The sequence below is a fragment of the Phoenix dactylifera genome, unplaced genomic scaffold, assembly GCF_009389715.1.
Source record: "Phoenix dactylifera cultivar Barhee BC4 unplaced genomic scaffold, palm_55x_up_171113_PBpolish2nd_filt_p 000253F, whole genome shotgun sequence".
NCBI classification, from domain to species: domain Eukaryota; kingdom Viridiplantae; phylum Streptophyta; class Magnoliopsida; order Arecales; family Arecaceae; genus Phoenix; species Phoenix dactylifera.
In genome coordinates this window covers 221,360-292,822 of record NW_024067746.1, presented here as the reverse complement: position 1 = coordinate 292,822, position 71,463 = coordinate 221,360, and the positions used below count along the sequence as shown (strand labels likewise).

At 46.3% G+C, this 71,463-nt stretch overlaps 2 protein-coding genes across 4 annotated transcripts; both read right to left on the bottom strand.

Annotated features, from left to right (window-relative positions):
* Positions 1 to 15,547: 15,547 nt before the first annotated feature.
* Positions 15,548 to 20,694, bottom strand: LOC103723579 (growth-regulating factor 4-like). The gene is made up of 4 exons (XM_008814536.4): positions 20,273 to 20,694; positions 18,974 to 19,355; positions 16,352 to 16,824; positions 15,548 to 16,258 (listed from the first exon to the last, which is right to left on the bottom strand). Exons 1-4 carry the CDS (start codon positions 20,454 to 20,456, stop codon positions 16,251 to 16,253), a joined length of 1,047 nt encoding a protein of 348 aa, XP_008812758.1. The 5' UTR covers positions 20,457 to 20,694; the 3' UTR covers positions 15,548 to 16,250.
* Positions 20,695 to 30,638: 9,944 nt separating this feature from the next.
* LOC103723580 (syntaxin-43-like) lies at positions 30,639 to 41,336 on the bottom strand. Of its 3 annotated transcripts, none has more exons than XM_039117617.1 (9): positions 41,136 to 41,336; positions 40,810 to 41,040; positions 33,876 to 34,152; positions 33,497 to 33,586; positions 33,332 to 33,409; positions 32,526 to 32,603; positions 32,360 to 32,425; positions 32,196 to 32,276; positions 31,083 to 31,190 (listed from the first exon to the last, which is right to left on the bottom strand). In XM_039117617.1, exons 2-9 carry the CDS (start codon positions 40,989 to 40,991, stop codon positions 31,083 to 31,085), a joined length of 960 nt encoding a protein of 319 aa, XP_038973545.1. In that variant the 5' UTR covers positions 40,992 to 41,040; positions 41,136 to 41,336. The 3 variants fall into 3 exon arrangements, with proteins under 3 accessions (XP_038973544.1, XP_038973545.1, XP_038973546.1); XM_039117618.1 differs by having other exon boundaries at positions 40,810 to 41,023; XM_039117616.1 differs by lacking the exon at positions 41,136 to 41,336 and having other exon boundaries at positions 30,639 to 31,190; positions 40,810 to 40,991.
* Positions 41,337 to 71,463: the final 30,127 nt, after the last annotated feature.

Below are 71,463 nucleotides of genomic sequence, written 5' to 3'. Positions count from 1 at the left end.
AAGCTGGAAAAACACCTCATCCTAGCTAATATAAGAAGCTCTTCTTTCAGAAAAAGACTAGTTTTCTTCCATATATAACAATTGCTGCAGAATACTGGTGCTATCTGAAATCTTATCTAATGCCACTGGAAATGCTTTCCGGTAAGTGACAATTACAGACCTGGGAGCTCATTGGGCGTCTCAAAAGTCACCACCGGACTCAGCCTCGGGCCGCGGAGGAGACACCCCCCAAGCGCCCCACCTAACGTCCACCTGACGTCGACGTCAGGTGGGGCCGTACCGAGTGACGTGGCAGCATGCATATGGCTGAAGTTGCTAAGAACAGATGCCGTCTGTCTCTGCTCAGTGACGCTAAAACTACTCTGCTAAAACCGACAAAGATTTCGCCTTCCTTTCCATTTTCCGAAGTTGGCGAATAACGCGGTGCCCGAGGACGCCTCGCTGCAACAGCATCGCTCTTGGAGGAACAACTTCTTATCAAAGTAGAGAACGATATGACGACAAACGCTAGCGGACGACAAATTCATATATTTAGATCAAGTAATCTTGTTTTGTCCTGCGAGAGTTGAATCTTATTGCATCACCGGGATCCTTGGATAATTGCCACTTGAGCTTTCTCCTGTATAGTTTATTTAAAATTTAGTTTGTGGTCTTTATTTTTTTTTCAGATAATACTATTTTGCCGATGGAAAGTTGTCGGCAGCTCTTTAAACACACAACGATCAATTTATGATCCCTCAATTATGATGCCGAGAGGTTGCAGATGATGCACATGCATGCTCGTATACAACATGGTCTACAAACTACAATTTTTCTTGTCCCGGCATGCTAAACTTCTTATAAGATAATACCACAGTTATAGTTGAAAATAGGACTTACATTGCAATGTTCATGGCGCTGCGATATCATTTTCTTGACAAGGCCTTGTTGAAATGTATAAAATTTTTTAGAGGCCAGATCTTTATCATGGCGATATTTCTCCTTTTCTTGCACCCAATCATCCTTAAAAACTACATCATTGGACACAACAAAATTCAATAAGGCCCCATTGGGCAGAGTTGATGGCAATTAAGCTTTTGGAAGTAAAACTTTTGGAAGTAGAGCTTTCTGAAGTAAAGCTTTTATAAAAAGCTGTTGTTGTTTCGTAACTATATTTTTAAAGTATTGTGACACTTTAAGATGCATTTGGTAAACAAATTAAGCAAATACTTTGGGTATGACAAAATAACTATAAAATACATTGCATAGTATTATACAACAGAGCATAATAAAATATAATATATATTAATACATAAATATATAATATAGTATAATATTACTGTAATGTAATATAATATTATTATAATATAGTAATATAATATTGTATACTATAGCATAATAATTTAATATAATATTATATATCAATGTATTATGATATAATATAATATTATATTATATTTATAGTATAATGCAATAATAAAGATATAAACTATTATAATTATTAGTGTAAATTAATTTTTCACCCTCTTGATGATCATTTATCTCTCTAACAAATTTTCTAACTAGGTGATAAAATTGGTTAAATAATTACTAAATTTTCAAATGAAAATCACACGGATGAATTTTTTTTTTCCTAAAAACAAGATTCAAAAGGATGCATACAAAAATAGAAAAAAATGATACCTTCTTAATGTAGGCAATCTGTTTGGCGACTAGAGTTTTTTGTTGAGACTCTTGCAGATTTTCAGGATTAAAAAGGGACATTTTGTTTAATTATTATATTTTATCACGGATATTTTGATTAAAAAAATAGTTTTCCGACGGAGCCTAAAATTACTTTTTCAAAGAAGCTCCAATATCTAGAAAAGCTAAAATAGCTTCCCAAATTTTTTTTCCAAACACTCATATTTCATTTAAAAATATTTTTGAAGGGTCGGAAAGTATTTTTGGTCCTCTAAAACCTCTGCCAAATGAAACCTAAAGAATTAGTAATTGTGCACATTCTTTCCTAATCCAATAGTCCTTCCCGTAATAGAAGTAGTCTTCACTGCGGAGAAAGCTCAATGAGCGCACGTCATAATTCGAGTGCATATTGATGTTCATATGTAGACAATCGATGGGGCCACCAAACCGGCAACACTTTGCAGAGGCCCAATTAACCCGTCACGAAGTCCTCAAATCCCGTGTACCAAGGCTCATGCATCGCATCCTATTTCATCCTTTACTTGTTTACTCTTAGAAATTTGATGGTGATTTTATTTATTATGCAGGATCCAGGTGCTGCCGGGTATTAGTCTGTTGCTGGAAATTGGACCCGGGGGCAATCTTCGGTCGAGGAGAGGGAGCAGCGGGAGGTCACCACGGCGGGGCGGCGACCAGTCGGCGGGCGACGTCCTCCGTCTGGGGTGGTCGGAGAGAAGGAGCAGCAGGTCCTCACGGCGGGGCGGCGATCCGTCGGCGGGCGGCGTTCTCCGTCTGGGGTGCCTGCAGACAAGCCGGTGGCCGGGTTTTCCGGCGCCGGCCCTCCGACGCTCAAGTCAGAAGGGGGCAAAGTGTGTAAGGAGGAGAAGAACAGTGTTTGTAGGGTGCGTAATTTTTCCAACCCCCCCACCTGAGGGGCCAAGGTTCCCTTTTATAGGCGGGGGTCGGTTTACCTGTGATGTAACGGGGCGAGGCCGTAGTACGGCTCGGCATGTTGTTCAGGTCGGCGCACGATCAGGTGAATCATTGCGTTGATGTCGGCGGTGAGGTCGTCGTACGACCTGGACTCGCACGCTACCAGACGAATTATTGCATTGGTGTCGGAGGTATGGCCGAGATCAGAGACTTATCATGGTTGACTAGACTCTGCTGGGCTAACTTGCCGTGGAGAGCTGAGAGTCCGTAGATGACAGGAGCCATGCGCATTAAATGTGGAGTAAGCCGGAGATCCGCATTAATTGTGGAGTAAGCCGGAGATCCGCATTAATTGTGGAGTAAGCCGGAGATCCGCATTAATTGTTGAGTGAACTGGAGATTTACAGTAGCCATGCGCAATAAATGCCGGGGGGGGGCGTCAGAGTATGGTCCTCGGTCGGACCTCAGAGGGGCATGGCCGTAGTAGGTGGCTGATAAGGGTAGACTTTGAACATCAGGGTTTTCCTAGGTCGGAGGTCTCGAGGTCGGATGTCTTGAGGTCGGGCGTTCCGAGGTCGGACGCCGACTTCGGCTGTCCTGGGTCGGCGATTGTGCGGCTTCTCGGGGGCATTCGTGTCATTGGGGGGGAAAAGTCTTATTCCCCCAACACTACCCCCGACTTCCGAGTTCGAGCGGCTTGCGGGCTCGGACGTGGGAAGTAAAGTCTATCATTAAAGTTGGGGGGCGAATCTCGTCTGCGCCCTTGTGTTTGTCGGAGTTTTTATGGTGAAACTTGCGCCCTTTGGTGCCTCGAGGTTGCTTTATTCAGTGAACTTATGATGAGGCTTGTATCCTTACGTTTTTCGAGGCGGCTGTAATGGGGGTGGCGCCTCTTGGATCACCGAGGTCGCTTCGTGCGGCGGACCCATGATGAGGGTCCTCGAGCTCGACGAGACGGCGCCTTGATCCTGTGGTCGAGGCTCCCCGTTCATCAATGAGTGTGCCGTTTTGCGTTTCAAAATGGACACGCGGCATGATCTGAGGTCGGACGTTTCCGATCTCGTGTTACCGGATCATGGATCTGGCGAGTTGGAGGCTACATCGGGGCTCCACGTGCCCCAGGGCCTTATTAAATGAGGGGAGCGGGGGTGCCGTCCGCTCGTTCTTCAAGGCGATTCGATTCTGCGGACCCATGATGAGGCCCCGAGATCCGATGGGACAACATTTCGATTTCGTACCCGATTTATTGACCCGGAGTGAATACGGTGCCTCGGCCTCCGAGGTCGACACGTGGCGCGATCCGGTCCGGGGGATGGGAACCGACCCTGCCGATCTGGGCGGTCAGGGGGGCCTATATAAACCCCTCGAGTTTGCCCTAAAGGTTTTATTTGGCTGCCTCTTATTTTTGCTATCCTCCTTCCTTGCTTTTTCCCCTGTCCAACTCCTGCCGTCGGTGCCCGAAGCGATTTCCGGCGATGTCCAGTAGGTCCCTACCCTGTGATTGCTAGGGTTCCTCTTCTTTTTTCCTCCTCTGCTTTCAATCTCGTTTTGTTTCTCTGTGAAAATGGGTCTCGGTCCTGAGGAGGTAGGGTCAAGTTTGTCGGGGGAGGAGGTGGAGTTAATACGCTCCCGGTTTTTCTTCCAGCCCGGGTTTCGCCTTGAAACCGCGGGGCCGGAAGATAGGGTGATGCGGCCGCCCCCAGGTCGGATCACGGTTCACCGCGAGACCCTCTGGGCTGGCCTGCGGTTCCCCGTCCACAGGTTCGTGAACGACTTGCTGGTCGAGTACCAACTCGTTCCAGCACAGCTCGCTCCGAACTCGTGGAGAACCATCATCGGGTTCCTCTCCCTGTGTCTCGGGCATGGGATCCCGATTACCGTGAGCGTCTTCCGTCGGTGTTTCTTATTAAAGAAGAACCCGGCGGACGCGGAGTGGCTATACTTCGCCTTCCGAGGCGGTATGTCGCTTTTTCATGGGGCCCCTTCTCTATTCATGAGTGGAAGGGGAAGTTTTTCTTTTTGGCGTCCGAGGCGCCGTGGGGGTTTAATCCGAGGTGGGGACACCCTCGGTTGAAGACCCTCAACAAGCTCTCCGAGCCCTCGGGGAGAGAGCTGAGGGTTCTGGACTCTCTGCGGGCCCTCGGAAAAGGGTACGACCTGACCGAGCTCCTACGGAAGGACGCCCTGGCGAGCGTGGGTCTGAGCTCGGCGCGCTCCGAGGGTAAGAGCAGTTGCATTACCTTCTTGTCTGTTCTTTCTTTTTGCTTTTATTGGTCTAACACTTGGAAAATTTTTGGTTTCAGATATCCCCCACATGCCTACCAGCAACGTGTCCCTCTTCTCCCGCCTGAAGAGGCGTGAGGCCGAGGCCGGGGGAGCTATGCCCCAGCCTCGGAAGAAGGCGAGGTCGGCCGGCGCTTCCACGTCGGCCGGGACGAGTGGCCCCGAGGCGGGGGCCTCCACAGCCGATCCGAGGCGGGCGCGGGTCGTCAGCGACGCGGGCCCAGCGGCCCCTCCCTGCCTTGCCCCCATTGCCCAGCGGGAGGGCCCGGCTTCGGGTTCCTCACAGCGCTCGGGGCCCGAGCCGACCAGGGGCCCTGAAGCAAGCGGCCCCGAGATCCCGAGGCCGGACGTGCCGAGCTCCTCAAGGTACTTTCAAGAGGAGTCGGATGAGCTGGACCCCCTATCCCCAAGGGGAGTTTAGCTATTCATGATGCTGAGATCGCACGCGCCGTGTTCCGGCGTGCGATGCTTCCGGCGGACCGGGCCGAATTCCGGAACATTTCGCTGGAAGAGGTCGTTGACAGTACCTACTGCAACACCGCCCGGGTAAGTCCTTTTCTCGATTTCCTTAAAGTTATTAGCGAATCCATATGTTTTTAACTCACGATCATTTTGTCTCTTTCTTTACAGCATGTTCACGAGCTCGACACCCTGGTGTTCATCGCCCAGGGATGTCAGGAAGAGACCCGGCGGGTCAGCCGGCAGTTGGAGCCGGCTAAGAAAAGGATCGCCGAGCTGGAGGCGGCTCTGGCCGAGTCCGAGGCTCGGAAGGAGGCCACCGAGGCCGGGCGCCTTGCTATGGCGGAGGCGCTCGAGGAGGAGAGAGCCGCCCACGCCTTGACCAGGTCGGCTCTGCGCGCCTCAGAGGCGCGCCTGGGGGAGGTCCAATCAGAAGTCGCGGGCCTCAAGTACGAAGGCGGAGTCTCCCGCCTTAAAATCGAGCAGCTCGAGGCCCGGGAGAGGAGGGCGCTCGAGCGAGCCGAGAACACCGTGGATCTCTTCAAGGGGTCGCAGGAGTTCGGCGACATGCTCGAGGAGGAGACGGTGGACGGGTTTCTCCGGGGTTTCGAGAACTTCCGGCAGCAGATGGCCCGGTTCTGCCCCCAGTTCGACCTTTCGACGGTCCGTCCGTGGATGAACCTGGGCTACGGGTCCGATACGGAAGACCTTCCTGCCATTTTGACATCCGAGGCAGGATTGTACGAACATGACCCCGCCGAGCCTTCGACGAGGGTGGCCGAGACGGACGGCGTCCCGGAGGCGGCACCCGAGGCCCCTGCCACCGACTCCGAGCCTGTGCCGGCTGAAGGTCCCGAGGTCATCACCGTGGACGACCCCGCGGATGTTGCTGCCGCCGCTTAAGACTCGGCGTATATTTTTTTTTCTTTTTTCATTGTATCCGAGGTCGGCTTTTGAATGGCCGTCCTCCAATTTTGTAATTGGCCTTCCGGCCCCTTATCAATGAAAGGTCTCTTTTATTACTTCGTTCTTCTTCCTTATCCTTTGTCGTGAATGAGGCCAAAGCCTTACTCTATCGTTCCCCCGACTCTTAACTTTGTATTTTAGTTTTCGAGCTGCTTAACGAAGTCGCCCTTTTTCGTGGGCTATATCTTGGCTTTCCCGGATCCCAGTCATCCCGACCAAAGGGAGCTCCGAGCCCAGGTTTTTTAGAAAATTTTTCCAAGTCCTACAACTCGGATCTTAGAATCGCAGAAGTTGCCATGCCTGGCCTTTAGGTTCTTAAGGCATCGGGGTCGGGCCTTAGCCCTTCGAGTAAGACCGGGCTGGGTCTGTACGTGTCGCTATTCGGGGAGTCTGGTCGGGTTTCCGAACTCGGCTCCCGGATACTTCGTAGGGAGCGCGGGCTAATAGTCGAATTATCGCCGAAGGTTTTCATAGCTATCGTTCTCGGGCTTTGCCGAGGTTTCGGTGAACAAGGCTGGGGTCTTTGAAGATTGCCTTGGTATCTGTGTTCGGCTGGTACACTTGTGGCCGGGGTTATTTTCTCAGCTAAACATCGGAGTCTACGTATGGGGGCCAAGTTGGGACCTAATTTGTGAAGACTGTATAAGTTGTGGAGATTTGACGAGCGGAGCATGCATAATATTGTTAGGAGATCGGTCTTAAGCCGACCCATTGGAGTAGCCCGACTTTGGGCGAGATGAGACTCCAACGTTGGATGAAACTCCGCTTAGCAGTATGTAGATAAAATTTGACAAGGGGGGGCATCGAGTTAGATGTACCTCTTACGTTCTCAGAGTTGTGCTCCACATGGCGGAGTTGGTTGCTTCCCTTCCTCGTCGACTTCCGGAGTCATTTTTGACTTGTAAGGGGGCTCGGGCTTCTCGCGGACCCGACGACGCCCGCCGAAGTTGAGAGGATCTGGGGAGGCTTTATTGATTTGTAACTCCTTTCGAGGTCAAGGGAGCTTGAGACCCTATGGTCGGACCTCGGGGCGCCCCAACCTTGGTCGAGGAGTCTTGTGTCAGGTCGGCGGGTTTGAGTACGCTTTGCCAACCTGTGGTGCATCCCGAGATCGAGGGAGTTTGGGACTCTACGGTCGATTCTCGGGGCATCCCGACCTCAGTCGAGGGATCGTTCGTCAGGTCGACGGGTCTGGGCACGCTCTATCGACCTGCGACGCTTTCCGAGGTCGAGGAAGTTTGGGACTCTACGGTCGACCCTCGGGGCATCCCGACCTTAGTCGAGGGATCGTTCGTCAGGTCGATGGGTCTGGGCACGCACTATCGACCTGCGACGCTTCCCGAGGTCGAGGGAGTTTGGAACTCTACGGTCGACCCTCGGGGCATCCCGACCTTAGTCGAGGGATCGTTCGTCAGGTCGATGGGTCTGGGCTCGCGCTATCGACCTGCGACGCTTCCCGAGGTCGAGGGAGTTTGGGACTCTACGGTCGACCCTCGGGGCATCCCGACCTTAGTCGAGGGATCGTTCGTCAGGTCGATGGGTCTGGGCACGCGCTATCGACCTGCGACGCTTCCCGAGGTCGAGGGAGTTTGGGACTCTACGGTCGACCCTCGGGGCATCCCGACCTTAGTCGAGGGATCGTTCGTCAGGTCGATGGGTCTGGGCACGCGCTATCGACCTGCGACGCTTTCCGGAATCTTGCGCCAAGTCGATGTTCCATCGTCCTGCGATACTTCCCGAGGTCGAGGGAGTTTGGGACTCTACGGTCGAACCTCGAGGCATCCCGATTTTGGTCGGGGGATCTGGGGATCACAGACGACCCAACATTAGAAAAGAGTTATGATTATCAAAATGGGAGAATTATTTGCAGAAAAGAGGCCGAGTCTATTGCCCTGATTGTTTTGAACCCCTCGGGGTTTCACTGGTAGTATATTCGTAGATTCTCAGAGTTCCAGCTTCGCGGGATCAGGGTCCCCTCTAGGGACTTCAATTTGTATGCTCCGGGTCATTGTACTCGGGCGATTTGATATGGCCCTTTCCAATTCGGGGCGAGCTTTCCTTGCTCGGTCGGTTGAGAAGCCTCGGCTCTCCTGAGGACGAGGTCCCCTACTTTGAAGAGCTTGGGCTTGACTCTGGAGTTGTAGTATTGGGCCGTTCTCTGTTGGTATCTTGCCATACGGACCCGGGCGACCTCTCGTGTCTCTTCGACGAGGTCCAAATTGCTCCTGAGCTGGGAGGAATTGGTGTCGGGGTCATATTGCTCCACCCTTGGAGAAGGCAAGCCGATCTCTAACGGGATGACGGCCTCAGCGCCGTATGCTAGGTTGAAGGGGGTCTCTCCCGTGGGCAGTCGGAACGTAGTCCGGTACGCCCAAAGGACATTGTACAAGTCCTCGACCCACTGTCCTTTGGACCGATCAAGCCTAGCCTTGAGTCCCTGCAAAATAGTACGGTTAGTTACCTCAGTCTCCCCGTTTGTCTGGGGATGGGCAACCGAGGTGAAGCGGTGGTCAATGCCGAGCTTAGAGCAAAATTTCCTGAAATGGACATTGTCAAACTGCCGACCATTGTCGGATATAAGGATACGAGGTAGCCCGAATCTGCAAATTATGGACTTCCATACGAAGTTCCGCATCTTTTGCTCGGTGATCCGGGCCACAGGCTCGGCTTCGACCCATTTGGTGAAGTAGTCGATGGAGACGACCGGGAACTTTCTCTGTCCGGTGGCCAGGGGAAAGGGCCCCAGGATGTCGATCCCCCATTGGGCAAACGGCCAGGGGGCGATGATGGAGGTCAGCAGGGCCGAAGGTCGGCGCTGGATATTAGCGTTCCGTTGACATCGGTCGCACTTGCGGACGAAATCTGTTGCATCCCTCTGGAGTGTGGGCCAGTAATATCCTTGCCGCAGGATCTTATGGGCCAGTGCCCGACCCCCCAGGTGATTTCCGCAGATTCCTTCATGGACCTCTCGGAGAGCGTATTCCGCCTCGAAGGGGCGGAGGCATCTGAGCAGGGGAGAAGTAAATGATCGACGATAAAGTCTATTCTCGTACAAGACATACCGGGGGGCTTGGCGCTTGATTCGGCGAGCTTCTGTCTCGTCATGAGGTAGGGTCCCGTCTTGGAGATAGCAAACGAACCCGTCGATCCAGCTTGGCTCGGAGTCGATGCACATGGCGGGCTCAGGTTCCTCCGTGCTGGGGACCTGAAGATATTTGAGCGTTGTTCCCTTGGGAAGCTCGCTCATGCGGAAGGTTGCCAATTTGGACAGCTGGTCTGCCCTGAGGTTTTCCGCTCTGGGAATGTACTGAATACTGAAGGAGTTCAGGGCAGACGTAAGTTCCCGCACCTTTTGGAGATACTTTTGCATGGATGGCTCTTTAGCTTCAAAGTCTCCTTGGATCTGGTTCACTACCAGCTGGGAGTCGCTGAAGGCTTTTAGGTCCTCCACTTTCAGTTCTTTCGCCAGCTTGAGCCCGGCGATGAGAGCCTCGTATTCAGCCTCGTTGTTCGAGGCTGGAAATTCGAGGCGCAAGGCTTGCTCGGCCACCACTCCATCTGGACTGGTGAGGATGAGCCCGGCTCCGCTACCCCTCGAGGTTGAAGACCCGTCCGAGTGTAGGACCCATGGTGGCCTCGGTGCTTCCTCCATGGATACGGGAGGCAACTTGGGGTCGTCCGGCAGGGTACATTCCACGATGAAGTTGGCGAGTATCTGAGCTTTGATGGCCGGCCTGGGCCGATATTCGAGGTCAAATTCTCCGAGCTCGACCGCCCATTTGGCGATCCTCCCCGCACGATCCGACCTTTGCAATATTTGCTTCATAGGCTGGTCGGTCAGTATAGCTATTGTGTGGGCTTGGAAGTAAGGCCTGAGTCTCCGAGCCGAGATGATGAGAGCGAAGATGGTCTTCTCAAGTTTAGAATATCGGGTCTCAGCATCCCTGAGAACCCGGCTGGTGTAATAGACCGGCTTTTGGAGCTTGTCCTCTTCCCGGATGAGGACTGAGCTCACTGCAGTTGGGGAGACAGCCAGGTATAAATAAAGGACCTCGCCCTCCTGGGGCTTGGTGAGCAGCGGGGGAGAGGCCAGAAGGCTCTGGAGCTCTTCAAAGGCTCGCTGGCATTCTTCTGACCACCGGAAGTCTTTCGGCCGCTTGAGGCTCTTGAAGAAAGGGAGGCAGCGCTCGGCTGACCGGGAGACGAACCTTCCCAAGACGGCAACCCGCCCTGCAAGCCGCTGCACCTCCTTAACTGTTTTCGGAGGCGCCATTTCTTGCAGCGCTTGGATTTTCTCGGGGTTGGCTTCAATTCCACGTTGGGTGACTATGAAACCCAGGAATTTGCCCGAGGTGACTCCGAACGCGCACTTCGCCGGGTTGAGCTTCATTCGGTATCTCCTGAGCTTGGAGAATGTCTCGTTGAGGTCAGCTACATGGTGCTCCACCGCTCGGCTTTTCACCAGCATGTCATCCACGTAGACTTCCATATTTCGGCCAATCTGATCTTTGAAAATTTGGCTGACCAGCCTCTGATAGGTGGCTCCAGCATTCTTCAGGCCGAAGGGCATCACCTTGTAGCAGTAGGTGCCCTTGTCGGTGATGAAGGCCGTCTTTTCCTCGTCTTCCGGCGCCATTCGGATTTGATTATACCCTGAAAAGGCGTCCATAAAAATTAGCAGTTGGTGTCCTGAGGTGGAGTCGACGAGCTGGTCGATGCTTGGGAGGGGGAAGCTGTCTTTCGGGCAGGCCTTGTTCAGGTCGGTGTAGTCCACGCACATGCGCCATTTCCCATTGGCCTTCTTTACGAGGACTACGTTGGCGAGCCAGTCCGGGTAGGAGACCTCCCGGATGAAGCCGGCTCCGAGGAGTTTGTCCACCTCCTCGGCCGCAGCCCGTTGTCGTTCTGGGGCGGAGCCCCTTTTCTTCTGCTTCACAGGTCTGCTAGTTGGCTTCACCTGGAGCCGATGGACCATGACCTCAGGGTCAATTCCTGGGACGTCCGCGGGCGACCAGGCGAAGACGTCAGCGTTATCCCGCAGGAAACTGACGAGGTGGTCCCTCTCGCAGGCGCCAAGGCCGGAGCCGACCTGCACAGTTAGCTCAGGAAAATTTTCTCGTAGTGGAATTTGAACAAGAAGCTCACCGGGCTCTACTTGCTTCTTCCAAGGGGTGTCCCTCGCATCGAGGGTTTCTATGGGTAATGAGGGGCCCGTTGGCTGAATCGTTGCCCCGGTTGGTTGCTTTACTCCGTGGGCCGCCATGTAGCATTGCTTGGCAACCAGCTGGTCTCCACGGACCTCGCCTACTTCTTGGCCGGTGGGGAACCGCATGAGCAGATGGCGGGTTGAAACTACGGCTCGAAGGGCGTTTAGCCCTGGGCGCCCAAGGATGGCGTTGTAGACCGAGGGCAGACGGACCACCAGGAAGTCCGTCCTCACAGTGCTCTCCCGGGGAGCGAGGCCAACTGTGACAAGGAAGCTAGCCTCACCTTCAACTGGGACTGAATCCCCAGTGAACCCAACCAGTGGGGCATTAATTCTCCGGAGATGTCCTTCTGGCAACCCCATTTTTTGGTAGGCATGATAATACAAAACGTTGGCTGAACTTCCATTGTCAACTAGGACACGCTTTACATCAAACCTATTTACAATCATAGAGATGACCACAGCGTCATCATGAGGGGTCTCGACCCCTTCTAAGTCCTCGTCCGAGAACGAGATGACTTCATCAGTGCGTGGGCGCTTCGGGGGTGCTCCCTGGGCGGCCGTTCCTGCCGAGGCCCTCCCAATCATGTTGATGGTGCCGGCAATGGGCCTGTTGTCGTCCGGATTCTCGGACGGTATGGTATTCTCCGCCGGCCTCCTTTCCTCATGTCGGTTCCTCACGAACCGGTTGAGTACTCCCCGACGGATGAGTGCTTCTATCTCATCCCGGAGCTGGAAGCAGTCCTCCGTGTCATGCCCACGGTCTCGATGGAAGGGACAGTACTTCCTGAGATTACGGGGAACTCCCGTGTCTCGCATGGGAGGCGGGGGTCGGAAGAAGTCCCGACCCTCGATCTCCATCAGGATCTCGGCTCGGGGAGCATTGACAGGTGTGTAGTTCTCGTACCTCCCCGGGTACGTCCGAGGCCGTGGCGGGGACCTCGGTCGAGGAGGGGTCCTCCGCTGAGGCCGTTCCTGCTGCCGTGGTGGGCTCCTCAACCGGGGGAGATTCTTCTCTCGGCGGGGCGATCGGCTCCTTTGTCGGCCGCGTTCCTCGCGGCGCTTTTTCTGCTTCTTTGAGGCGGGCTCAATCGCTCCCCGCCTGGAGGCGACCGCTTCCTCGGCCTTGGCATACTTCCGGGCTTGGGCCAGCATCTCGGTGAAGTCGGCCGGAAAGCTCTTCTCGATGGAGAAGAGGAATCAGTAGGAGCGAACCCCAGTCTTCAGAGCCGACATGGCTATTGACTGGTCCAGCTCGCGGACTTCCCACGTGGCGGCAGTGAAGCGGTCCAAGTACTCCTTGAGAGATTCCCCCTCCTTCTGTTTGATGTCCAAGAGGGAATCCGACGTCCGTCGTTGGCGCCGGCTGGCAGCAAAATTGGTGGCGAACTGCCTGCCGAGTTGCTCAAAAGAGGATATCGTGTTCGGCTTCAGTCCAGAAAACCAAAGCCGAGCGGTCCCTCGGAGGGTTGCTGGGAAGGCCTTGCAAAGTATGGCCTCCGAGGACCCTTGTAGGGCCATGAGGGCCCGATAGCTCTCCAAGTGGTCGAGAGGGTCGGTGATTCCGCTGTAGGGCTCCACCTGAGGCATTTTGAACCTCGCGGGAACCGGCTCGTCCTCGATCTGGCGGGAGAAGGGGGACTTGGTAGTGAACTCAAAGTCTCCCTCTTGCCTCGCCTTCTTGCTGTAGAGCGCCGCAATCTGGCGCTCCAGATGCTCAACCTTTCGGTCGAGCTCCCCCGCCCGCGGAATTGTTGCCGTGATCTGCGCCGGTTCGCGGTGGTCTGGGGTGACTCAGCCTCAGAAAGTTGGGGTCTCCCGTCGAAATCTTCCCCCAGTGGCTCCCTCCGGGGAGAAGTCTGTTCTTCGTTGTTGGCTCTGGAGGAGCCATGCAGATTTTGGCTTGAGAAGACCGGGCCGTTGGGGGGACACTCCGGCGGGACCTGAGTCCGCGGGGGGAGCGTTGGTAAAGCTTCCTCGCGTCGTAGGCCCTGAACGGCGGCGGCCAGGGCCTGGACTTGCTGTACCAAAGTATTGAACTGTTCCGGCTGGACCTGAGGAACCGGGTCAGCCGGAGTTGGAGAATTCCGGACGGAGCGTCCAGGACTTTACGGGGGACGCCGGGAGATGTTGGAGGCTCCCTTGCTTCTCAACTTCATGATCGCTACTCGGTCCCTTCCTCTAGCGCCAACTGTTGCTGGAAATTGGACCCGGGGGCAATCTTCGGTCGAGGAGAGGGAGCAGCGGGAGGTCACCACGGCGGGGCGGCGACCAGTCGGCGGGCGACGTCCTCCGTCTGGGGTGGTCGGAGAGAGGGAGCAGCAGGTCCTCACGGTGGGGCGGCGATCCGTCGGTGGGCGGCGTCCTCCGTCTGGGGTGCCTGCAGACAAGCCGGTGGCCGGGTTTTCCGGCGCCGGCCCTCCGACGCTCAAGTCAGAAGGGGGGCAAAGTGTGTAAGGAGGAGAAGAACAGTGTTTGTAGGGTGCGTAATTTTTCCAACCCCCCACCTGAGGGGCCAAGGTTCCCTTTTATAGGCGGGGGTCGGTTTACCTGTGATGTAACGGGGCGAGGCCGTAGTACGGCTCGGCATGTTGTTCAGGTCGGCGCACGATCAGGTGAATCATTGCATTGATGTCGGCGGTGAGGTCGTCGTACGACCTGGGCTCGCACGCTACCAGACGAATTATTGCATTGGTGTCGGAGGTATGGCCGAGATCAGAGACTTATCATGGTTGACTAGACTCTGCTGGGCTAACTTGCCGTGGAGAGCTGAGAGTCCGTAGATGACAGGAGCCATGCGCATTAAATGTGGAGTAAGCCGGAGATCCGCATTAATTGTGGAGTAAGCCGGAGATCCGCATTAATTGTTGAGTGAACTGGAGGTTTACAGTAGCCATGCGCAATAAATGCCGGGGGGGCGTCAGAGTATGGTCCTCGGCCGGACCTCAGAGGGGCATGGCCGTAGTAGGTGGCTGATAAGGGTAGACTTTGAACATCAGGGTTTTCCTAGGTCGGAGGTCTCGAGGTCGGGTGTCTTGAGGTCGGGCGTTCCGAGGTCGGACGCCGACTTCGGCTGTCCTGGGTCGGCGATTGTGCGGCTTCTCGGGGGCATTCGTGTCATTGGGGGGGAAAAGTCTTATTCCCCCAACATAATCCATTTTTGGACTAACCGGCTTATTGTTGAGAGTGACTCTATCGATCCATATTTTTGCCTGTCGTGACAATACTTTTAGACAATATAACCTCTTGCACCCATGGTGAGAAAATTCAGGAGTGCCACAATACTTCTTGCACATGATATCATTTTCTTTTTGTTACTGAAGCGACCGAAATTATGAAAATTCATACAGATATATATTTAATCCCACATTAGCTATACATTAAGTAAATCTTAAATATTTATATAAAATTAAGAAATATAAATAATATCTTCCAACTAGAGTTGGTTACGGAAATAATGAGTGCCGCCGGCCGCTTTCAGATAAGGCAATGCTATTGCTGCTGAACTTGCCAACATAGTGGATTCTTCCACATTGACGGCAAATGGAGTGCCACAATCTCATTCATCATTTTTGATCTACATAACCAAAAGCCATAACACCAACGACGTCTCCGGCATGAATGCAAGGAGGATACATAGCTGATAGAGGATCTTGTAGAACAAATTTGATTCTGCAAGCGGTTCGATACGAACGAAGAAATTTCGAACAAGAGGATCGGAACTCGCTGATAGGAAAGAAGAGAAAAACAATGCCACTTTGAGAGAAAGGCAATACCGTTGCTAAGAAACTTACCAACATGAGAAGGCTGCGCAGGCAAAACATAAACTGCGCTTCCCATATCCCCATCAGGGGAGCTCTTGTATTTGGACAGCCGCCAGCTGAAAGATGCACTTAAGTAATGTTAATCTAATAAGAATATTAGCCCAATTAGTGATATCCCATTTTAGAATCTTAGCCCAAGCAAGGCTTGAGATCATTCTAAAATGACCCAGGCAAACATCCACACGCCGATCGATATAAAGCACATCATTAACTCACAAAAACATTTATTCGATCATGTTCGGAAACCCAGCTTATAGATTCCAAGTTGAATACAAGGCAGCTGACAGCATAGAGTTCGATCGCTTAGCCAGTGCTGCACAGGCATCCAAGCCAAGAACAAATTCTCTGTACAAGCTATCAACAAGCCCATGTCCCAGCACCCCCGCTTTAAAGATTATCTCAATCCCAAACCCTGGGCATCTCTTTTCCCCTGTTTCTAGTTGGGCGTTTCCACTTTGGCAATCAAACGAGCAATTCCAGTGAATGAAGAGGCAGGACGCCAACAAAAGCTGGGAGATAGAAAACTGGAATAATGTCACACGGATAGATATCATTGTCCCTGAACCAGAGCCAGTGTTGGCTGGGACCTAGGAATCCTTTAATCCCACCATTCTGAACATACGGATGATAGATGACTTCAGTGCTCCAGGCACTAAACTTACAAAGTTGCTTCCATAAAGTGTTCACAGGCAGTTCCAGTACATAAAAATAATAATAATTAAAAATAGCCACAGACCCAAACAGTTATTAGTCAAACAGCTCCACTAGATGGAGAGATTGATAACAAAACTCAGGCCAATTTCTTAAAAGATCAAAGAAAACCATACGGGCAATCCTAAAAGTACTGCTGATAGTCTGATACCTCAGGCACTTCCGGACTCAAAGAGCCGGACCCACAAGGCCTGAAGACTTCTCTCTCAGTCATCTGCATCAAGGAGTTGAAGGACCAAGAAGTCATGAGGCATGGCAATCCCAAATAAATATAAAGAAGGAAAATTGCCTATGGATTAAGACCCACCATTGGGAGACCTCGAAGAGGTTGTGGAGAAGTCAGAGGAGGCCATTGGGATGGAAATCGAGAGCTGGGTTGTGGAGAATGAGGTCCGGTTGGATCTCTCCTCTTCCAGGTCTGACCATGAATCCCTCGTCTTAGGCCACTCGTCAAAGAAAGGCCGGAGTGAATGGCCTTCATGCTTTACAGGTTCTGCTGACCCAAAATCACCTCCAAAGAAGGAATGCTGCTGCTCATGTTTTGACAGCGAGCATATGGTTACCTGCCCAAGATCTTGCACTGACTGAAACTGAGGATAAGCACTCTGTAGAATGGAAGGCTGCTCCCTAGCTTTTGACAGCGGAAATGAGGAAACCCGAGATGGCATCAGGTGCCATGAACTGTCCACTGTTGAGTCCGTCCCAAGACCCCTTGCACTTCCAGATGCTTCTGAAAAGAAGCTATGCTCATCCACCCCAGGTTTCACTTCAGAGAGGTACCTGTTTGTGAGAAACATATTCCAAATGGAAAAGAATCTTCAGGAATCAAAATTACAGAATTCCAAGATAATTGGGAGAATCACTCCATTCACTAAAGGCAACGTCAAACAAAATGCACAAGCATAATGCTTGATGACAAATAGTAGCATTACAGTTTTAAGTTTTCCAAGTTGGTAAACGGTAGGCAAGTCAGTACAAGGTCACCTGAAGTTAGCCTGAAGTTAGTGACAAACCAAGGGAATGTAGCCTGAAGTTAGTTACAAACCAAGGGAATGTAAAGAACTCAACACGAGAAGCAGCAGTAGCTCGTCCTCAAGACCAAGACAAGCTTCTAGCACCAGGTTGAGTATTTATTAATAAAAAGTTGATATTTATGGAACAAGTCAGAAAAAAGAACACCATATCAGTGAAACAACCAAGGAATTGCAACCTGTATCGAAACTAAAGAAATGTATTATTACATATTTAAGGGGGAAAAAAGAAGAAACCATCAGTTGCTATTAAGTTGAAACTGGAATTCAAACTGTGCACAGAGATGAGATCAACAATATCTAGCAAGGTACACTATCTCCGTAACGAATCCCATACCAGTGTCATCTTGTCACTGCTGATACGCACGGTATGGAGGTACGCCCTCCATACAGTGTATTGGTACCGAACCGGTACAGTACAGTATATTCCATACTGCTCGGTTCGGTACAATATGGCGAACCATATCCAACTTTCATAGCTAAAGAATTTTCAAGTTAAAGCGGGCAGATATTGTTAAATATGATTTATTATGGATCACAGTGTAGCACTAGTTTCCTCTTCTTCTTTTTTATGATAGAAAGCACTAGGCTTCCTTCAAATGACATATCAATGCAGTATTTTGGTCATCAAACTTTTGATAGTTATCAGCAAAACCATAGAAAGAAACAGAGAGAACAGTAGAGACAAAAGTTGTGAAGCATCACAAAGTCGTTACAACTGAATATCCACAAACAATCACTTGCTCAATAATCAATAGAATAAAATCCAAGAAACCAATATCTCCCAGTCAAACCTATAACATGATAATAACAAGGAAAAGATAACTACATTTGCAAGTAACATGATATCCATCTCCAATGTACTTATGCGAAAGATGTGATTTAAAGTTTAAACAATAAGCAATCTGCAAGCTGTGACGATAGACAGGTCTCTATGAAGAACTTAATTATACAGTCAACCCATTTATCAGCAAAAGGCAAGAGTTGTCATACTGCCTGCACTATAGCAGAGGACAAAATTTCCATGTAACTTGCGAGACAACTACCACTAACTCCTTACATATAGAATTTAAAAATAATAAAAAAAAGCTGCAAACATATTCTAACAGACTGTCAATCCTTTGCAGTGCTTGTCATGCAGAAGAGAAAGAGTCTACTCCAGTTCCACGAGCTCTGACAACATAAGGTTATCAGTGACCTTATTTCTGCATGCATAATCTCAGGTGGTCTGCAACCAAGCCCTAGTTGTCCCAATTGAGAACCATAGCATACACATCTGTCCACAATTTCTATTGATTTGATGGAAGACCAGACTACTCTTCACACCATGAATACAACATTAAAGGAAAACTACTTAACTGAAGTAACTTTTAGACTACTCCTAATGATTTAAATCTCCAGAGTTCCTGCAACATTGCTGGACAACCTAGACTGGAACAAACTTGGATCTTAATTCGTTTTACCTCCGTCAAGAAAAAAGAGAATAATTTAATATTTTTATTATAGTTTAAATAATTGAAATATTTGGATATGTTGGCCAATATAGATATCAAGTTAGCAGAACATTGCTGTAAATTATAAAATGAGAAATTTTCACATAAATACCTCGGTGATAATTAGATAGCAAAAGAAGAGATCAAAAGGAGGGAAAAAATCTCAGATAATATAGCATATTGTATTAGCCCCTGCTTTGAGATATATAGGTTTACATTGGTTCAAAAATAAGAAGCAGAAAGTCAAGTGTATGTCCTTAGTGAGTGCCTTACCTGTTAGTGTCATTCATTTATCGCATTCTATTAACATCAAAACCCCATGGTAGGCAAAGATCATCAGTACAAGTTCATACCAAAATATACATGTAACTAACATTTCAAAGCATATGTGTAAAGAAAAAGGACCTGCTGCTGCTGCCAATTCCATAGGAGCTAGGGTCCATGCGCAGCTGAGAGGAGTTGGTCCGCCAAGGGTATGAGCCCTGGAGGTTGCTGCCACCTGAGATGGAGTGCAGAGGTATGCTCTGAAAGCTCCCACTGCCGGTCCCACTTGCAGTGCTCCCGGAGGGAGCAAGGGATGTCACAGTCGAGGATGATGACTGTGACTGAGAGAGGGTTTGTGATTCCACAGGCTTTCTTGAACGGTTGCGGCCACGATGCATGTGGCGCTCACAGTACTTGGAGTCAGGGTACGCATCCTTGGAGCACCGCCACTTCTTCCCATCGGTCCGACGGCATCGACCAGGCTCCGGGTCCAGTTTCTTCCCATAGAAGGAGTAGTAACCCACTAGACTCAAAGGAAAACCCACCCATATCAACACATATGGACTACGAGCACACCATTTTATTTTTCTCCTTTTTTTTAAGGATCCAAAACCCTTTATCCTTCTACACGAGCCAGTACAAGGGCTTCAAGTAGAGTACCACTCTAAATAAATCGCAATGCATGCACGAAGTGATTAAATGTTTGGGACACACTACACTTCTGAAAAATAGCAAAAAATACCAACAAAAATGGCTAATAGTTGCAGCATCAAGTAGCAGGAGAACCTTGGGAGGAAGAACTAACTTCTTAAAACAATCAAACTTTATAAACCCATGGTCAAGCTGAATGGTTACTCGAATTACTACCAAAAGTTGCAGGCATTGTCAAATGCCTAAAGAAGTGAAAGAAATGGGGAAAAAATAGAATGTTCGCAACATATTTATATATCCCAGAGGATAAATTTTAGGGAGGAAACTCAAAAACACGTTTAATTACTGCAAAATGCTCCAAAGAAATCCCAGTAGCAAAGACAACTAGGTGCCATTTAATCGGAAAAATTGTATTGCAAAGCAGCTTCTTTTTCCGGAAAAAAAAAAAAGAAGCAAGCTCCAAACAAGAACTCAGACATGGAAAAAGAGACAGAAACCAAGATACAACGAAAATGGCGAAAGAAGGAAAGAAGTAATAAAAAAAAGATTCCAACTTTCAAACTCTCCATAACATCCGATTAGTTATAAGAAAGACACGCTAGAAAAGGCAAGGAGCTGGAGTACAAAATACCCAAAGAACCCAAAAAAAAACCGATTCAAGCTCCAATAACCCCGAAAAATCGAAAATTAGATCCAAAGTAACAGCCTACGAACATCAGGCAATAAAAAGGACAAGAATAATACTAGATCAAAGGACAAATGAGAAAAGCAGAAGACTGGGTGCCTTACGGGCGGGGTGGTGGTAGAAGCGAGCATGGACGGCCTCGAAGCTCCTCCGGATGGGTATGAGGAGATCAGGGGGCACGGGGACTCCGGCTATGAGGTACTTGTAGATGAGCGCCTGGTGCTCCAGCTCCTGCCACTGCGACGCTGTGAACGGCGGCCGGCAACCCCCCGCCGCCGTGCTGTTCATCGGTCCCTCGATGGTAAGAAAGGCCCCAAAGGTCTAAGCGAAGGAGAATATAGAGAAGAAGAAGAAGAAGAAGCTCCCCGGAGCTCAGTCATGGCCTAGGGTTCGAGACGCGGTCGCACACTCCGCCGGTGAGAAAGAACGGTAGGGTTTCTCCATTTCGCCTCGCTAACGAGAGGAGGAGGGCGGCAGAGAGTGAGTACACAGTCGGTGGCGAGGTTTTATAGCGGAGGGAGGGGGGAGGGGTGGATTTATTAATTAATTTTACCGTAGAGGGGTGGTTGAGGGGATCGATGCTGCTGCTATTAATTAATGGCTATGGGGTAGGGGTTGAGAATATGAAATAAATAAATAGAGGGGGCAATGAGCAAAAATAGAAAGATGTTTATCTCCGGCTGCCCGGGTCGCTATCTGAAACTTTGGGGTTCTGACAGTGTTGGGAACGGAGACAGTATCCGCTCGGGGGGGGAGGGGAAAAGGGTTGCAAGGAAAAATAACGTTATTTGGTATCTATTTGAAAATTTTGTAATCCTTCATCTTCGGATTATACTTTGCTGTGTAGATTTCTTTTTTTTCTACCATAAAAATACATTTGATTCGCAATTGCAATCAAAATTAAAATCAAAATAAATTAAAATAGAAATCAGAATATGACTATATCTCCAATATATTTGATTCATAGCTAGCGGTTCGAAATATTCTTCTTTTTTTTTTGAATTCAACAAACTCCACTGCCTTGAAATCGGAATGAGAATGAAAATTCTTTTAACTATATAACTGAAACGGAAGTCACCCAATTTTATTTTATTCCAAAGTTCTTCTCTCTCTAATCAACGGTGACCTAAATGCTATGAGGATGTTAAAACATACTCTTACTTGTTGTAGAGGATGACATATTTTCCTTACTATTTTTTTTCTTAAGAGATTTTAGAGAGCCATATGTTGAAGGAGTGTGATTTTTTTTTTTTATTAGTGGGGGCTTCATGAATGCATTTGAAGTGGTATGTTAACTATATGCCGGACCAATTTGATTGTTCAACATGTATGCTCCAAAAGCAAAATGAATGACCAATATTAAGTTTTTTTTTTTGTTTTTTTTTTTGAATGCACCAGCTTTTCACACCAAACACACATGAATATAATTAAAAAAATTACAAATAAAAATCTGGCTTACCAATATTAAGTTAGACAATCAAAATTTTCAACAGATATCATCTACTTCTCTCATCCTTCAAGCATTGGACTTGACAAGATAAACAAAACTCATATAATATCGATAACCCGAACAAATCATGTCAAAACTTATTTCTCAATGCTGAGACAACATATCAGGCCAGATCTTGTATCCTTTGTTTATATGTTACGTGAGATAGTGGTTTGCTTGAAACATACTACATCAGTAGCCGTATGCTTGCATTTACTATTTTGATCATCACAGTTTAAAAGGTTACCACATGTTAGGAAGGCCCACATATGAGGGGACTCAAGCATCTAAATTCCAGTGTCGAACCATACGGTCCAGCCATGGTGCAATTAATTGGATAGAGAAGAACACACAAAATCCAAGCATAGTGGATGCTTCGGGTGCACCTACTTTGGCTGAAATAATTGAGCAAACTTCCATAAGGTGGCAGGTGGGTCTTATCACTTTATGAGCCCCGCCTCCCTTTTACTCCAAAGCACCAAGAATTCGAGTAAGATCTTCTTCGTCATGAAGCTTAGTAACTCTCTTTTATTTTTCTTACCTTGAGTCCGGCCATATTTTTGTGTTGGATTTTGGATTTGATTTTATGGTCCATGAAAGAAAGTGGTTATAAGAAGATAAGAGCTACCAACTATTTTTTTCTTCTCTTTTTCTTGTTCTTCAATCGGAATTGTTCTAAATATTACTAAAAGAAAGAGAATTTATTATTGCACACGTAGCCTAAAATGAGTTTCAGAAGCAAAAGATCATGTAGTTCAACTCTGTGAGATCCTAAGAATTTCATATTCTGTATATTTTTGAGGTAACTAATAAAAATTTATAATTTTTCGGGGTTCTTTCATCATTTTGGATCAGAAAGAGAAGGGGAGCAGCCCCCTCTCCCTCTGTTCAAACCTTGGGAGTGGAATAAATGAGGGTAAGAGCAATCATTCCCTAAGCCATGTCTTAGCCGGCACTCCTCGAAGATGTTATGGCCCATTCCCTTCCCTTTTTAGTTGTAACTCTGCTCCCTTTGCCTTGATCCCCGGCCCGGCCGGCCCCAAGCAACCTATCCCCAACCTCCAAAGCAAATTGCTAAAGGAGGAAGCAAGAACAAATGGAAGAAGAATAAAGGTAAAAAGAGAGTTAAAAAGGAGGCACCCCTTGCCCCCACAGCTCCCTGCTGCTCCTTGGCCTGACAGCAAGTCCATGTGATGGGTACGATCGAGACCGGCCCAAAAATCGCTACGTGGCTTTTGGGTAGCTATGGAGGGGGGGACCATGGCTTGTCGGCAGAGGCGAAGTCGACAAGAAAAGCTTGGCTATTGCATCCAATCGAGAAAGTGAGCAAGTTCTCGATGCGGTCCATATTTTGGAGCTAGCGAGGCTCCATGGCTTCCATCTATTTTTCCACACACACACAAACCTCACGCCGTAGAGGAACTTCTATTGCAACATGAGAAGAAGGTTGTAGATTGTGGTGGTGGGAGATATCTTGTTGCCCTAAATCGGCTCGATCCAATTCGCACACAATTCAAATTCGATGTAGTCTGGTGAAGCAGATCAGGCATGGTCTGTTGCAGTTCGTATCGATGTACATGGCATGGCATGATACATACTTGTCTAGTCTATATATATATATATATATATATATATATATATATATATATATATATATATATATATATATATATAATTTCTTATAAGATGAGCTTCCATTAATAATGGACTGATTTTATTTTGATTTATTATGTAATACGGGCTAAATTATTGTATGAATGAATATTGAAGAAGCACATAATTAATTTGTGATTATATGGTTATTATGGTGTAGTGAGTATTAGTGTAGGTTTGATTTGGCTAATGAGCTCTGTAATGGATGGTCCTATTAGTATTACTAACTGGGATAGGTCCCCACTCTACTTCTATATATGTGAAGAAGAAGGAAAGGAAGATCTATCCCTTTTTGTGCTTTCTTCTTCTAAGAAATCCCATCATGGCAATCATCAATGGCTGCTCGGGGCTCTCAAGATATGCTTCGATATTTTCTAGTTTATTTTATGATTTTTTGTGCTCTAATCTTTTACATGGCGCCCGTAAAAAATTTCACAACCTAATTATCACTTGCAGCAAGCCAACAAAACTTGCCTCCTTCAGGTTTGATCATAATTAGCTTTTTCGTTGGGTACCTCAAATTTGGACCACTAGTGTCTATAGCTTCAAGTAGGAGAAGAGAATGGATCTGCATTCAAGAGAGCCTTCATATGTGGTCCGTAATAAGTAGGCTCCATGGCTTCCATTCATTTGCAACCCTAGCTACAGAAAACTCTCGTACTCTTATGGGGTCATAGATTGTGGTGGGGCATACTTACCATCCCTCATTGGAAGCACCCTTTCAGCATGAAATCCACATTGAATGTGGTTTGTTGTTGTTCAAGCATAGTTTGGTGAAATTTAAGCCAGTTCAGTCCATCTACACGGCTCGATATAAACTCGATCAGTCCTGTCGAATGTTTGGTGGAATGGGACCACTGATTTGGTGGCAGCTGCAAAGCCAATATGAGAGGTTTGATATATAGTTAAGAAAGTCCTCAATGTGCTCCGCAGATAGCCTAAGTCCAATGACGTGTTTTTCTAGTTGGTAGCTTGGACCAAGTTCACCATCTGTCTATAGCCGCAAAGCTGATAAAAGATTGTGCAATACACTCAACACCGTCCATGGCTGCCATGCTGATATAAGATGGTGCATGCATTCGTTGGTTGGTGCTCCATTCTGTTAGGTTAGACTATGCCTTCTTCAATTCCATTCTTCGTCTCCCTAGTCGCAGTCTTCTTGCTGGCCCAACCCAACATGCATTTTAGAGTGCCGTGCCAGAGCGATAGGCGCTCCGCAGTCACGCATTCGAGCAAGAGCCTTTCTTCGCTGTGTAAATAGAGGACCGGAATAAGATGAGTTCTCAACATTGTCCACAAAGTTGCTTCATATGAACTGGTTGGGGAGATTTGTAACCACGATAGCTAAAGATTAGCTAGAGGAGATGGGGACTGGATTTGATGATTTTCGTGCATGCCTGAGACAAGACACCTATTGTACTATTTGAGTAGTCTTATCTTCTATTGACCTTAAAAGGTGTTTTCATGATGCAAAATAGTTGAGTAAAAAAAATGAGTAATCCATTGCTTTGAATTTAATTGATTAATTTTAGAAAGTAGAGAAGGAAGCCTTCAATTACTCTCAAGTAAAGATCATCTAACTGAATCTCCACATCAAGAAGCAAAACTCCAAAACACCATGAAAACAATCCTTGAAAGAAAATTTAGTTCTAAGCTACCTCAAGAATCAATTCCAAGTTTGCAACGAGTCAACCAAGGCACACTATCGCTAATTGATATGCCTTCACGAGCCGACTCCAGCAGATCGTGAGTCGACCCCAAAATAGTCTTGAAAAACAGACAGAAAACCATAAAATTCAATATAGTGGCAAGTCGACTCATGAAGAGCATGAGCTGACTCCAATCTAACAAGAATCGACCCAGGGATAAGCGAGTCCACCCATAAATAGTCATAGAGAAAAGACAAATGGCTGAAAAATTCAACGTATTGGCGAGTCAACCCATAGGAATCACGATCCAACTTTAGTCAAACAAGAGTCGACCTTAGAAAATAATAAGTCGACCCCTGAACGGTCATAGTGGAAAGACAGAGAGCAGTAAAACTTAGTCTATTGAAGAGTCTTCTCCTGAAAATAACGAGTCGATTCCTGTCACCAGACGAGTCGACTCCTAAAGTGAGAGAGCCGACTCTACAATGTCTGAGAGAGCCGAACTACTATAAATCTTGTGTGTTTGTGTTGTTTGTGTTGCTTGCATTTAATTAATTCATATCTACTTATTACTCTTTTGCTGAAGTTAATATTCATCTATTAAGCTTTTTAATTCTGCTGCGTTACATTTAAGCTCTTGAAAAGCCCAATTCACTCTCTCTTGGGCTGCATAGCTAGGCAACATAATTCATTCCCTCCTTGCTTTCCATAAGTCATTAGAAGTTGGGTGACTATGTTGCTCAAGTTCCCGCTAAATCATGCATAAACTGTAAACCTCTATCTCTATATACCTACAAGACGAGGAGGAAAGAAAATTCAACCCCTCTGAAAAATTTAAGAAAATTAGAAAAAAATTATAGGAAAAACGATTCTTCTGACACACGTGCGAAAAGGAAAATTTTGATCATGTTTTCACCTGCCCCCAAAAAAATCACTTCTTAATTTTAGAAAGTCCTTCAGAAAAGAGAAAAAAAAATTCCTAATACTTCATTCCACAGTCATTTAACAAAGAAAAAAAATATTTTGTCACTAATATTTTCCTCCTAGGACTCTTCATAATAAATTTGAATCTAAATTTTAGCGATAAGAAAAATCATCCAAACTATTAAAAAAGGAAAAAAAATATTTTGGCACCAATATTTTCCTCTTGGGTCTCTTCATAATAAATTTATTTAAATATTATTTAAATTCAAATTCAAGTTTCAGTGAAAAGGTAAATCCTCCTAGAACTTCTTAATTATTTTAGGATCACATATGATTATCTAAATATGTGAAAGATGTGTAATATTATCTAAATTTGAACTTGAATTTCAATTTAATTCGTTCCTTATATTTTTCTGCACATGCACAAAAAAGGAAAATATTAGGTCATTTAAAAAAGAACAATATTTCCTTCAAAAAGAAAAAAATATTTCCTTTCTAATATTTTTCTCCACAAGCACAAAAAATTCATGCACAAAAAAAATTCAATTCAAATTAATAATTTCTCCACATTCACAAAAATAGAGAAAATCCTAGGTTAGGTAAAAAAAGAAAATATTTTATTCCTAATATTTTTCTCTACATGCACAAAAAACTCATAGATAAAAAAAATCGAATTTGAATTCCTTCCTAATAATTTCCCCACTTGAACCAAAAAAGGAAAAATCATAAGTCACGTAAAAAGAGAAAAAGATATTTCAATCAAAAAGAAATATTCACAAAGGAAAAAAAACAACATGCACAAATTTCATTTCTCACTTATTTTAGGATCACACAAAATTATCTAAATAGATTAAAGATGTCTAAATATTATCTAAATTTGAATTTGAATTTGAATTTAATTCATTCCTAATATTTTTTTCTGCATGCACAAAAAGGAGGAAAATCTTGGGTCATCAAAAAGTAAAAATCACTATGTTAAAAAGAAAAAAAATATTTCTTTCCTAATAATTTTTTCCATGTGCAAAAAAATTCATGCACAAAATTAGGAGATATGTGCAAAAAGATAAAATATTTTATTTAAAAAAGAAAAAAATAATTTGTTCATAGTATTTTCTTCATGCATATTAAAAAAAATCAAAATAAATTAGATTTTTAGTGGAACTCTTCATAATAATTATAAAAATTCATGTAAAAAAGAAAAATCCTCCATGCATAAAAAGAAATTTTGATTTTGAATTCATTTTTGATAATTTTCTGAACACAAATAAAAAATATCATAAGAGGTAAAAAAAAAGCCAAATATTTTTATTTAAAAAGGAAAAAATAATTCACTCATAATATTTTCTCCACTTACAAGAAAAAAATAAAATAAAATAGATTTTTAGTGGAACTCTTCATAATAATTATAGGAAGTCATGTTCAAAAAGGAATATCCTCTATGCAAAAAAAAAAAATCAAAATTGAATCCCTTTCTGATAATTTTCTCTACATGCATAAAAAAGAAAAAAATGTAAGATATGTACAAAAGAAAATAATTTGCTCATAATATTTTCTCTATGCACATAAAAAATTTAAAATAAATTAGATTTTTAATGGAACTCTTCATATTAATTATAGGAAATGTAAAAAAAAGAAAATCATCCATGTATTAAAAAAATAGATTCTTATTTATTTTGGGAAGTCGACATACATTAATTCTATTACATAATTTAAACTAACCAATTAGGCTATGCAATGGAGCATAATTTATTGCAAAAAAACTTAGAAATAAGATGATACATGCAAAAATTATCACAAGCAATAACAATGGGGATACTTTTATGATTCTAAGAATTCTATTGTCACCAACAGAAGATGAGTGTCGCTTTAAATTCAAGAGTCAAGAGGAAGACAATAAACAAAGTTGGGATTTAGTTATTAAAAGTGGATGTTGTAGTTCCATAAGCAACAATAGAAGGTTTAAAAATGTTGATACTTGATAGATTTGAGCGTCCAATTAATTTTACCAAAATGTGGGTTGCAGTGAAACTTTCGATGAAGATTTTGATTATAATTAATATTACATATCGAGTAGTTTGCTTTTAATGCTAGCAAATAAATACTTGAATTGTATATATTTTTAAATAAATTTTATTTAAATCTCAAATTAAGGCAGGCTGTGATGAGTATATATTTATCAAGAAATAAGAATGAGAAACGATTCAAAATGAGATCCCAATGATTTAAGAGGTTCGTGCAATCAAAATCTCAAGTATCATCATGTCTTCACTAACTTTTCAAGGCTAGTTAGAGTAAAATTTAATGTATTTTGAACTAATGTCATTCAACAGGTAATTTTAATATTCCAAAAAAATATGCACAATTTTATCAACTTTCTTACCATCATTTATAATAAAATTTATTTTTAATTTAGGTTATAAAGTTTTTGTTTGAAATCAACAATATCAATGTGGACGAATTCATTGTAAGATAAATACCACCATATCTTTGTGCTTCCTCCTACTTTAATAAACCAAACATGTAATTTATTTTAACTAATAAAAAGTGTTGGAGAACATATTATGGTAAAACAAGATTTCATGAGCACTAATCAAACTACAATATTGAGTGAACAATAGAAACTTCAGGTACTATCTTTTCTCTTCAATTTTTAGTATTAGATACATTATTCTGTATTATATATTCTCTTCTTTTCTAATAAATTTATGTTATGTTGTAGGATGTCTATATATACATTTACTTCAATAAGATTTCTACACCGGTATGATAAGTATTGGAAGGTGAAAGGACGTGTTATCAAGATGTTCAATATACAAGCGATAAAAAGATGTATATTCAACCTTTCATTATGGAGGATGGTTCTTAGGGATGATGAGGTAAATACTAATTTAGATAGGTTTTTAATTCATTTGACATTAATAATTTATAAATAATATAATATATTAGCTACAATTTTCTTCCTCTAAAAATGCGAGAAAACTGAAATAGTAATATGCAATCAGAAGATAGAAAAGTTAGATACTTTTGAGCAAGGAAGTTTATATGAGTTGTTGAAATAAAGGATGCAAAAATAAAAAATAAGATTATGAAGAATAATATCCAATTGATAGTCACAAAGTCTTCTAAAGTACAATAATATGTTGATGATCAATCCACTATTCCACTATATAGCTACAACTTCATCACTTTTGATAAAATTCAAGATTATATTAACCAATAAAGATATCCTATCAGTAAGTATCATTAACCTCCAAAATTCAATTTATAAACACAAATATTTTTAAATTATTTATTATTAATGCTTATTTATATTTATAGTGATTGTACTATCGAATTTAGCGACCATTGTTCATATCGAAAAGAAAATCCACCAACATCATTAAAGTAAGAAATTTATAATTTGCTAAATATTAATAAGTACATACTAATCATTCTATTTTTCCAATTCTTGGTATCTCATATATTAAATACATAATCATACTGAAGAACTTGCTTTAACTATTTTTGATGGATATACTAAAATTCTCATTAAAAAAACCTGTCGAACTAGATGATCTATACTTAAAGCTGATACAATTGTGACATCTTTTAATTAAGTAGTATTCCTTAATTATAAATATATTAATATAGTATTTTTGTCTATATTATAGAAGGGCAGACCAATAAAGTTAGAAGAATTTGTTAAAAAAATATTGTGGAACGCTATATTTTTATTTTAACATTCATAATAAATGACACCTCCTCATCTGCAACGTCTAACTGGACTCTATGAAGCATATTCCAAATAAATCCTACTAAGAAAAGTCATTTCTTTTTACAACTTATTGCGCAATACGATCAACCTAATAAAAAATTACAACTATTCTGTTTCTCTACTTCTTTATTTAATATATATATATATATATATATATATATATATATATATATATATATATATATATGTTACTATTTTTTTCTTCTCCATTTTTCACAGGTTGAAATAATCACAAAATGAACACTCTAATCAAAACAAAAACAACTGCTCAAGTTCAAAAAGGAAAGAATTAAAATATTTTACATCAAAGAGAAAAAAAAGATCAAATATCTTCCCATAAGCACATATTTATTTATACTACTGCAAATATTCAACTGATCTATTAAATAATTTATCTTTTCCGTTAGTGCTAATCTTTTTATTAATAAAATATTGAAATAAAAATAATCAATAATTATTAAATACATTTCACTTACAATACATTTTATCACTCTATTTTTCAAATTTTTATTACTCTTCCATTACATAAAATTATATTTAAATTTTCATCACCTCCCCATAAATCATGCAGGTATCATTTTTATGACCAAGCAATCAAAAAATCCTAAAATGATAAATCATGTCAAATTAGCGGTACATGCAGCTTACCAACCAGACAGCCCCAAGAAATCCCTTCAAATAGATGCTAAGGACTTCCCACTCTTCAGGGACAATTTTCTGAATCCAACATGATGCAGGACAAATGTTTATTTTATCAAGGCTCGCACTGTGATTACTGATACACCATTCAAATATTTAAGTACCCTTGACTTCTTGGAGCCTAACATGTTTGAGATTGCTGCAAAACCGAAGGAGGTCTAAGAATGTCTGATGATGACAGACAAGTATTAGCAGCACAGAGGATGGCTATTGTGCTTCCATCACCATTCAAAGTCAACACTCAGCTGGAACGAACAAAGAATCCAAACCTTCAAAGGATGTGGTTATGACACACATTGATGTGAATGTAATCTGCTGCCACCACGTCCAATGTCTGGTTTGATAAATTTCCAAGAGGAACAACGTACACGAGGACAAGCATTGCCTGAAGTAATGATGATGTATTACAACATTATAGGGATTTGTTACAAAGTATTCTTTCTGTTTATATGAAGAATCTTCAAAATTGGAGCAAGCTGTTTAATATTAGCAACCCAAAGCTATCTTGCAATTCATTTACCAAGCGGTGCATGCAGCCGTGCTGCACACCAAAGAACAGCGAACTCTCTTTCAGTGTAACATGAGTGCTCCCCAGATTCTGCAAGCCACTACTCCATGATACGAATTGCGGCTGCGTAAACTGAGACATATGCACTCAACTGAACAAGCACTGCAAAATGTTGATGAGGGGAAGGCATGCCGGCATACTCCACAGAGATGCCATTTGAATTGGTATGATTACTAGATCACAATAATATTTCCTTGAGAACCAGAAGGACTAGCAGAATGAAGCAGAGTATGACAAGGACCGTAGCACACATCACCATCCCACCTTTCCTCTGTGTTCGCTCTGCCTGCAGATTGGACACAAAACTGAACAGTATCAGATTTAGAACTAGCCACATTCCGTATTACTTAATACACGGACCAGGGTTTCCAACTCTGCATTTGAAAACACAAATTTCATAGTTAATATGATATAAAATTATAAATGCTGGTAAGTTTTGTCCAAAATAACATCTAAAGTAGGCATACGACATGATATATAATCTATGAAATATTTATCATGGATTTTATATTTATATATATTAAGAAAAGAATATTCAATCCATCAAACACAAATCTTTATATATATATATATATATATATATATATATATATATATATATATATATATATATATATATATATATATATATATATATATATATATATATATTATCCATGTTTTCAAGTTGTTAACTTGTTAACTACCTGGCAGATTTAGGGTTAACAGAAGTATAAGAGAATGTACAAGGATTCAGTCCATAGGATCTTGTAAGCATCTTTTTAACAAAAGAACCGAGAAATTTTTTTGTTAAAATCAGTACTCCAAACATGCCTGAGTGGTTATCCAAAGAGAATTTTAACAAGGTCAAGAATCCCAGAAAAACAGCATGCAAATAATCAAAGACAATAATAAAGACAGAAGTGTCCCATATATCCCATACTTTAGGAACCAGCAGGCCCATGACAAGTCAACATACAATGCTCGAGTAATGATTTGCATGAGAGTCTTAAATGTTTTTAATGTTGCCTTCATTCTTAATTCGTGCACATGATTACCATTTGGAAAATTCATTGCTGAGTAGGAGGATAACAGATTGATTAGAAGATAGTTATGTTTTCTCCTCCATTTTTAAGTTACCTAAAGTCCCAGGACGTCCAGGTTGCAGATTAACTCTGGAGTTAAAGGCCCCAAGGGGAAGGTGGTATAGCATAATTGGACTATCATACCCCCTCAACAACTTTGTGAAACATGAGCAAGAGAAAAAGGGGAGAGAGAGAGGAGAGAGAAAGAGAGAGAGGAGAGAGAGCACCTTTTCCAACTGTTTATAGCCCTCTTCCACTGAGGTTGCAACATTCTGTACATTATAGTCTATCCGGTCAATGATAGTTCCCTGGTTCACATACACTAGCTCAGAATCTAGCCATTTTAAACAAAGAGGTAGTCTGTTATTCTCCAAAAAGATGACACTCATACCTGATCGATCACAAGGACTGAGAGATCCTTCATAATCTGAGCAAGCTCATTAACGGATTCTACAACCTAAAAATAGAATCCAAGTTAAAGGCCATGGGTGGTTAAAGGCAATCCTTTTATTGTTCAGTAATCAAATAAATTTTCAACAAGCTATGAAATGCCCTACCTGTGCAATCTCCCTCTCCCTTTCTCTTGTGAGGACCTCACTTCTTTTCAGCTTTGACATCTGAAGATCATCAAAATCCTGAAGAAAAAGAGATAGAATTCAATTTGAAAATGATTGCCAGCATCCAAAATTAATTTGAAAAGGACTTGTTTGCACTTAAACATTGGTCTGTGCAAGCAACCTTCTGTAAGATGCAGAGATATCAGGTTTGCAAAGTTCCTAGCCAAACTATCCAAATGATTATTGCAGGTAAAAGGTTACTGGGAAGTGCATAAAAAGTGACTCAGTTCCACAAAAATAGAGCCATCAGGAGTTTGAGACAAGTTTGCACATGCATAGGGATGCCAATCAGTCAGCAAGACCTGGAAGCCACTTGAACTGAACCTGATTTTCAACTGTCAGCTTGATCCAAAATTTCAACAAGATCTGCACACTCAGAAATGTTCAGATGACAATTTTGGATGAGAAACTCCAGGCAGGGTGCACATATTTGGAAGTAAATATTGTTGACCCAAGTCAGCCAAAATCTGACCAGCCCCCAGTTGACTGACATTGCAAGACCCAAAAATCAACAAACATATCAGGCCTAATCTGAACTCCATAAACCAAAGTGTGTTGGAATATCATTCTGGAGCCAGTGAAAGAGCCATCTTCTTTCAGACACATGCCTGTGTTCGGTTTTTCTTAAAAAAATTGTTTAATTAAGTATGATTCAGATTTTCAGACTAGTGTTCTACTTTTTTTTCTTATTAAAAAATCATGTAGTTATAGGCAAATTATGCACATTAGAAAGAGAAACAACATACCTCATCAACAAAGTTATCCTCCTCCAAATGGGATCTAGTTCCATTTATGTTCATCTCCAAGTCAACACCATCTTGACCCTAAAAAAAGTTAGATAATGGTTTGAAGAAACTGATGATGTTAGAGAAGCCAGAAGATATAAGTGTATTGTTGAAAGTTCAGCAGACCTCTTTCTGCTGTCGAAGGCGCTTCAAGTAGGATGATTGTTTCTTCCGAAACTCCATTGAAAGACTCTGAAGGTTAGTTGCAAGCGACCGCTGCAGAAGAAACACACAATTGTCATGACTATCCACCAAAGAGAGCTGATAAAAAGACACAATCTCCAATCTTAGAAATATCCATAAACTGCTTAGTAATGATACAATACTGCCAGTTGTATGGACCAAACCGCTTCACAATTTTATGCAATGTCATATAATAGGGAAGATATTGGTGTTGCAAATAGTTTTTGATATTAAAAGAAAATGTGAAGGATTAACCAAATGCTGAAGCAATTAATGTGAATGTAGGGAAAAAGAAAAACTGTACAGATAATTCTCATTATACCTGAACATTTTTTCGAACATTTGAATCTTCAGAAGGATCACTAGAAGAAAGCTTTTGTAATCTCTTCTCAGACTTCCTCAGCAAATCAGTTATCTCTTGAGTAAGAACCTCGATTGTATGTTGGTCCTCATGACCATCACCAAAAGAAGGCATCAAAGCTTTGGCATGAGCCTTAGCTAACTCGGACATTTTTGTCCGAGCACGTTGCATATTCGCAGCTATTTCTTCAGATATATCCACCCAAGCTGGAGGTAAACCAACTGTAAGGGCTCCTCTACTGCAGCAGCAGAAAAAGAAAAAGCAAACCAAAAAAAAAGAGAGTATATCAAGAGACTAATGGAAGCAACATGAGGCTACATCAAAGAATCTGATTATGTTCCAGCTTTAAAGCAGAGAGTCCATATCAAACTTTTATGTCCTACAGCAGACAATGTGCTACATGACTAAAAAAGGAATAAAAGGATAAATATGTTCCTTGACTTTGATTAGTTCTACATTATTTAGAATTAATCTTAAACTGTATTGACAGAAGTTCCAGGGTGAGCAATGGCATAATAGCTCATAATGGAAGGTAAACTATAACCGTGATGGAATGTTCTTTAATATGTGCATATATAACCTGACATATGTTTGTTAGAGAAGATTAGACAAATTTCTAGATGTAGAAAGATGATGCTTTCAGCCTTTTCATTCTAATTGTACTTCAGTGTTTTTTTTTTTAACTCTACAAATGATGATTACAGTTAGGAATGGGGAAAACAGTCATAAGACTACAAGATTATATAATATATATTATCTCTATGTAGACCGCGGACACCCTGCTCTCACTGAATGTTTTAGTCTGAGCTGTGAGACTCACTTCCATTGTTGCAGTCTTTTCTTATTAATCAGACACTCCTCGTGATTCTCTTTGTTTTCAGCAGAGAGAAACAAGAAAGTAAATGTAACCAAAGTGATATTACCAATGCAAAACATTTTATACTATTTATCAGTTGATGGGATTACAGTGGACCATCAAATAGTCCTTTCTATTGAATCAGTCCGGTGCACATGCCGAATATAATTCCCTTTATACATAACACAGGCAGCCCACAGGCTACATGGATCTATATGCCAGCAGGCCTTGAGTCCTTGAATCCAAAGCCATTTTCATGTTTCCTGAGAGGCTAAGACATGATCCCTTTTGAACACTTAAACTACTTTCCTCCCTCTTCCTCCTCTAATTCCTCCTCCTAAGCTGACATTCACGCTTCCTTGCTCCACTCCCTCCTAAGACCTCAACTCCTTCATCCTTCCCACCACCTCGTCAATTTCCCATCACCTCCATTTACAGCTGAGAGTGCATACTGTTCCATCAGTAAAGGTTCTCCATACACCCATTGAACCTGTCATCTCCTTCGTAGGAGAGAATCCAACCTTGCCATTGCACTATGAAACTTGATAAAATCTCAACTAGAAAGACTATTTATGAATTACCAATGCAAAATATTTTATACTATTTATCAGTTGATGGGATTACAGTTGACCATCAAATAGTCCTTTCTATTGAATCAGTCTGGTGCACATGCTGAATATTATTCTCTTTATACATAACACAGGCAGCCCACAGGCTACATGGATGTATATGTCACCGGGCCTTGAGTCCATGAATCCAAAGCCATTTTCATGTTTCCTGAGAGGCTAAGATATGATCCCTTTTGAACACTTAAACTACTTTCCTCCCTCTTCCTCCTCTAATTCCTCCTCCTAAGCTGACATTCATGCTTCCTTGCTCCACTCCCTCCTAAGACCTCAACTCCTTCATCCTTCCTACCAACTCGTCAACCTCCCATTGCCTGCATTTACAGCTGAGAGTGCATACTGTTCCATCAGTAAAGGTTCTCTATATACTCATTGAACCTGTCATCTTCTTCGTAGGAGAGATCCAACCTTGCCATTGCACTATGAAACTTCATAAAATATCAACTAGAAAAACTATTATATGAATTATTCAGCTAGCTATCAGAGCTTTATTGCAATCATCTATGATCAACATAAGCAATGAATTTATTATAAGGCTATTGGGATCCTTTGCTTGTAAAAGGACATGGCTGTTGGACTTGTTTCCCTGAGATGCAGCAATACATGGTGATCTTGTTACCCCTCAAGAAAAATCCCATCACTTGCAAAAACAGACCCAAGTACAGGCTAGGCCAGTCGATGCCCAGCTGGTACATATCATTCTAGGCTAGTACTAGCACCTCGCATGAAGCTTTTTAACTCTTTTAATTTTTAACTGAAAACTTTAAGTCCTTTTTTTCGGTTTCAGCATGGCGTGGAGTGTGGACCAGAATAGCATGGCATGTACCAAGTCAGCAGGTGACCAGCATGCCCATCAGCACCGATACTTGAATCTTGCTTGCAAGTAGGTCCATAATTCTTGTTTACTTATTGTTCTTCATTGCATCATCTTCCTGTATGTTTAGGTCTTGTTCTATTTTTCTTTATTGTACACTCGGATCCAATTTACAATGCATCAGCTAGCATAAAAATGTTAATATGATACCCTTGCATTCAGGGCCAGCTCGAGCCTTAGGCGACTGAGGCCCCCAGCCCAAGGAAGGCCCCGCTCTGCCACCGCTGCATAGCTTTTTTTTTTTTTAATTGCTTAACACGGGACAACTTTCACATCCGAAAGCTAGCAGGAGTGCAAGACAGTAAGCTACCGCCTGGCTACGCCGCTATAGTGCGTCCCCGACGGTTATAGGTACCGAGGTGAGATAACAGGGTTACAGGCGGGCGATGGCTACAACAAACAACGGACATTTCCTCCCCCCTTCTCTCCTCCCTTCTCTGCCGGTAATTTTTTTTTTTTTGCAGAACCATCTTGGCTTCTTCAGTGACAGTTCTCCTCTCCCCCAAACTCCAGTGCTAAACCTTCTCGATCTCTTCTCAGCGTTTTCGGCTTTTCGCAGTTGCAGACTCGCTCAGCCGGCCGCCGGCGGCCGTCAGGCTTCTCACAGAGTCATAGGCAAGGCGGTGACAACCTCCTCGGCGAGGGTCCCCCCGTTCCGCGGCTTCCGCCTCCGACGCCGGAGCTACCCGAGGAGTGACGACAATGAGAAGGTGTCAAGGTGAGACCAGATGGCCCCTCTCTTCTCTCTATCGCCGTCGCTTGGCTCTCCCTCCTCAGCCCCGACGACCTCCGCTAGGCCCGATCCCATCCCCAGCCCCCCTCCGCCCTTCTCTCCGACTTCTTCCTCAGCTGGACCAACCGCCTCGCCGCCGACCTCGCAGTCCCCCACCTCGTCTTCTACTCCTCTAGCACCTTCGTCGTCTCCATCATCGACCACATCTGGCACCACATGCCCCGCCGCGAGGACGATGACGGCCCCGCCGCCCTCACCATCCTCTGCGACCTCCCCTCTTCCGGTCTTCCCCGGGCTTCCCCTTCGACCACCTCCCCACTCCTAAAATGCTTTCCATTAATATCAGTTGAATAAAAGGTCTCGTCAGCTCTCATGTGTTTTTGTTTGATTCTGCAAGTGGTGGGCTATAGTAGTGCCCATTAATTATTTGACTGAGATATCTTACCAGAACTTAAGTTTTTATAGTTGTTGCATAACCTCCATGTTTATCAGTAAATACAGGTCAAGATTAGAAGCTTTTTTTTTTAGTTTAACAATTTTAGGATATTCTGCAGTCATCTAGTGGGTACCTGCTCCTGGTGAGCATGGCTACTAAATGCTTTGCAATCAACTTGTATAGGTGTTATTGTGTTAATTCCTTTAATTTATTTTGATATGCTTGAATAAAATTTCTTGGAAAAAAAATGATGCCTAGTTTCTAACATTTGATCTTCCAGATTCTACTTGATGATGTAAAGCTGTCTAAACAAATATTGGATCTGATGTTCTACATGTAAAGCACAACTCAAGATTTTTTACGGTATTTTGTATTTATTATTATTTTTTATTTTTTAAAAAAAGGCCTTCTTTAGTGAGTTTGTCTTAGGCCCCTAAATGCATTGGGCCGCCCCTGTTTGCAGTATAACAACCAATACTTATTAGAAACCCTTGGGCTTTTTGGGAATTTAATTAGTATAAAGGGCCACTTTTGACAAACTCCAATTTAGATTTTAGTCATGAGTATCAAAATAAACAACAAGATGAAGAATAACAACCTGCATTGTTTTGTATAAGACTTACATCGCACATTTCAAGGTAAGCTCTCACTTGTTCTTCCATTCGCTTTTATAATCTTCTCATCCATAACCATGACTAGGTTGAAAGTCTCTGTATCATTCAAATTGCTCTTGCTTTTGTCCACTCAAAAGGTACATAACCTTAACATTTGCCACCATAAGATTGACTTATAAATCATGTGAAGATTATGAATTCTTGGTAGTCTATCTAATGCGGTTTCAAACCATCATGTAACTTACACAATGTTACCTAGACACGTGACATAGGGGTCAAGTATCCAAAAGTCTGGAAGAGTCAAACATGCAATATCTTAAACTATAAGAAATGGGGATGCATCGATATTATATAGATATTTTTATATACATACAGATGTATGTATATCATGAATAATTTGTTAGACCAATTGCTCTATAATTTGATAGAAGTCATAAAACCTTTTGCTACATGTTATGTTAGACTTAAAAGCCTCTATTTATAAGTGCCAAAAGTTGATAGTAACCATGATGAATCATGATTTGCTGATTTTGAAGTGTCAATAAGGGTCATATAGCATGCAAGTGTCCAAATTTCCAGACACAGCAAAAACATAGATTTTGAAGTGTCTACGCAACACTGAACTTACCTAATAACCCTATGGTATGGGGGGGAAAAATCAATAAAAGTTATCAATTTTCCAGACTAGTGATTTGTTGAAACCTAATCAAAATTCTTTGGAAATGTGTATTTGCTGCAGAACTTCCAAGTTCCAATTAATTAGAAGGGACAAGATCTAATCATTTCTTCAAAACCGAGGTCAATTTCAGTGGGAAAAATTCTCGCATTTATCAACTGTTGTTCCTTAACACTAAATGTACTACGTATCATGATATCTCTGATGTCATAAAAAAATGGTGAAGTTACTTATTATATTGTAATATCATTTAGTAGATTAATAGTAAATCATAAATCAGTGGGTAATGGTAACCTTGGTATCGGAAATTTAAAATTAAAAATTTTGGCCCTTTTGAATGTTTGTACAGTCTGGGCATTCAACCAAAATCCTTTGGCAAAAAGGCATAAAAATAATATGGAACTGGTATACAAGTAAATCATATGGCCATAATACTCTCCAACAAAATATTCTTGAGATAGTAGATTCAACCATGGGGAAGGAAGAAAAATTGATTTTTAAACATCCATCTGAAAGGGTGGTGTGAAAATCCTAATCTATAAGCTGCCAAAGCAATTTATGATATTTCTGCTGTGCCACCCTTTCGAGGGTGTGTTTCAAATAATGAAACAGGCAACTTAGATAACCTGCCCATTTTTACATCCTAAGCACACCCTTCTTTGCAACAGGTTTGAGTGAAACTCAATTCAGGTGCATCTTTTGACTGGCCATACTCCACTATGGGAAGCCAAATAAACATCACTAGTGACACCAAAAAAAATGCAACTATTTTAAAGTCACCTACCTAAAGTTTCAAATACAAATAGCATGAATAAACTTTAGTATGTAAAACCGACTATAAAGTACAGTTGTACAGACTAGATAGTTTCTATATTTACAGTCATTCTCTCAGCATACTGAACTCAATGGATTTTATCCAACTTATGGATTTCATGTTTGGGTGATTTTTTTTTTTTTTGGTTAAAAAATAGGAGGGGAGGGGGAGGGACCAGCCCACCCACGTAGCAGCCCCATTACTGGGCCCCCCTTCCACTAGGGAATGTTCGATACAGGTCGCAGGTTTCGCGTGCCTTCCCCGACCCGTGGGCTCACCCCACTGGGTTCACCGCCTCACGTGTGGGTACGTCACCCCAGCGCCACCTTGGTACAAGTGGAAGGAAAGCATAACCGCCAACAAGCCAGCCGAGCGTGGGGCATCCGGTCCCCTAATTTAATCGACGCCCGCGCGTTTCGAACCCGGGCAACTTGGGCGGAATTATCGCCTCCTTACCACCAGGCTACTACCTTGGTGATTAAAATTAACCTAGATGCAGCAAAATTGGTTCCATGATGTATTTGGATTTGTCTTGTGGTCATTTTCTTTTAATTATGGGACTCCTTTCAGGAGGAAAAGCTTTTAAAGGAATACCATATAAAATGTCACTTCATGCTTGTAATTACACATCCATATGAGAAAGTAAAGTTCATTTACTCTAAAGAAGAAGCACTTCTAGGCCATTTTCGAGACATATTTAAGGTCCCTCACAAAAAAAAAAAAAAAAAAAAACTGAAATTTAAATATTAAACAGATCCCCTCAGAGTTCTGCGTAAACTTTAAGAAAAACAATTCGATTTTTAGCAGAAACCTTCTCATACCCTACTCACCATCAGTTGCAGTTCTAAATTCTTCCAAGTCATAACGACCCTATGAAACTTTTAAGCCAACATAATTGTTACTAAAAGTGACAGAACACCTGATGTGTTCTACAAGATTGGAAGCAAAAATCATGCAACAGAATTTAATCAATCCTTCAAATAACCTGAACGCCCTATTTATGACCTACCATACTTTGAGGGGGAAAAAATCTAGAATTCCCCACCAAAAAAACATAGGAAAAGGTGAATTTTTAATAAACTCACAATTTCTTGAAAAAAAACACCAATAAGATATCCAAGATCTCGTTTCTTATTTATAAAGATAGGGGGAGGAGCACTGAACCCTAACGAATTCAGAAGCCCTAAATTAGGGTTTCCGCACAAAAACAAGAAATCGTTAAAATTAAAGAAAGAGCGAGGAAGAAAAGGCATACAAAGGCTATACCTTGAACTCCCGGGGTCTTCTGTGCTGAGAGGAGCGTAAGACCGGTCGTGCCGCAGAAGCGAACCGCTGACTAGCTCGATGACCGGCCCGCCGCCGGAGGACGACGACGGCGACGGGACCCGGACGCCCCGGAGGGCTTCGCGGTACTTTCTATAAAGCGGCGTCCTATTCCTCATCGCCATGGCCGAAAACCCACCGAGAAATCTCGAGGGCTCTGGGACGGAAGAGGCGCTTTCAAAAGAGTCCGAATAAAAATAGGAAAAAAACAATCAAGACGACGACTTTGCGTGATTCCGGGTTAAATCCTATAGAGAGAGAGAGGATACAGTTGATGGGGGATCTGGATCTCCGTCTTCTTCTTAAGCCCGGAGTTGGGACAGCGGCGAGGAAGAGGAGGGTCGGAGGGAAGAAGCGCCAGATGCAAACGTGGGTCCCGGTCGGATGGGAGATGCTTGCAGGAGAAGTGCTTCGAGAAAAAAAATTGAGCCCCGAGTTACATTTGCAGAGAGTCTAACGGCGCTGCGGGTTGAATGCCTCCAACAAATTTTTCTATTTTTTTATTATTATAGGTATATTTATTTTAGATTGGTTTAATAAATTCAGTTTACCAAAATAAAACATCCGAATCTATCAAATGACCGCCCACAACTATAAGCATGATGCTAATCTATAGTTGAATATACGGCAAGTAGAAATACTAGGTTTGAATTGAAGTGTGTGAATCCACTACTTTAGATGCCTGCAATTGTAAGTGCAAGCTATATTGGAATTGCCAAAAAAAATCCAATTTTTTTCGTTAGAACTGCAGGTAAAATTATCTAGTATTTTGGTTACAACTTTAAGTTGCAATTTGGAAGCAATCTTTTGAAATGACAATATGCGTAGCTAATCATACCGAATCTAGTTTATAGATAACTCTAACATATATTCCTACTAAATTTTTTAATATTTTATCTTTTGATTCCCACAAATATATTTATTTTAGATTGGTTTAATAAATCTAATTTACCAAAAAAAATCAACCCCAACACAAACAACCCATCCTACGAAGGGCCACAACTATAAACAAGAAGCTAATCTATAATTGAACATAGTGCTAATAGAAAAGCTAGGATTGAATTGCAAGCCTCTAAATTCACTATTTTAGAGACCTACAATTGCAAGTGCAAGTTGCATTGGAATTGCTAAAAAAAGATCCGAAGTTTTTAGTTAGAACATCAAGTAAAATTAGTTGGTATCCTGGTTACAACTTTAAGTTGCAATTTGGAAGCAACCTTTTGAAAAATCTCCTCACCACTCTCCAACTAGTGGGAAGCAACTCTTTGAAAAATCTCCTCAAATAAATATCAATTTTTAATAAATATGAAATAAAATATAGTTTTATCATAATAATAATATAGTAATATTCTAATAATTATTATATAATGATTATCAGCTATTATCATATTACAAACATATATTCCTCTAGCACCAGATGTTGGGTTGAAATTTGGCCTGAGGGTGACCACGCCGAAGGAATCTGAGAAGCCGCCGGCTAAAACAAAGAAAGGAAGCCGTCCTCTTGCGCACCGGTGTACCTGCACGAAACCTTGGCCGAAAATTCTGGCGAAGGCCATCCGATGGCTAAGTTAGTGCTGATCCAAAATTTTTGAAAAAAGTTTACAAATGCTTTCAATGACCTCTTATAACTTACCGAGGGTCTTTCTCTACCCTTTTTTATAGAGTGAGGGTTTCGGTCGTTATCTGAAATCTCGGACCGAGCTATGATCAACTGGCCATTAGCCGTTACCTGAAATCTCGAGCCGAGCTGTGATCAGCTAGCCATTAGCTGGAGGCGGCGCGAATCACAGAGATCAATCCTGCGGGTGAAGAATTCGAAAGATATCTTTCTAGATTTGTTTGAATATGGATTCTGAGGATCTGTGGGATCTTCGATGGGATCAAGGTTGACAGAAACGAGGTCAGCTCGGCCTCGTGCCGAGGTCGGCTCGGCCTTCGGCGGGGTCCAAGATCGGCTCGGCCTTCAGCACGGTCCAAGATCGGCCTGGCTCTTAGCAGGACCGAGGTCTGGTCTGCTCGGCTCTAAAGTTTGCTCGGCCGGAATTGGGTGGCTCCATGCTGAAGTAGGACGATCCATTCTTGCCTCTCATCATTTGCCCCCCAACTTTCGAGTTCGAGTCGTTCTTTGTCTCGAGCGAAGAAAGTAACCGAGTTATCGATCATTCTGTGCTACAGCCACATGTTCGTGAAGGTGTATATGCCGAGTGGGGTGCACCTCTCGTATCATTGGAGCTGATGGCTTCAGGTTGAGCTTCCCGAGCCAAGCTTGGGTCGTTTAAGCTGCCACGTTATTCCCAGCGGAAGTGGTTGAGGGAGCTCTTCAATGCATTGTGTACGCGCTCCCTTTCGAGGTATTACCTGATGGTATGCGAGGGGCCAATCATCAATGCCCTGCCCCTCGAGGCGGCCACCATGATGACCTCGGCCTTTAGCACCGCGATCCAGAAAGATCTGCTGAGGGAGCTTCTGAGGTTAGAACTAAAGCCGCTGCCGAGGTCGGGACTGAGACTGCCCAAGCCGCCCAAGCTTTGCCCTTTTTACTTGTTTTCTTTTTCATTTCTTGTCATACTAGTAAGGTCGGCCACTTAGGCCTTTTTGTAGTCGATCATTTTTGCATTCAATCCGACCTCAAGGTCGGCACTTTTTGTACTCGGCCTTTGGCCTTTTAATATCAATGAAGTACACATTTTCTAGCATTTTTTATTTTAAAGTTTTGCTAAGTGTTTGAGCTAGTCTTGCTTTGTGTCTTGTGTTGGATTTTTGTGCTCGGTTAACAGAATTCGAACTGCATAATGCCTCGAGCTCAGGCCGGGGCGTCATTGCATGTTCCTGCAGTCGAGGGAGCCCCTTCGGCTCACGGTCGACACTACAGGGCGCCCCGAGCTCTGGTCGGGGCGTCATTGTTTCTGCGGTCGAGGAAGCCTCCTTGGCTCGCGGTCGACACTGCAGGATGCTCCGAGCTCTGGCCGGGGCATTATTGCTCCTGCGGTCGAGGGAGCCTCTTCGGCTCACAGTCGACACTGCAGAGCACTCTAAGCTCTGGCCAGGGCGTCATTGCTCCTGCAGTCGAGGGAGCCTCTTCGGCTTGCGATCGACACTCCAGGGCGCCCCAAGCTCGGGCCAGGGTGTCATTGTTCCTGCGGTCGAGGGAGCCTCTTTGGCTCTCGGTCGATAGTGAAGGGCGCCTCGAGCTCTATCCGGGGCATCATTGTTTATATGGTCGAGAGAGCCTCTTCGACTCACGGTCGACACTACAGGACCTCCGAAGCTCTAGCTGGGGCGTTATTGCTCCTACGGTCGAGGAAGCCTCTTTGGCTCGCGGTCGACACTGCAGGACCTCCGAAGCTCTAGCCGGGGCGTCATTGCCTACAATCGAGGGAGCCTCTTCGGCTCGCGGTCGACACTATAGAGCGCCCCGAGCTCGGGCCGGGATGTCATTGCCTACGGTCGAGGGAGCCTCTTCGGCTCGTGGTCGACCCTGCATGGCGCTATGAGCTCGGGCTGGGGTGTCATTGTCTGTGGTCGAACCTCTTTGGCTCGCAATTCCTGCGGTCGAGGAAGCCTCTTTGGCTCACGGTCGATACTGCAGGACGCCCCGAGCTCTGGCTGGGGCATCATTGTTTCTGCGGTCGAGGGAGCCTCTTCGGCTCGCGGTCGACACTGCAGGGCCCCCGAGCTCTGGCCGAAGCGTCATTGCCTACGATCGAGGGAGTCTCTTCGACTCGCAGTCGACATTGCAGGGCGCCCCGAGCTTAGGCCGGGGCATCATTGGCATGGTGTTGGCACCGATCGCATCTTCGAATGAAATCGGTCATGTCCTTTTGTAGTGTAGGCCAATAGCATCCTTGCCACAGAATCTTATGTGCCAAGGCTCTGCATCTTTGATGGCTTCTATAGATTTCTTCGTGCACCTCCCGCATCGCGTAGTCGGCCTCTGAGGAGTGGTGATGTGAACGACTGGTGGTACAGCTTACCCCGTACATGAGGTACCAAGTTGCTTGGCGCTCAATTCGTCGGGCTTCAAGCTTATCCACAGGGAGGACACCATTTTGTAGGAAGTTAATAAGAGGGTCCATCCAGCTCAGCTCGGTTTCTGTGCATAGGATTGGTTCAGGATCTTTTGTGCTTGGTGCCTTTAGATACTCGAGGAAAGTGGTCTTCGGGAGCTTGGCCAAACTGGACATCGCTAGCTTTGATAGCGGGTTAGCTATCACATTCTTCGACCGAAAAATGTGTTGAATATCAAAGTTGTTCAAAGTTGAAATCATGCCCCGTACCTTTTGGAGGTATTTCATCATTGACGACTTTCGAGCTTCGAAATCCCCCAGGACTTGGCTCACCACTAGCTGGCAGTCGTGGAAGACCTTCAGGCGGCGGACGTTGAGCTCTTTTGCCAACTTTAGCCCTGCAACTTTAGCCCTCCTTATGACACTTCTTCTGCATCTTGGAAGGTCATTCGGCTGCCTCCCGCCGCAAGGCCATGGCTTCCTCAGCCTTGGCATACTTTCGAGCTCGGACCAGCATCTCTGCAAAGTTGGTGGGGAAGTTCTTCTCGATGGAGAAGACAAACTCGTAGGATCGAGCAGCAGTCTTCAACACTAACATGGCAATGGACAGGTCGAGATTGCGAACCTCCCATGTAGCCGAGGTGAAGCGATCAATATAGTCCTTTAAGGATTCTCCCTCCTTTTGTTTGATTTCGAGGAGGAAATCGGAGGTCCGATGCTGACGCCGGCTAGCAGCAAAATGAGTTGCAAACTGCTTGCCCAACTGCTCAAAAGATAAAACCGAGCCAGACTTTAGCTCGAAAAATCAGGAACGAGCTACCTTGCGGAAGGTTGCCAAGAAGGCCCTATAAAGTAGGGCATCTGTGGCTCCTTGGAGTGTCAAGCCATTATACGACTCGATTTGCGGTATCTTAAATCTTGAGGGGATCGGCTTGTAACGATCCATCGAGGGAATAGAGACTCAGTTATGAACTCGAGATCGGCATCGCGCTTTGGGCTTTGGTCTCAGAGTGCCTAAATTTGTCGCTCCGACTCCTCGACTTTTCTGTCGAGCTCAGCTATAGGTGGGGCTCCTGTTATAGGTCAGCATGGAGTGGACCTTGCCTCTGATGGTTGTTTTCGTGCTCAGGGCTTCAAACTTTAGCGCAGGCTCTCAGAGTGATGGCTACGTGACAAGCCCTCCTGGCTTAGGGATCAAGCTCGGTAGGAGCTTCGGTAGTGGTGACGCTCCCTTTCGTCGGCCATCGTGCGTTGCCTGGCCGGAGAATAACGTTTTGAGCGCCGTCCTAAGGACTCGTGCCCGCGAGAAGGGGGTGCAAGCTGGGCTACTGCCTGTTGTAGGCCTTGAACGGCTGCGGTGAGTGTTTGAACTTGCTAGACGAGCATATTAAACTATTCTAACTGGACCTGAGGAATTTGATCCGCCGGTGCTGTAGGGGGTGGGCTTTGGAGCGAGTTGCCGAGAGTTGGTGCTCGACGCCTCGATGCATTAAAAGCTTCTTGACTCCTCAACCTCATGATCACGACTTAGGCCCTTCCTCTAGCGCCAGATGTTGGATTGAAATTTGGCCTGAGGGTGACCACGTTGGAGGAATCTGAGAAGCCGCCGGCCAAGATGGAGAAAGAAAGCTGACCTCCTGTGCATTGGTGTACCTGTACGAAGCCTTGGCCAAGGATTCCGATGAAGGCCCTCCGATGGCTAAGTTGGTGTTGATCCATAATTTTTAGAAAAAGTTTACGAGTGCTTTCAATGGCCTCTTGTGGCTTACCGAGGGTCTTTCCCTATTCCCTTTTTATAGCGTGAGGGTCTCGGCCGTTATCTGAATCTCGGGGCGAGCTGTGATCAGCTGGTCATTAGCCGTTATCTGAAATCTCGAGCCGAGCTATGATCGGCTGGCCATTAGCTGGAGGCGGCGCGAATCACGGAGATCAATTCCGCGGATGGAGGATTCAAGAGATATCTTTCCAGATTGTTTGAATATAGATTTTCAGGATCTGTGGGATCTTCGACGGGATCAATGTTGATAGGGCCGAAGTTGGCTCGGCCTTCGGTGGGGTTCGAGGTCGGCCTGGCCTCTAGCCAAGGTCGGCTCGGCTTTCGGCAGGGTCTGAGTTCGGCCTCGCTCTTAGCAGGATCGAGGTCTGGCCTGCTCGGCTCTGAGGTCTACTCGGCCGAAATTGGGTGGCTCCACGCTGGAGTAGGGCGATCCATTTTGCTTCCCATCAGGACATATTGGCCAAATTATCAAAATATCTTAGATTTTTTATTTAAAATTGATCAAAGCTTTGCATTTTGGTCAATATTAACTAATATCTTGATTTTTTTTTGATGTTGATCATCTAATAAAATGGGCAAGATAATTCTTCTAAAAGCCATAGGACATTTTAGAATATTTGTAGATTAAATATTTTAATTTGATAAGAAAAAGTTGTATGCTTAGGGACTAGGCATATAAAATGAGGCACTTCAACTATGTACTCATATTGATGGAAACCATCCTCGAACAATGTGAAGTGCCTTTACATTTAGTTTTGCTTGTTTACTAATCCTATGATTAAAAGGTGGGGGGAGATGTGTTCATAATATATGCAAAATTATCATCAAAGACGTCAAAGGGTCAAACTAGAATCAAAAGTATTAAAAATTATGGATACGTTTAAATAGGTGAAATTATAAGAAATTTGACAATGCTTCCTTTCTAAAGTAAGATTCCCTAAAATAGAACAATGTATAACATCATTGCACTGTTAGGATGTTAGAGAGGATTTTTTTTTAATAAATATTATAATTTGTTTTTCAATTCTCAATTACTTGATTAAGTTCTTATATCATTATACATATATTAATATATCTAGTTTTAGCTTAATTGGTCATATACTAACTTGATATTTCAAATTTTTATCTACCTCATACATGATGCACGTATTATACTTGACATATTTTAAAACAAATTAATTTTTAACAAGGTTTCATAGATAATCCCCATCTACTTTGGAATAAGCTTCCTTTTTCAATTATTAGCCAAATAAGCACCACATCAAGACCAACACCATATCCTATGTTGAAACATAATCTAGCATAATTCCAAGTAAACTTGATTTTTCTATTTTATCTTATTTGATGATTATATTTTTCTATTTGTTCGAACAAAGCTCTAGAGACTCTTCATCATAGTCTAACATTATCCTAAATTACTTCATGGCATCACCTAACGTCATGTCCCACCCGAAATCGCAAGCCAGGGTTGTGCCAACTGCTGCATGCTTATAGAAAACTCTCTTTGTAAGCATGCAAGGCATCTCAACATGATATCATAAATAAATAATGAAATAAATTTAAATAACCAATATTCAAACTATAATTTAAATATATATAACCAAATTTTAATATCTTAAAGAATCAATAATATTCAAAAGATCTTACATTAAACTCTAGTCAAATCTTGATCTATATTTAAAGACATCAAATTTTGCCTCTAATCACTCTCTGGAGCAAACCCCGTACCATCTTAGTTCTCAAAATCTGTAAAAATAGTAAGATATGGAATGATGAGTTAGGCAACTCAGTAAGTAATAAATACTTTGACCAGATTAATCAAGCAATAGTTTAAATAACTATTTATAGAAAATAAGCATATAGAATTTATAAGTTCAAAACTAAATCTAGATATGCAGCATTATCAAAATATTACACATTCTCAAAATTCAAATTTTGTTCATAAATCAATTTTTTTCAAAAATGGGCGTTCTAGTGCGTTGTAGATTCTTATCCAAGACTTGTATCATTTGATGATGCCATGTGAATCGCTAGAAACATGTGAAGTGTATGGCTAACCCAATAACGAAAGTTTCGTAAGGAGACTGGAGCAGGCTACCATGAGACAAAAGATCCTCTAAACAAAAGGGATATTGAGGATGAAAAAACAACTGCAGGTTTATTCTGGACAGACAATATTTCTTTTTTTTCTTCATCCTTTGCATTGAAATAACAGATTCAAATAAAAAATATATGATCAACCTCAGACCCTTTATGTTCCAATTACAAGAACTACTTTTTTATTAGGTACACTTTCTCTTTGTGGTATTCCACCTCTTGCTTGTTTTTGGTCCAAAGATGAAATTCTTAATGATAGTTGGTTATATTCACCAATGAGTAAGAAACCCCAGTATAGACTGGTACGATTCAATGAGTAATAAACCCCAGTATAGTTGGTTATATTCCACCTCTGCTTCTATTTCCACTTTCCATAAGCGAGTCCTGGCTCTTTCGAGCTGCTCAATGGCCCCTCTATATAATTCTTCCGAATTTCGAATAGTACTCAAGATCCTCTGTTTTACTTATGAATTAAGAATTCGGGTCAATTGGATCTCAATTGTTCAAATAAAGTTTGTCTCTTGAACAAACAAATGAGTTATATTATAACTACGTTTATAAATATGGATCAATGTCAGTACTCATCTCCGCATCATTTCCTAAAATGGTGATATCATTATTACCTATTCTAGCGAAACCACCCATCAGAGCCACCGTTAACCATTGGTCGTTGAGGCGTATTATCGGGTGTAGAAGTAGGCCAACATTTCTATTGGCAAATAGGAGGTTTACAAATCCATGCCCAAGTACTTATCACTTCTTGGGTCGTAATTGCTATCTTATTTTTATCCATCCATATTCTATTACTAATTTTTTTGATCTTGAATCCCATTGTACTTATCCCTTTTCAAATTAAAGCCATGAAACAAGTAGCTGGCAAATCAAAATTGGAACTAGCGCAGACGAATAAATAAGTTTGCTTAAGACTTATTTACAGTTTGTTCGGGACGATCAATTATGAAGGATCCATTTTTCTCCAACAAATATCGAGTTCATCTTGTCAACTATGAGCTATGAGCCATATTTTCTCTGTGGTAGGATTATGATACTGCATATCTTCTTGCAATGTGTCGCACATCATCTTGCAGCAAAGTCTCTAGGACCATATACTTGCTTGCAGTATGCTGCTTATCTTTTTACTACATAACCTTTTAGGAATAATCAAGTGCCAATGTATTAACCTTCATTGGTGGGGTCCTTAATGTAATCAGGTTGAGAGTTCAAAATAATTATGCAATTCATATCTCAGTTCAACAAAATATAAAAAATCATGCAATATCGAAATAAATTGAACGAGTTCGAAATTTCCGACCATGTATCATCATAATATTTTAAAATTAATCATATTCAATAATAAATTGTCGTTATCAAATTCATGCATTATGAATAGTTTGATTCAAATTTATTAATATAATAATCTTATAATTTACTGATAAATCTAGAAAAAGGGTTATATTACTTGTCTTAAGAGCGCAACCAAACTATAGGTCTAATTAAATTCAATTTTTTTTTTAGAGCCTACGACTCCGGCGGGCGCTCAATTGAAATCTTTGATAAGCACCATGAGCCAAAACCGTTGAAAGTCAAGAGGAGAAGATGAAAGGAATCGATGATGGTCTAGTGGTAATGATCGGCAAAACCCTGTTGGCAGTGAAGCAAAGGATGTTGGGGTCTTTAAATAGCCAATGGAGGCTAGACTTCCTAGATTTCATAGGAAATTGGGATGGAGATAGAGTCTGTCTCCTACTCCAAAAACAAAGCGCTGCTCTTTCTTTGTCTTATACTCTAGCTCATACATCTAGACTGGTCAAGTAGACCAAGCCTAGTTTCTTACTTGCTTGATTGGGTATTTGATGGAAACCCCCCCAAAACCACAGAGCCATGGCAATCAATCAGGCAAGGTCCAAGCAATACTCAAGGATCAAATCGGACAACTGATGAGCCTAGAGGTTGACCAAGCCTTAGGCGACCAAAAGGGGCAAAGGCAATCAGGCACATGCGCTGGCCAAGACCAATGCCTGTGCGCAACAACACCGATAGCAGCGCGCAGGACCAGCCCGCACGCTAGAGTTCACCCCATCAACATAATGGGTGCCAACCAAGTGCTTGCGCGCCCGGCCAGACGCGCGCGCAAACCAACCGTGCACACCCTTGCGTGCGAGACAACGACCGCTAGCCAACCAAGCACGCCCGACCAGACAAGCGCGCCAGCCAAACAAAGCAACTAGCCGCGCGTGCTGCGTTGTTGAGGACCCCCGCAAGCGCCGCCAACCAAGGAGGGCATCGAGCTATGAAGAGGCCAACAGAGGGTCAAGCCGAGGCCAACAACTTTGCATAGAAAGCCTTGGCCAAGCCCTTCATTGGGCCATGCTCATCCATGGTTGGCCCGTGCCATGCATGCCAAGTCTCGGCCGAGCACGCCCAACCTCAGCCGAGACCACCGTGCACAGCCCCGAGCCTTGTTGCGGCCAAATCCTGTTGCGGCCCATGCTGCGAGCGAGGTTCAGGCCAAAGAACCTCGCCTGCTACAGTGTGTCGGGCGAGGTTCTGGCCACAGACACTCGCCAGCTACAGTGCCAGGCGCGCCCAGACTTGCAGACAGGCCTGGCGAGGTTCAGGCCAAAGAACCTCGCCAGCTACAGTGCCCCAGGCGAGGTTCAGACCAGAGAACCTTGTCTGTTACAGTGCCATGCACCAGCCAACCCGCCAGCATGCGCGCCAGCCCGCCTGCCCGACCAGCCCAGTGCACCTGGCAAGGTTTGGCACAGCGAACCTCGCCGCAGCCCGTGCCCGCCCCTGCGCGTGCCCGTCACGCGCCCGCCTGCGCACGTGGCCGCCGTACCGCGCGGCAGGATGGCCTGCGCACGCCCAGCGCCAGGCCAGCCCTGCCGCGCCCATGCTGGACGCCTGCAGCGGCCTGCCAAGGCCAGGCCATGGCCAGCCCAATGCCAGGCCATGGCCAGCCAGCGCTTGCCATGCCCTGCCGCGCCCATGCTGCTCAGGCTAGGCTAGCCAGACCCCTGCCCAGCGCCTGGCATGCCATTCCACGCCCATGCCGCCCAGGCTAGGCCAGCCAGGCCCTGCCCAGCACCTGCCAAGGCCTTGCCACAGCCATGCCTGCTGCCCAGCCTGCCAGCCATGCCCTGCAGCCCTGCCAGGCCATGTCCATGGCCCTGCCAGCCCTACTAGCACCATGCCTAGTCCTGCAGCCATGCCCCGCCACCTGCCATTGGCCTGCCAAAACCTTGCCACGCCCATGCCAGCCTCAGCCTTGGCCTGCAGACCTGCCAGCACCCTGCCTTGGCCCAGCCATGCCCTGCAGCCATGCCATGGCCCTACCAGCCACTGCAGCAGCCCTGCCACAGCCATGTCAGCACCCAGCCATGCCCTGCAGCTTGCCATAGCCCTGCCAGTCTTGCCAGCCATGCTGCCAACCCATGCCACAGCCTTGCCAAGGACCTTGCTGCAGCAACCATGCCAAGTGTGCAGCCTTGTGCTACAAGCAACCATGGCCTTGGCCATGCCTAGGCCCTATGAAGCCATGCCTTAGCCATCCTTTTGGGCATCCATATGAAGACTTGTAAGGCTATAAATAAGCCATAGAGGGACATCCTTAGGGGACTTTTGAACCATTGTCTAGTGGGTGTTTTCACTTGTATTTGGCTTAAGGGCTTGGGAGGGACTTGTCCCTATGTATTCGGACCTAGAGTTTCTCTAAGGACTTGGGCTAGTGAGAACCCATCATAGTTTCACTAGATTTATGCTTGTAGCTTCATTTTGGGAATAGAAACCACCTCAAGCTTTTCTCTAAATCTACTTGTGTTCTTGAGTTGTTTTCATTCAAGACAAGGGTCGGGTCAAGCTGCAGCCAGTAGACCCGTCCCTTGCCTTGATTCCCTTGGTTACTAAGTGCTCGGCATACAACCGGCGTTACTCGTTCGGCCCGCATCCGTACATCTTGAGGCATCCACAAGGAGCTAAGGTGCAAGGCTTGGTGTGGCGACTCGGGGCCGAGAGCCGCCCTTCAATAATGGTTGCTTTCATTGAGAGACTTCCGAGGGAAGATCTCTCCAAAGAGGTAACGCATATAAATTCAAGAAAATTTCAGATTTGGGTTGGGTTAAGAAGTTTTACTTATTGCACACTCTAGAAAGAAAGTAAGGTTCACTACTTATTGCTTATTGCACATATCTTATTTGATAAAGAGTGTGGGTGGATACATTAGAAGCTTATCTTGCTTATAATTGGTGCTTCAAATTCTGCAATATATTCTTACTTTTGCAAAAGAGGAGTGAGCATATTTTTTGTAAAGAGGACGGGTTGTGTCTAGATTGCTCATCATAGGGATGGTGCCAACGGAAAGGCTACTGGTAGTACCCGGTACTATTTGACCCAACTCTTCGGTGTTAGAGTATAGAGGGACGGCACAAGAGGGAGGCTACTGGTAGTACTTCGTGCCCTCCTAACTACACCGGATAGGGAGCAAGTAGAGCAACAACACGTTACTCACGGGTTGAGAGGCTTACTTGTGTAAACTCTTGTTGTAATCGGAGGCGATGAAGTGGTGTATCTCTTGTTTTGTATAAAGGAGGGTCGGATCATCCCTTGGGTGACGGCCAAAGGGGGATTAGAGTGGCAATTGGAGAAAAGAAACAATGAAGTCCGGTGCATCCTCAAACACTAGCCGGCAAGGAGTTGACCTCATGAAGGAGAGTGAGGCTTGTTTGAAGAGGGCAAATGAGACCCTATCCAAGATTAGAAAGAATCCAAGGGATAGGGAAGACAGAGAGAGGAAAGATGAGTACATGGGGATGAGAGAGGAAAGAAGAAAAGAAGAGAGAAGAAGGGAGAAAAAAGTGAGGAAAAGAGAAGAAAAAGGAAGAGAAGATAAGATAGAGAGTTGGGGGAGAGAAAGAGAAAAAGAAAAGGAGGATCGGAGGACCCATGGAGCCATGTTTAGGTCATATGTCTCATGGCAACACCGGGGGAGGTATGAGGAAGGAAGTGTTGATGATGAAGGCCCAAGGCAAAACATGAAAAATGTGAGGGACGATATCAAGAAGAGTGGAAGGTTAGAGGTCCCAAGAATCATGATCGGAAGAGGAAGTGATGAGGCAAGGAACTATGGTATTCACCATGGGGAGTATAGCTATGGGGAAAGTAGGTGGAGAGAGGGCCAATTAATAATGATAAAAAGGGAGTTAGAGGAGGACTGAAAGTGCATGAAGTTTGGGGCAAACCATGCTAGTATGAAAGAACCCAAGAAGAAGCTTTTTCATGATCGAAAGCTTGAAGACTGAAGAGGAGATATGGAGGTGAGAAAGGAGCAAAGTGTTGCTGGCTATGGGAGGGGTGCTATGGGAGAGCCACAGCCTCAAGAGAAGGAGCCGAAAGAGCCAAATCGTGACTCAAATTTTCTGCAACAAGAACCTTGCTCCCTTGCATCCGGAGGCTACACAAAGGGCTGATTTTGGAACCCATCTTGCAGCACCAAAGCCACTCCCATTTGCTAATGCAACAGAGTACACAGCAGAGGGTCATGAAGAAGAAATCCAGCAGCCCGTGGCCGAGCATGAGCATGAAAGGTCAGCTGAAAATTCTGTAACCCCAGAAATTTCAGCACATTCTGCAACCCTCACAACCACAACTCAAGCTGAGGTATCCCTTCAATCTCAGGCTATTTATCTTCAAGATAATTCAAGCATTGTGAGAGGCCTAGAAGACCATGTTGGTGCCATGTTTAGCGGCAGCAAGCTGCTGATTTGTGACCATGAGTGCAAGACCAACATGCGGGAGAAGACGGTGAACCTTCGGCGACAAAAATTTGGGGAATTACTACGACAGTTCGAGTTCAAGCTTGTCTACCTCCCAAGGGGAGGAGTGGAGGAGGCCGAGGAGGACAATGACGAGGCACTTAAGGGTGCCAAAAGTATGATAAGGAGTACAACCCATGAAGCATCACAGTAGAGGGATATTCAAATGTTTGACATGAAGCATAGGCCCTTCTACAACAATCATGGGGTTGATCGGGTGGAGCACGGCGTCCAAATAGAGCTTCTCTTATACCCAAGGGAAGTTTGGAGGAAATGGAAGAGATGGCAAGTGCTTATTTATTGGGGAAGAAGGCCAAGAGAAGGAGATTTGTGGGAAGACCATGATGAGAAGACCCGGCGGTATCTACTCTTTATCCTTGAGGACAAGAATATTCTTCAAGAGAGGGGGAATGTTGAGGACACCCGCAAGCGCCGCCAACCAAGGAGGGCATCGGGCCATGAAGAGGCCAACGGAGGGTCAAGCCGAGGCCAACAACTTTGCATGGAAAGCCTTGGCCAAGCCCTTCATTCGGCCATGCTCATCCATGGTTGGCCCATGCCATGCATGCCAAGTCTCGGCCGAGCATGCCCAACCTAGGCCGAGACCACCGTGCGCAGCCCCGAGCCTTGCCGCGGCCAAATTCTGCTGTGGCCCATGCTGCAGGCGAGGTTCAGACCAAAGAACCTCGCCTGCTACAGTGTGTTGGGCGAGGTTCTGGCCACAGAACCTCGCCAGCTACAGTGCCAGGCACGCCCAGACTTGTAGACAGGCCTGGCGAGGTTCAGGCCAAAGAACCTCGCCAGCTACAGTGCCCCAGGCGAGATTCAGACCAGAGAACCTCGCCTGCTACAGTGCCACGCACCAGCAGCCCGCCCGTGTGCGCCCGCCAGCGCGCCCGCCCGACCAGCCCAGCGCACCTGGTGTCACGCCATCAGGCCTAGCGCGCGCGGACGCTCGGCCCCTGCTTCAGCCGTGTGCAGGTGGCACGGCAGGGCCGGGCGCGACACAGGCTGTGTGCAAGCGCGCGCACAGCAAGCATGGGCGCTGGCTTGGGCGCAGGCCAGGCGCCCGCGATAGACTGGCCATGTCGAGGGCCAGGCGATTGATCCTGCGCGGGCCAAGCGCAGGCAGCCCGTGCGCTGGACAATGGCATGCAGAGCGCACGCGAGCAAGAGAAGGCCGGGCCCAGGCGGGCGCATGGCCAGCTGACGATGGTCAGACGCGCGCACACAGGTCCGGCCGGGCGCCTACGCGCGCATGGTTGAGTGACCTGGGCGGAAGGCGCGCGAGGGCGACGCGCGCGCGGCCGGGCCGGATGCGGCGAACCTCGCTGAAACGAATGTGGGCTGCGCGCAGGCGCGTGCGCGGCCGAGCCTTTGCCATGGCTACAGTAGGCGCACACGGGCGCGCAAGCCGGGTTGTTGAGGACCCAAGCCCGCCGCACCGCCGAGGCCTTCAACCAAAGGAGAATACCGGCCCGGAGGAGGACCACGAAAGGACATGCCAAGCTCAAGATCAAGGTATGAGTTTATTATTTTGCTTGGAAAGCATTGGCCGAAGCCCGTTCACCCTTGGCCAAGCCTTGGCCAAGCCCCTCCATGCTTGGCCTAGCCTTGGCCAAGCTCTTCTCCACTCGGCCAAGCTCACCCATGTCCATGCCCAACCAAGCCCGCGCCCGTGCCCGCGCATGAGCGCACCCAAGACACGCCTGAGCGCAGCTCAGGCCACTGCTGGGCACGCCCAGGCCATGGCTGGCCGAGCCTAGGCTGTAGCAGCGCCCAGGCCACGGCTGGGCACGCCCAGACCACAGCCACGCGCGCCCGCTGGCCGCACCCGCCAGCGCCCGGCCGCGCGCCAGGCGAGGTTCGGCCCAGCGAACCTCGCCACGGGCCGCGCGCTCGCGCCCGCCTGGCGCCCGCCCGGCGCCCTTCCGGCGCCCGCTGTACCGCGCGCCCATGCCGCGCGCCAGAAGACCCTGCCACGCCCATGCCACGCGCCAGAGGGCCTGCGCGCGCCCAGGCCGGCCCTGCCACGCCCATGCCGTCCGCCTGCCGTGCCAGACCACCCAGACCAGGCCAGAAGCCCTGCCCAGCACCTGCCAAGGCCATGCCCTGGCTTGCCCAGCGCCAGGCCATGGCCAGCCAGCCCTACCAGACCTCTGCAGTGTCCATGCCCTGCCAGCCTGCTGCCAGACCATGCCCAGTGCCATGCCAAGCCCTGCCCAGCCCTGCCACAGCCTTGCCCAAAGGCCTGCAGCCTACCAGGACATTGCCACAGCCAGCCACCAGGCCAAGCCATGCCACAGCCTGCCAACCATGCTGCAGCCATGCCAAGGTGCTGCAGCCACCATGCCTTGTGCCACATGCCACCTAGGCCTTGGCTATGCCAAGGCCCTATGAAGCCATGTCTTAGCCACTCCTTTGGGCAGCCATATGAGGACTTGGATGCCTATAAATAAGCCTTGAAGAGGCACCATGAAGAATCTTATGTCATATGTATTCTCTTGTATTTCGGCCTTAGGCTTGGGAAGGCATTTTGCCTTAGTGTAATCGGTCCTAGAGCATGTTCTAGGACTTGGGCTAGTGGAAACCAATCATAGTCTCCACTAGATTATTTTGTAACCTTGTTTTGGGAATAGAATTCACCTCAAGCTTTCCTCTAAATCCACTTGTGTTCTTGAGTTGTTTTCATTCAAGACAAGGGTCGGGTCAAGCTGCAGCCAGTAGGCCCTCTCCTTGCCTTGATTTCCTTGAGTGCCAAGAGTCCGTACTCTATCCGGCATTACCCCAATCGGCCTAAATCAGCAACTTATCAAGGAGCGCACGCGGAGCTCGTGGCAAGAGTGGTGTGGAGGCTTAGGGCCGAAAGCCTCCCTCCATCATTGGTGCTTTCATTGAGAGACTTCCAAGGAAGGTCTCTCCAAAGAGGTAACGCCTACAACCTCAAAAAAATATTTAGATTGCATATGAGGTTGAGTTTAGTTGCTTTATTTTCTTTGCATGCCTAGAAGTGAAGTTACTTCTTATTACCTATACCTTATTTGTCGAATTTAAGAAGGGGTACATTAGAAGTTGTTTTGCATGCAAGTAGTGCTCGAATTCTTGCATCTATCTTTCTTATTTGAAAAAGAGGTGAGAGCATATTTTTTGTAAAGAGGACGGATTGTGTTCTAGATTGCTCATCATAGGGATGGTGCCAATGGGGAGGCTAATGGTAGTACCCGGCACTATTTGATCCAACTATTCGGTGTAGGGCACATTAGGGACGGCACAAGAGGGAGGCTAGTGGTAGTACCTCGTGCCCTTTTCCAACTACATCGGATAGGGAGCAAATAGAGTTTCAAAACGTCTCTCTTGGGAAAAAGAAGAGAGAGTTTTACTTGTTGTAATCTTTGTTGTAATTGGAGAAGATTGAGTGGTGTTTATTCCAATTTTTATAAAAAGAGGAGGGTCGGTTCATCCCTTGGGTGACGACCAAAGGAGGTTAGAGAGGTGTTTTGGAGAACAAAATTTTTATGAAGACCGAAGGGTTGGAGTGAAAGAATTGGAGTAAATATCATGGAGGAGAGTGAGGCTTGTTTGAAGAGGGCAAATGTGACCCTATCTAAAATTAGAAAGGATTTAAGGGATAGGGAAGAAAAGGAGAGGAAAAATGAGTTCATGAAAATGAGAGAAGAAAGAGGAAAAGAAGAGAGAAGAAGGGAGAAAGAAGTGAGGAGAGATGAAGAAAAAATGAGAGAAGAAAAGATAAGGAGTTGGGAGTGGAGGAGTACTCATGGAGCCATGCCTAGGTCATATGTCTCACGGCAAGGCCGGGGGTGGTATGAGGAAGGAAGTGATGAGGCAAGTAGCCATGCTAGCCGCCATGGGGAGCATGGCTATGGTGAAAATAAGTGGAGAGAGGACCAATTGATGAAAATAAGAAGGGAGTTAGAGGAGGCCCGAAAGTGCATGAAGCTTGGGGCAAACCGTATTAGTATGAAAGAACCCAAGAAGGAGCCCACAGAACCCAAGTTTGATTCCCAAAATTTCTGCAACAAAAGCCTTCCCTACTCGCATACGGAGGTGACTCTACGGGCTGATTTTGAAGCCCATCTTGTGGCACCAAAACCACTCCCATTTGCTGTTACAATGGAGTACGCAGTGGAGGGTCATGAAGAAGAAATTCAGCATCCCGTGGCCGTGCACGGGCATGATTTCGCAGCTGGAAATTCTGCAACCACAGAAATTCCAGCAAATTCTGCAGCCCTCCCAACCACAACTCAAGCTGAGGTATTCCTCCAAACTTGGGCTAATTATCATCAAGATATAGAAGCTCATGAGGCCCAAGTTGCTGCAAAAAAATCTATGGGTGACAACAGCAAAACAGAAGCCCCTACTACCCTCAACCGAGCCTATTTGTTGGACCAAGACAGCAAGGAAGAAGCTGCTGCAACTTTGGAAGTGGACAGCAGCAAATTGACATCTCCCAAGGGCGTTCAAGTGAGCTTATTTGAAGATGACAACAAGGAACGCCACGCTAAGAAAGTTTGCAGCCAACCCAATGAAGTGAAGGCAAGCAACAAGAAGGAAGTTGCCGCAGCACAACTTGCAACAGCAAGTTTAGAAGAAGCAAAGCAATATGAGATGGCTGTTGCGGGAGGCTCAAATTGGGGAATAGCTGGAGACATGGAAGATCACATTGGTGCCACACTTAGCAGTAGCAAATTGTTAACTTGTGACCATGACTGCAAAACCAACATGTTAGAGAAGATGCTAACTCCACAGCAGCGGAAATTTAGGGAATTGTTGCAGCGGTTCGAGTTCAAGCTTGTCTACCTCCCAAGGGGAGGAGTGGAGGAGGCTAAGGAAGGCTATGATGAGGCACTTGCAGGTGCCAAAAGTATGATAAGGAGTACAACCCATGAAGCATCAAGGTGGAGGGATATTCAAATGTTCAACATGAAGCATAGGCCCTTCTACAACAACCAGGGGGTTGATCGGTTGGAGCACGGCGTCCAAATAGAGCTTCCATTATACTCAAGGAAAGTTTGGAGGAAACGGAAGAGATGGCAAGTGCTTATCTATTGGGGAAGGAGGCCAAGAGAAGGAGATGGGTGGGAGGACCATAATGATAATAGTTGGCAGTGCCCGGACTTGATCCTTGAGGACAAGGATATTTTTCAAGGGAGGGGGAATGTTGAGGACCCAAGCCCGCCGCACCGCCGAGGCCTTCAACCAAAGGAGAATACCGGCCCAGAGGAGGACCACAAAAGGACATGCCAAGCTCAAGATCAAGGTATGAGTTTATTATTTTGCTTGGAAAGCATTGGCCGAAGCCCGTTCACCCTTGGCCAAGCCATGCCACAGCCTGCCAACCATGCTGCAGCCATGCCATCAACTATGCCAAGGTGCTGCAGCCACCATGCCTTGTGCCACATGCCACCTAGGCCTTGGCTATGCCAAGGCCCTATGAAGCCATGTCTTAGCCACTCCTTTAGGCAGCCATATGGGGACTTGGATGCCTATAAATAAGCCTTGAAGAGGCACCATGAAGAACCTTATGTCATATGTAATCTCTTGTATTTCGGCCTTAGGCTTGGAAAGGCATTTTGCCTTAGTGTAATCGGTCCTAGAGCATGTTCTAGGACTTGGGCTAGTGGAAACCAATCATAGTCTCCACTAGATTGTTTTGTAACCTTGTTTTGGGAATAGAATTCACCTCAAGCTTTCCTCTAAATCCACTTGTGTTCTTGAGTTGTTTTCATTCAAGACAAGGGTCGGGTCAAGCTGCAGCCAGTAGGCCCTCCCCTTGCCTTGATTCTCTTGAGTGCCAAGAGTCCGTACTCTATCCGGCGTTACCCCAATTGGCCTAAATCAGCAACTTATCAAGGAGCGCACGCGGAGCTCGTGGCAAGAGTGGTGTGGAGGCTTAGGGCCGAAAGACTCCCTCCATCACGGGTGCAAGTGCGCGCAAGCGGAGCGCACCAAAGCATGTGGGCCAGGCACAGACGCGCGCGGGGTGCGCACGGGGTGGCGCTTGGACACAACGGTCGGCTGGACTGGGCGACAACGGGCTGGACTGCAGCCAGACCGCAGAACACCCAGCCAAACTGAGCGGCCAAGGGTTGTTGGCTGGTCAGACGCGTAGGCAGACAGGATCTGGGCACTGGGCTTTGGCCGGATGGCTGGTTGGCTGACTTGGCAGATGGCACATGGGCTGAGCCAAGAATCAAGAAGCGGTTGCAACAACTAACCGAAGTTAGTTGGAGTTGCAACCGACTCAACCGAATCAGTTAGGTGGTTAGTCGGCTAGCCTTGTAACTACCTTTGTAACCAACCCAAGGAGAGCCTATATAAGGACTCGGGTTGTGGCTGGTTGAGGAGAGGAAGAAGGGCTCTTAGGCTAGCTTGTGAAGGGCTTGGTTGAGAGCAAAAGTTGGGATTCACTTGGAGTCCGAGAGAGCCAAGGCTGAGGTGAGCTCGGGCACTTGGGAGATTTCAGGGTGCAGGCCGAGTGAAGGACTCTAAGGAAAAGGTTTGCCTTGAAGGAATTCCATCGGCCAACACTTAGGCCAAGTGTGGCTAAGTGCAGGCCACGGCTAAGGGGAGTTTGGCCGAGCCATTTGGGTGGCTGGAAGGATTTTTTGGAGCAGCAGGAAGCTAAGCTATTCCCTTGGCTTGTGAGGGAGGATTTTGCAATGATGAGTAGAAATGAAAGGCTCCTTTTCCTTCATCCTCGTGCACTTTTGAGATGGTGTGTGCAAATGGTTGGCTAAGTGTCCAAGAGTCAGGCCGAAGGCGTGTGGGCTGATCCTAAGCCGTGAGCATTGCCTTAGTGCCGCACACCGAAAAGAGGGAGAACTCAAGAAAAATTTGGTTACTCCATTCCGACCTTTTCAAGGGTGTGATAGGTGGTATCAGAGCCTTGCACTCCACTTCGGTGAATTCTTGGAGGATCTCGAGCCATGACATTGACCGAGAGAGTTGTGCGGCTAGAGGAGCTAGTTGGCAACCTCGGAGAAGAAGAGATTCCTGACTTAATCTCCATATATAGAGCATCAAGAAAGGTTAGTATCCTTGGAAACCTCTCTTGAAGATTTGATCCAAGACGTGGGCGCGCGGGCCGATCACCAAAGGGCTGAGAATGCCAATTTGGTGACTCCATTGGCAGACCGAATGCGCGCCTTGGAGGAGGAAGTTTTGCTGCTGAGAAGGGCGGTGTTGAATGCTCCTTCGACATCCTCCAACTCGGACAAAGGAGGGAGAGTCAAAGTCCCGGAGCCAAAAGTTTTGGCAGATCAAGAAATGCCAAAGAGCTGGAGAACTTCATATGGGACTTGGAGAATTACTTCAAGGCAATGAAGGTGCCCGAGAGGGATCAAGTAGATATGGCCACTATGTACCTAAGTTCGGACGCCAAATTGTAGTGGCGGACTCGTGTGGCCGATGATATGGGCGTGGGGCGTCCACACGTCGATTCTTGGGCAGCCTTGAAGAAAGAATTGAGGGACCAATTCTTGCCTTGCAATACCTCATGGATTGCAAGGGAGAACCTCAAAAAGCTTCCGATGACCGGGTCTACAAGGAAGTATGTCAAGGACTTTAGTTCACTCATGCTTGACATTACTAACATGTCCGAAGAGGATAAGTTGTTTGACTTCTTGAACGGTTTGCAACCATGGGCTCAAGCCGAATTCCGACGCCAAGAAGTTCGGGGCATTCCTTCGGCCATGGCGGCTGCTGAGGGGCTGGTGGACTATCGAGCTTCCAACTCTAACAGCGGGCCGAAGAAGGCAAAGGACCCGGCCGCCAAGCCGGCCAAGATGTGGCCGAAACAGAAGAAGCCTTTTGCTGCCAAAAAGAACAAGGCACTTGCTGCTGGGGCCAAACTAAAAGTAGCAGCAGGAGAAGGGCAAGGCTCCATGGGGCTGTTTCATATGTGGCGAGCCCCATCTTGCACGGAATTGCCTGAAAAAAAAGACTGTCAATGCCTTGCCGGTGCAGGATTCGGCAGCACCGGATGAGGGGAGCACGCCGAGAGTAAACCCACTGCAAGTGGTCAGCGCGCTCACTGCTGAAAAGGTACCCCCTCTTTACTCAGGCTTGATGTATACCCAGGTGAAGATTAATGGGGTGAAGGTCTGAGCCATGTTGGACACCGGTGCGACCAATAACTTCATGTCGCAGCGGCAAGCGGAGTTGATGCGGCTGAAAGTAGCAGACTGTCCCAGCAAGATCAAAGCAGTGAATTCGGGGGCTATGCCAGTCAAAGGAGTGGCCGAATGCACCCTCGAGCTTGGGTCTTGGAAGGGGACATGTTCTTTGATGGTGGTACTCCTTGACGACTTTGACTTGATACTCGGAATGGAGTTTTTCTTGTCGGCTAAGGCATGCTTGATGCCTCATTTGAGGGGCGTCATGTTGGGTGATGAGAGGGCACCATGCTTTGTCCCAACCGAAGCATGGGTGCCGGCTGACAAGGGCAAGAGTACTATGATCACAGCCAAGCAAGCCAACAAAGGCTAGAAGCAAGGCGAGAGCACCTTCCTTGCTACCTTGCGGGAGGTGCAGATTGAGGAACCACAGGAAATTCTTGCAGCAGTCCAGAAAATGTTGGGTGATTTTGTTGACATCATGCCAACAGAGCTGCCAAAGGTGCTTCCACCGAGACAGCCGGTGGATCATCAGATCGAACTGATGCCGGGGGCTGTGCCACCAGCTAAGATCCCTTACCGAATGGCTCCCTTGGAGCTGGCGAAGCTGAGGAAGCAGCTTGATGAGTTGCTGGAAGTCGGGCTGATTCAACCATCTAAAGCACCATTTGGAGCGCCGGTACTCTTCCAAAGGAAGAAGGACGGATCCTTGAGAATGTGCATCGATTATCGGGCGCTTAACAAGATAACGGTAAAGAACCATTACCCCATCCCTAATGCAGCGGATCTTTTTGATAGGTTGGCAAAGGCATCCTATTTCACAAAACTTGACCTACGATCCAGCTATTGGCAAGTGAGAATTGCCGAAGGAGATGAAGCCAAGACCACATGCGTCACGAGGTATGGAGCTTTTGAATTTTTGGTGATGCCCTTTGGGCTAACCAATGCACCAGCCACATTTTGCAATTTAATGAACGATGTGCTTTATCCCTTCTTAGATAAATTTGTTGTAGTGTATCTAGATGACATTGTTGTTTTTAGCAATTCTTTGGAAGAACATCTAGAACACTTGCATTATGTATTCAAAGCTTTAAGGGACAACAAGTTGTATCTCAAGAAGGAGAAGTGCCAATTCGGCCAAGAGGAGATTTCCTTCTTGGGACACCGAATTAGCAAGGGCCGGATTTACATGGAGGAAGACAAGATCAAGGCCATTCAATAGTGGCCGGCTCCAACCAAAATTGGTGACTTGCGGGCCTTCTTGAGGCTTGCAAACTACTATCGGAAGTTTATCAAAGGATATTCCAAGATCGTGAGCCCTCTTACGGTCTCCTAAAGAAGGATGTGGCTTGGGCGTGGTCTACCCGATGCAATGAAGCCTTTGAGGAGTTGAAGTCATCAATCGCACATGAACCGGTGCTTGCACTTTCGGATTTTGATAAGCCATTCGAGGTAAGTACCGATGCTTCTAACATTGCAATTGGAGGTGTCTTGACGCAGGACGGACATCCGGTGGCATTTGAGAGCCGAAAGCTCAATGACACGGAACAAAGATATTCGGTGCATGAGAAGGAAATGATGGCCGTGATCCATTGCTTGGAAAAATGGCGTCATTACTTGTTGGGGACGTGTTTCAAGATCATCACCGACAACGTGGCAAATACTTATTTTGCCACTCAAAAGAAGCTCACCCCTAAGCAAGCCGGATGGCAAGAATATCTTGCTAAGTTTTGCTTTAATTGGATGCACCGACCGGGCAAGCAAAATCTTATCGCCGATGCGTTGAGCAGGAAGATGCAGAAGGGTATGTTGCTGCCCTTACTGCATTTCACAGCACTTTTAGGGCTCAACTGAAAGAGGCAGCGGCGAAGGATGCAGATTATGCCAAGTTGCTGCAGGAAGTGCGGGCGGGCACAGTTCAGAAATTTTGGATTGAGGACGGGCTGTTGTTGGCTCATGGGAGGAGATTGTTTGTGCCAAAGGGTGGTGGCCTAAGAAGGGCTTTGCTGAAGGAAAGCCATGACCCACAGTGGGCGGGTCATCCAGGAGCTGAGCGCATGATGGCGCTCTTGTCTCAGTCCTATTATTGGCCAAAAATGGAAGCCGATGTGGAGCACTTCGTGAAGACTTGCCATGTGTGCCAAATGGACAAGGTAGAGAAAAAAAGAAGTGCCGGACTGTTGCAGCCACTACCTATCCCTGAGAAGCCGTGGATGTCATTGTCCATGGATTTCATCACCGGGTTCCCGAAAGTGAGGGGAATGAGATCGGTCTTTGTGGTGGTCGACCGCTTCTCCAAATATGCAGTCTTTATGGCTGCGCCTTTCCCATGCCCAGCAGACATTGCAGCAAGTTTGTTCTTCAATGGCGTGGTGAAGTACTTCGGAGTGCCGGGCGATGTAGTATGCGACCGTGACCCAAGGTTCACGGAAAAATTCTGGGTGCAGCTCTTCAAAACCATCGGCACTGAGCTGCATTTTTCCACTGCATACCATCCCCAAACAGATGGCCAAATGGAAAGGATTAATAGGCTGTTAGAAGAATACTTGAGGCATTATGTGACAGCCAGCTAGAGGAATTGGGTGGATTTGTTGGAACCGGCACAATTCAGCTACAACATCAACCGGTCCTCCTCCACGGGATGAGCCCAGCCGAGTTGAGCATGGGTTTTCAGCCCATGTCCTCCTTGGATGTGGTGCTGCAAGATGTGACAAGCGAATGCCCAGCTGCTCATCGAATGGCACAAGACAAGGAGGAGTTGATTGAGAATGCCAAGGAAAGTCTTTCCAAGGCAATCCGGAGGATGAAAAAAATTGCGGATCCGAAGAGGAGGCCGTTGGAATTTCAAGTGGGTGATTTTGTGTTGTTTAAAATCACACCACCAATTTGGAAGAAAATGGGCAAGGTCAAGCTTCACCCGAGGACTTATGCCGAGGTATGACGGGCCTTTTAAGGTGTTGGCAAGAGTTGGGGCAATGGCCTATAAGCTTAAACTGCTAAAAAGATTGAAGATATACCCCATTTTTTATGCAAGTTTCTTGCGGCCTTACCATGTAAGTCATGATCAAGACCGGGTGGTTTCAGGGAGGGTACCACCAACTATTGGGAAGGAGTATCCTAAAACCATTCATAGGATACTTGAGTGCCGCAAGGTGGGGAGAAACACAGAATTTTTAGTGCAATGACAAGGTGAAGGCGTGGCGGAGACTACATGGGAGCAAGCGGCTACCTTGTGGCAATTTGAGAAGCAGATTCTCTCTTTTTTGCAGGAGGAGTCGACGAGGGCGTCGACCTCTTCGGCCGGGGGAGGATTGTTACGCCATCAGGCCTAGCGCGCGTGGACGCTCGGCCCATGCTTCAGCTGTGCGCAGGTGGCACGGCAGGGCCGGGTGCGACACAGGCTGTGCGCAGGCGCGCGCACAGCAGGCATGGGCGCTGGCTTGGGTGCAGGCCAGGCGCCCGCGATAGACTGGCCATGCCTAAGGGCCAGGCGATTGATCCTGCGCGGGCCAAGCGCAGGCAGCGCGCGGCCGGGCCGTGCGCTAGGCAATGGCATGCAGAGCGCGCGCGCAAGAGAAGGCTAGGCCCAGGCAGGCACACGGCCAACTGACGATGGTCAGAAGCACGCGCACACAGGTCTGGCTGGGCGCCTGCGCGCGCACGGCTGAGTGACCTGGGTGGAAGGCACGTGAGGGCGACGCGCGCGCAGCCGGGCCGAATGCGGCGAACCTCGCCGAGACGAATGTGGGCCGCGCGCAGGCGGGCGCGCGGCCGAGCCTTTGCCGTGGTTACAGTAGGCGCGCATAGGCGCGCAAGCCGGGTGCAGGTGCGCGCAGGCGGAGCGCACCAGAGCACGTGGGCCAGGCACAGATGCGCGCGGGGCACGCACGGGGCGGCGCTTGGACACAACGGTCGGCTAGACTGGGCGACAGCAGGCTGGACTGCAGCCAGACCGCAGAACACCCAGCCAAACCGAGCGGCCAAGGGCTGTTGGCTGGTCGGACACGTGGGCAGACAGGATCTGGGCGCTGGGCTTTGGCCGGATGGCTGGTTGGCTGACTTGGCGGATGGCACATAGACTGAGCCAAGAATCAAGAAGCGGTTGCAACAACTAACCGAAGTTAGTTGGGGGAGTTGCAACCGACTCAACCGAATCAGTTAGGTGGTTAGTCGGTTAGCCTTGTAACTACCTTTGTAACCAACCCAAGGAGAGCCTATATAAGGACTCGGGTTGTGGCTGGTTGAGGAGAGGAAGAAGGGCTCTTAGGCTAGCTTGTGAAGGGCTTGGTTCAGAGCAAAAATTGGGATTCACTTGGAGTCCGAGAGAGCTAAGGCTGAGTCAGCTCGGGCACTTGGGAGATTTTTGGGTGCAGGCCGAGTGAAGGACTCTAAGGAAAAGGGTTTGCCTTGAAGGAATTCCATCGGCCAACACTTAGGCGGAGTGTGGCTAAGTGCAGGCCACGACCAAGGGGAGTTTGGTCGAGCCATTTGGGTGGCTGGAAGGGTTTTTTGGAGTAGCAGGAAGCTAAGCTAGTCCCTCGGCTTGTGAGGGAGGATTTTGCAATGATGAGTGGAAATGAAAGGCTCCTTTCCCTTCATCCCCGTGCACTTTTGAGATGGTGTGTGCGAATGGTTGGCTAAGTGTCCAAGAGTTAGGCCGAAGGCATGTGGGCTGATCCTAAGCCGTGAGTACGTGTGGAAGGCTGAGTAAGGCTTTGGCGAGGGCATTGCCTTAGTGCCGCACACCGAAAAGAGGGGAAACTCAAAAAAAATTTGGTTACTCCATTCCGACCTTTTCAAGGGTGTGATAGGGCGAGGTTCGGCACAGTGAACCTCGCCGCAGCCCGCGCCAGTTGCGCCCGCCAGCGCACGCCTGTGCACGTCCCGCGCCTGCCCGTGCGCGCCCGGCACGCGCCCGCCTGCACACGTGGCCGCCGTACCGCATGCCTATGTCGTGCGGCAGGATGGCCTGCGCGCGCCCAGCGCCAGGCTAGCCCTGCCGCGCCCATGCTGGACGCCTGCAGCGACCTGCCAAGGCCATGCCCTGGCCTGCCCAATGCCAGGCCATGGCCAGCCAGCGCCTGCCATGCCCTCTCGCGCCCATGCCGTTCAGGCCAGGCCAGCCAGGCCCCTGCCCAGCGCCTGCCATGCCATGCTACGCCCATGCCGCCCAGGCCAGGCTAGCTTGCCCTTGCCCAGCGCCTGCCAAGGCCTTGCCACAGCCATGCCTGCTGCCCAGCCTGCCAGCCATGCCCTGCAGCCCTGCCAGGCCATGTCCATGGCCCTGCCAGCCCTGCCAGCACCATGCCTAGTCCTGCATCCATGCCCAGCCACCTGCCATTGGCCTGCCAAAGCCTTGCCACGCCCATGCTAGCCTCAACTTTGGCCTGCAGACCTGCCAGCACCCTGCCTTGGCCCAGCCATGTCCTGCAACCATGCCATGGCCCTGCCAGCCACTGTAGCAGCCCTACCACAGCCATATCAGCACACAGCCATGCCCTGCAACCTGCCACAGCCCTGCCAGCCTTGCCAGCCATGCTGCCAACCCATGCCACAGCCTTGCCAAGGACCTTGCTGCAGCAACCATGCCAAGTGTGCAGCCTTGTGTGCCACAAGCAACCATGGCCTTGGCCATGCCTAGGCCCTATGAAGCCATGCCTTAGCCATCCTTTTGGGCATCCATATGAAGACTTGTAAGGCTATAAATAAGCCATAGAGGGACATCCTTAGGGGACTTTTGAACCATTGTCTAGTGAGTGTTTCCACTTGTATTTGGCCTAAGGGCTTGGGAGGGACTTGTCCCTATGTATTCGGACCTAGAGTTTCTCTAAGGACTTGGGCTAGTGAGAACCCATCATAGTTCCACTAGATTTATGCTTGTAGCTTTATTTTGGGAATAGAAACCACCTCAAGCTTTTCTCTAAATCTACTTGTGTTCTTGAGTTGTTTTCATTCAAGACAAGGGTCGGGTCAAGCTGCAGCCAGTAGACCCGCCCTTTGCCTTGATTCCCTTGGTTACTAAGTGCTCGGCACACAACCGGCGTTACCCGTTCGGCCCGCATCCGTACATCTTGAGGCATCCGCAAGGAGCTAAGGTGCAAGGCTTGGTGTGGCGACTTGGGGCTGAGAGCCGCCCTCCAACATGTACACAAGTGCTTGCACGCCCGACTAGCTGCGCGCGCCAACCAACTGTGCGCGCCTTTGCGCGCGAGGCAACGGCGGAGCATGCAACTCATAAGCTTCTGCTCACCCGACCAACTGTGCGCACCCTTGCGCGCGCTCTTGCCCAGGCGCACAACCTACAAGCTTGGGCGCGGCCATCCAGCTGTGCATGCCCTTGTGCGTACTCTTGTCCGACCCTAGCGGGCAAGTTCTTCCCTACTACCCCAACAGGGCATCTGGCCAAAGTTCACCCCAAGGGTTCCAAAGTCCAAGAAGCGTGACAAATGGGTTTGGCCGAGCTATGGCCTTGGCCGTGCACGGGCGCTCGTGGCCATGGCCATGCACGGACGTGCTGCAGCAGTGGCCCCCTACTATACTAGCAGGGCATCCACCCAAATCCCACTCCGAGGGTCCAAAAGTCCGAGGAGCATGACAAATGGACTTGGCCAAGCCATGACCTTGGCCTTGCTGCGGCCTTGGCCGAATGCGGGCACCCGTGGCCGTGGCCATGCGCGGGCGCGCCGCAACAGTGGCCTCCTACTATACCGGCAAGGCATCCACCCAAATCCCACCCCAAGCATCCAAAAGTTCGAGGAGCGTGACAACGAACCTCACCTGGAGGCACGCCAAGCTTTCCAAGTTGTGCGGCCCGGTTAGCCGGATTTCGCGAGCCAACGGCAGCCAATCCACCAACTACAGCCAACCGCAGCCAAGGGACAACTGCCTTCTAGCAACTGCATCCAACTTTGCAATCTATAAATACCCTTGAAGGGCAGAAACGAGGATCCATCCAGAATATCCGAAACCAGTGGAGAGTCCACTTGTAATTCGGCCATAAGGCTTGGGCTAGGGAGAGCCACACCAAGTTCTTACTAGATTAGGATAGCCAGAGGCATATTTACCTCTGCTATATTGGGCTATTAGGGATTCCTTCCGAGTCCTTAGTAGATTGGGCTAGTGCGGAATTTTGTATTACCCACTAGATTTATTTGTTGCATTTGTACTTTGTATTCCTCATTTTAGTTCAAATGAATAGCCACAGTGCAATCACTTTCCAACCATCCGAGTTTTTCAATTAACTTAGGCTGCCAATTCCAGTTCCGACAGGCAAATCCTTGGCGCTACCTTCCAATCGGTCCACAGTAGCGTTGCAATCCTAGCAGCAAAGGAAGGCATGGTGTGGGGCTTGGGGACCGAGAGTGCCCCTCCATCATTGGTGCTTTCATTGAGATAATTTATCTCAAGAGGTAACACCACACTTGATCTTTCCTTTCTGTGAATTTCAGCCTTGAGAAGATGGAGTCCGTGGGGAACTCAAATGACCAACAGCAAAGGCTTGACGCCTTGGAAGGCCATTCCGTGCAACTTGGCAAGGCATTGCAAACCCTATCCAATACCTTGGCCGAGATGAGAAGAGAAGGAGTGGAGATGAGAAGGGAGACACATGCTAGCATAGAAAGATTGGAGAGAAGAATGGAGGAGAGGGGAAGAGAGAAAAATCAGAGGGAGAGGCCTAAGTCGCATGCCTTAAGGCAGGGCCAGGAGAGTGACAAAGGCAGTTGGGGTTATGGCATGAGGGAAAATAGGAGACTGGAGAGTAGAATAGAAGGACCCGGGGTAATGTTTGAGAGATGGGTTGAAGAAAATAGAGAGGGTGTGAGGCAAGAAGATTGCTATGGAGAGGAAGTCATGGCAGAAGAGGAATCCTTCCCTACTTATAGGCCTCATGTCCGACGGAAGCACAGGGAGAGGAGAATGCAAGGAGGTCGGGAGGAAGACCTTGGTGAAGGGGGTCCTCGGCCGAGGGAGCGAGGGCTTAAATCATCCAAGATAAATTTTCCGAGGTTTAGTGGGGAAGACCCATATGAGTGGTTAGGCAAGACCAATCAGTATTTCGATGTGTATGAAGTGCCAAAGACTAATCGAGTGACCCTTGTAAGTTTCCACATAGAAGGCAGGGCAAACCGGTGGTGGAGATGGATACAGGCCTTGTATGAGAAGAAAGGCAGGAAAATGGGTTGGTCTGCCTTTGTAGAAGAGTTCATGGTGTAATGGGGGCCTTCTCCCATCATCAACCATCATGGCCAACTTGCCAAACTTAAACAAGAAGGCAAAGTCCGAGGCTACATCGATGAATTCCGGCAACTACAGATCTTGGTCAGCGGACAGTCCGAAGAAGCCTTGCTTGGGACCTTCATTGACGGTCTCAAACCATGGCTAGCCAAAGAGATAAAGCTCAAGTAGCCGACTAGGCTACATAAGGCAATGCGCATGGCTGAGATCTTTGATCAAAGTTATCGGCCGAAGCGGCAAATGGCCAAGGATGGGTCTAACAACAAGGTCACTGAATTCCTACCATCCAAAACAGATTTTAAAGGAAAAGAGGCTGTGGCACCCAGCCGCAAGCGACAACCCATCAAAAAACTCACCCAAGAAGAGCTTCAAGACCGCATCAAGCAGGGTCTATATTTCAAATGTGGCGACAAATGGAACCAAGAGCATCGCTGCAAGTCTGGTCAGGTTTACCTGCTAGACGTTGACAGTGAAAAGGAAACCGAAGACACCGCAGAAACATATGAAAGCAACAGTGCCCTGGAGCCCAC

Coding starts and splice junctions, on each gene's coding strand:
- LOC103723580 (XM_039117617.1), bottom strand. CDS start 40,991: ATGGCGATGAGGAATAGGACGCCGCTTTATAGAAAGTACCGCGAAGCC. Junction 34,153..40,809: donor GAAGACCCCGGGAGTTCAAG/GTATAGCCTTTG, acceptor CTGCTGCTGCAG/TAGAGGAGCCCTTACAGTTG. Junction 32,277..32,359: donor CAGTCCTTGTGATCGATCAG/GTATGAGTGTCA, acceptor TATGTGAACCAG/GGAACTATCATTGACCGGAT.
- LOC103723579 (XM_008814536.4), bottom strand. CDS start 20,456: ATGAACAGCACGGCGGCGGGGGGTTGCCGGCCGCCGTTCACAGCGTCG. Junction 19,356..20,272: donor CTTCTACCACCACCCCGCCC/GTAAGGCACCCA, acceptor CTTTGAGTCTAG/TGGGTTACTACTCCTTCTAT. Junction 16,825..18,973: donor GGAATTGGCAGCAGCAGCAG/GTCCTTTTTCTT, acceptor TCTCACAAACAG/GTACCTCTCTGAAGTGAAAC.